At 38.7% G+C, this 72,089-nt stretch overlaps 1 protein-coding gene across 1 annotated transcript; it reads right to left on the minus strand.

Annotated features, from left to right (window-relative positions):
* Positions 1-1,744: 1,744 nt before the first annotated feature.
* nphs1 (NPHS1 adhesion molecule, nephrin) lies at positions 1,745-58,051 on the minus strand. The gene is made up of 30 exons (XM_028470707.1): positions 57,947-58,051; positions 53,141-53,223; positions 48,681-48,875; positions 44,734-44,856; positions 35,591-35,713; positions 32,552-32,633; positions 29,937-30,040; positions 28,052-28,173; positions 27,715-27,886; positions 26,059-26,216; positions 21,178-21,319; positions 20,477-20,601; positions 20,221-20,389; positions 18,441-18,570; positions 18,193-18,365; positions 17,394-17,534; positions 16,706-16,846; positions 13,661-13,782; positions 12,926-13,085; positions 12,677-12,833; positions 12,109-12,260; positions 7,474-7,585; positions 7,211-7,392; positions 7,066-7,116; positions 6,629-6,751; positions 6,003-6,054; positions 5,505-5,637; positions 2,593-2,674; positions 2,296-2,459; positions 1,745-2,136 (listed from the first exon to the last, which is right to left on the minus strand). The coding sequence occupies exons 2-30, from the start codon at positions 53,202-53,204 to the stop codon at positions 2,047-2,049; spliced, it is 3,744 nt and encodes a 1,247-aa protein (XP_028326508.1). The 5' UTR covers positions 53,205-53,223; positions 57,947-58,051; the 3' UTR covers positions 1,745-2,046.
* Positions 58,052-72,089: the final 14,038 nt, after the last annotated feature.

Genomic DNA, 72,089 nt, shown 5'->3' on the forward strand with positions numbered 1-72,089 from the left:
GAATTGCAGATATCTGCAATTCAATTGTTACATGTAACAATTGAATTGCAGATATCTACAATTCAATTGTTACATGTAACAATTGAATCTAGATATCATGAATTAGAATTGCCACATGTCAAAACTGAATTGCGGATATCTGCAATTACATTTTTACATGTAACAATTGAATTGCAGATATCTGCAATTGAATTTCAGATATCTTATTAAATGTTAAAAGGGCTTGCCATAGTGCAGGGTGTACTGTGCCTTGTGCCTGATGCCTGAGATGGGTACCAGCAGACCCTGTTAAACAGTGATTGGGATGAGGTGCACACACTCAGACACACGTAAATGCAAAAGTAAATTGCTGCAGTCGCCAAAAACTCAGAAAAGTATGAATAGACATGCCTAAATGGCTGGTTACTGATGTTCTAGTCACAGGAAAGGAATGAGGAGCGTCTGATGACACATAAATAACAAATAACATTGACAATAGGAGCAGAAATGTATGATTTTTTTGGGGGGGTTACACAAGACAACCAATGCAGTACAGAAAAAATAGATTAAAAGGTGAATTACATAGAGAGGTTATAGCTTCAACTGTCCACACAATGTATCTATTAACCATTTGAATATTACACTTGAAGTATTTTGAGCAGTTTTGTTTGTAGTTATAATTATTGTGAAGGTTGAGGAGGAAACTAGTGAAAGAAGATTTTCTGCAGCTTAGTTTAAGACTCTTCTGCTCTCTATCTCCCTCTGACTGCCCACTCTCACTGAGACCAAATCCAAGCACACTCTCTTTCTGTCATTGATGTTGTGAGTGAAATTTTCATCCATGAAGAATCAGGATTAGAGTCTGGCCCAAATATGGCTTTACCTCCCAAAGACACAACTGTGCTAAATACCACTCAGTGAGATCCTATTGTTGGGATTCCCAAAGACTGTGGGTGTGAGAACTGTAACAGTTTGTAGTGGAGCGAAAAGGGACATACGCCTGTTTTCAAGGTTCTGATCTGGGTATGTGTTGTGAGGTGTATTAACTGCTTAACATGATATCCATTTATGCTGTATATCTTTTCATCTAAAAGCTCAGTATAAGCCTTTTTCTGTGACTTAAGTATATGGGGTTTACTATCTTAACAGTTATCTTTGTGGACCTGCTGTTTGCATGCGATATATTGCCTTGTGACTCATCAGGCCATAAACTATCTAACTCCAGCCTTCATTCATTGTCATGTGAGGACCACCATAATGGACAACTGTTGCTTCCTTTCCACCCGTTGGTCTCATGTCATATAGGCCTTTTTTTGACTGGTTTTATTCAGAGTAAATCTGACCACGGCTGCTCTCACAGGGCTTCTGGCTCAGCCCTGTTCTTTTGATTCTGCTTGTGTTAATAAACTTTGTATTATTATGCGAGCCAGTTTCGTCAACGATCCCTTTTTTCCACACTACACCTTTTTCATCGTCCACATCATAACCTGGGGGAAACCACGACAGTTGGTAAATAGGGACACTGGATTGGTCAAAAAGACACAGATTGCTTGGGTGGTGCTTTTGCTTCAATGCCAACCCCAACAATGTCAGATCATTTCTGTCTCTAACTGATTAATGCGTGTCTTTCTGGAGGCTATAAAACAAAGGACTGAAAGAAGGATGATAGTATGGAAGACAAAGTATAGGATCACTAGAGATGATAAAAAGAAGGGTGGAAAAAACGCATGCTTTTGAATAGAGTAATAATTATTTGGATCCATCATTAATTCCGATAAGAATATCAAGACTTTAATGGTTTTAAATTCCTAAATTACTGTGATATATTCACTTCACCACTCAGCTTGTTTGTCTTACTGTTTTGTTGCAGCGGGTCAAGACATTCATTTGACTTCAAAAAATCGAAACACATGAAAGGTAATATACTTGGTATTTTGTGATATTCCTGCTAAGGATTCATTTAAGGTGATTCAACAAATTACTTTGAAAAGCGTCTTTATAGTGGAGCACTTGGTGACTGTTATTGATTCACGGTTGTTGCCACAGTGAAGTTTGGCCTTCTCGTTTTTAAACTAACTCTCCTCGTAGCTCAAAGGGAAGAGCAGAATCTCCGCACGGCTGTCGAGCATCCACGCTCTGCCTCGGTCTGTCAGTGCCCTGCCGAGAGACAGATTGTATCTAAGTCAGTTAAGAATCTCCTAAAGCTGCACTAAATCCTCAAGGTTTATGTTCCATTACAGAAGTGTGATTGTAGCAAAGGTAAGTAATAAGTGGAGAAACAGCTGTCACCTCAGATGTGGGGTTTTATTTACAGACCTGGATAAAATTTGGCATTTTCCAGTCAGTTGGATGGGATAGTTGACGGTCAAAGGAAACGGGAGGGTAAGGAAAGGAGCTTGTCGGTAGTTTGTGGATCCTTATGTCATCTCCGACATCTTCATACAAATGGATTTGAGAGTTGACGTGTTGTTGTGGGAAATCTTGAAGGACACGGAAATAAAAATCACGTATTAAAACTATCATGGGAAACATCTGCTAAGATGATGCTAAAAGTGTACTAAATATTGTTATGCAATGTTCACTTTTTGTTTACATGGAGTGTAGGTGTCTCACCAAGGTTGCAAACTTCCTCAGGGTGTGGACTGAGCGGCAGCTTGTATTCACCAGTGGGATAGTTATAATAATGGGAAGAACCCTAAAATTTGGAAAACAGGACAAATACCATCAGGTGAGCTGGGACCTAAATGACTCTACAGCATGTTTCATCAGTACAAAGGGCTTCCTTTGACGTCGTGGAGAGTTGCCAGCGTGCCACTAGTACGCAACCACACCAAAATGGCAGCTTTGTTTATCGTGATTTATAAACCTCTCTTCCTGTAAAAGTAATAGGGTAAAAATAGCAGAAGACATTCTTATTGTTTCCTTGGGAAAACAGTGGATGACTGGAATTCAAGCATTAATTTGTAAACAACAGAACAATAAAATCTCCATCAAATCAAAATGTTAATCTCAGAGGGATTTACCAAACCAGTAATTACAAAAAAAAAAAAAGATCTTCATGAAAGTGGATTTAAGGCAATGTAAGGCAAACAATAAAGAAATTATTTTTTGCTGCATTTAACACTTTCCAAAAGGGTGTATGTCAGATAAAAGTAGGTCACAGAATCCAACCAACCCTCAATATCAATTTTAACCTCTCCCTCTTTTTTATTTTATTTATTCCTTTAATTTTTTTTTCAAATGTAGTGGGTTGGACACCAAAAAAAATGACTCATGTTGGGTGACTTTATAGTGCAGGTCCGCCCAAAGAGTGCAAAAAATTGATTTACCGATACCAGATCCATGAGTGCAGTTCTTTGTACAATATTTACAGCTTTCTCAGTCTTTTTCCAGGAGTTGGTACCTGCCATGTCCTCAGCTCCCCGTCAAACACACACACTACTCCTATAGTGCTGAAGACCTCTTATATAGCATGAAGCCCCTCCCCCAACACAATTAAGAAAGAAAACCAACAATCTCTTTACATACAGAAACCAAATCACAAGATGATTAATTTTGGAAAATTACAAAAATAACTAAAGACAATAAGATATTTACTAAAGACTCAAAAATAAACTAACCTGTACTGAAAACGGAAAGTCACATGACGTCACTCATCTGCGCCCTGCGTATATATATTGCGGAAGACGCATTCACTCAGGTTGGCTGTGTGAGTGTATGAATGAGTGGTGTATACTGGAGAAAATTTTTACAACTCGGAAAGAACCAGTGACATGCAGTCAGGGTATGCAAGGTAGGCAGTTCCAACCAAAGGGTGAACTGATATTTTGATTATTTGTTTTAATTATAATATAAATATAAATTATTTATTTTTCATTTTCCAATAGCCTACAATACCTATAAGTTTGAAAGTGTCAGCATTTCATGCTTTTCATAGCCCAAATGACTAAACAGCGCTATTTCCTGGTACGGAAGAGACGCTGCAGTCTCACTCCGCTGTAAGGCAGGAGGAGGCCACACCCCCTCCCAAAAGCACATTGCTGCTCTGACTCTGTTCTCATAGTGTGTTTTTATGTGTTTGCGCATGCGCAGTCAGGTCCCCAATATGAAAACCATTTACGTAAAAAGGCAGCTCTCTACGCTGCCTTTGGATGTAACCGCGCTATGCTAAATGCTATACGTAAGTTCACATGGCATTAGTGAATTGATATCAAGTGACCGCTGCTGCTACGTTCTCTAGCTAGAAGCGGGATAAAACAACAGGAAGGATGACAGCGCTCGAGACGATAAAGAAACTTTCTTTTGAGGAAAAATGACAACTTTTAAAAGATGGGAGACCAACACCTGAGCTACCAGACCTTCAGCAAAGGTTAGGTCAGAAAATTGTTTGTATTTTCCACAGTGAATGGTAGGATTGGCTTTGTGAATGCGCCTCACTGAGGCTGTTACGAGTTGTTGTTGTTGTCATTTTCTCCGTGTTTGTGTGTTTCCAACACAAACAACGGATGCACTGTCGTGATATACTGTATTTTGTTGGGAGAGTATGGAGGCTGTATTAAATAATTGTTTATGTTTCTTTAATTGTGTTTTATGATGTTGATTTTGTTAGATGCTTGTTCATGTGGATCTTGTTGGATTTTTCCTTTCTTATTATGAATTTTATATTTTGATAAGTGCATTGAGATGACTTTGTTGTAAATTGTGCTATACAAATAAAGTTGAATTTAATTGAATTAACACTTGCCAGCAGAAACATATGAAATTGTCATTAGTGTTGACATTAGTGGTCTCGATTTGCAACGCCCTGCCTGTGTACATGTGTGTTAGCGTCGTGGCCTCCCCCGCGCTAGCTGACCGGCTACTCCGTCACAAAAAGCAAAGCACTTTAAATGTCAAATTTTCCTGTTCATGGTCGCAGACATCTGCTGGGGCCTCTAATTCACTCCTACAGGCAAAATCCACATCAAGCATGTGGAGAACATGCTAACTTTACACAGTCGTCCCCTGAGCTTGAACCAAGGACCTTTTTGCTCCGAGGCAGACATGCTAATCACTACACAACCATGTTACGCTTTTTATGTTGTTATCGCTAAATGACTTCTTACAGCCGACAGTAGCTGTGGGAATCACAGCTGAACTTAGAGGTGACATGAAGTCTGCCTCAATGAGAGGATTCATCCTTTCCTGACTTCACGGAGTAATCACGTTTCATTTACTTCACTAAATAGTTTTCTTCAAAGTTCAAATCGCTGTTGACCTTTTTAAAGTACAAAACGCTCTTTTTTTTTCAAAAATCAATCTGTATTTCGAATGCTAATTGTAAGCTATTGATTTCTGTTCCATCCATGTGCACAGCTAAAGGTTTCATTAGTTGATCTGTCCATCTGTTATAGCTGTATTCTTTACTTCCTTTTCTGACACATCCCTTCACCTTCTTCCTCACTTCTTTCCTCCCATTATTTGCTTTCTTAACATTTTCTGTCTCTGCATACATTTTCTGTTGCCCTTTGCCTCTGCACTCGTACCTCTGTATAGCTCTCGTAGACGTTGCCGTCTGTTTCAGATCCAGAGTCAATGAGGAGGGTGCGCTGAGCTGCAGTGTTGATCTTTTCTCTGCTCTCATACTTATTGGAGTTTGCTTCAGTTGATTGTCTTGACCTGGTCAGAGAAATCGGATATCTATCATCGACTGGATTTATACCATTGCAATTGCTAATGATGAGTCTCCAGGGTGACTTAATAGATACTGTATACAATACACTGGTAAATAGAAGCATGTTTGCAATAATAATTGCGATATGTGTATATATATATATATATAGCACATATATATATATATATATATATATATATATATATATATATATGAGACACAGTGAGGTTAGAGGATAACAATAAATGTGAGTGGTGTGACTACTCAGTAATTTCCACCCCTGAATCAGCCAATAGATCAGAGCACTGACATAGCAATGTGCAGTTTGGGTCAAAGTATACTTCTTTATTCTGTGAATTTCTTAACTCACCCTTCTTCCCCATTCTTCTCTTCTTCAGACACATTGGCCTCTTGGTGTCCTGCTGTGGGTGCAGAAACAGAAGGAAAGAGGCTTACTGAATTATTAGAGCTTGAAAAGAAAAGAAAAATACAATGGGCTCGGAAACTAATCAGAGCAATAAAAAGGTCAAATAGGGAGTGAATGAAAGACAAGTAAGTGGTGAAAGAAATCAATGTAGAAAACTAAGAAGGTGGCGAATAAAAAAAAAAAAAAGATTGAGAGGGAAACCTTGACGTTAGACTGAACAAATAGAAAGAGACGGGGAGAGATAGAGGAAGGACACAAAGCTGGCAAATGAGATAAAAGATATAGATGAAACACAGAAGTGACAGCTTTGAAGGATAAATGTGTTGGGAGGTAGAGGCTTAGGGTATGAGCAAAAGGAGAGGAGACAGAAAAGACGAATAGGAAGAGGGATAAGGAGAGATGAGGAGAGAGTCAGATGCTGAGCTGACAATTGCATCATGGCTCAGAGTAATCTCTTTAGAGTTTTGTTCAGGATTCAAAACATTACAACGACAGAAAGTGGTGGGAAAAAAAAAAACCTTTTCAATTCTATATGTGAAGATATAAGATGAAAAGATAACTATTGCTACCTGTCTGACCTCGAATCTTTTTCCACCTCAGTCCAAAGAAGCATCCGAGTGAATTTAAGACCAGCAGAACACCAAACACCACGGTGAACACTACGGTCAAATAAGCTGGCAGTCCACTTCCACCTAGTATGCAGAACAATAAAACAGATCTGAGCAATGACAGTAAAAAGGGAAATGATGTGAAAAAGTGTTGAGGTAAAAGCAGAGACAGACCCTACAGCCTCTCAATTGTCCTAACTGATTGAAAAACTAGCAAAGCTGAGAAAGTATTGGTGGAAGCTTGGGCAACCACTCATTCATGTAGAGCAAACAGCCTTGAAAGCCTCGGAGGTGCATACATTAACATGATTTACCCAAATGAAGTTAGTTGCTGTGCAAACAGTAATTTCAAGCTGCCCTTAAGAGCATTTGCAGGAAGCACTAAAGAAACGACTCACTCTGTGAGACTGAGTCGTCATCCAATGGGACGTCTGTTACCTCTGGTCTCTCTGCAATGCAAGAAAAAAAAGATCCTCAACCACCCTTTTGCATAACAGAAGAACAGTCCAGTCCTCTGGTGTCAAGGTGTAACTCCAAACTGACCCTTTGTGGTGATAGTCAGTATTGCATTGTTGTCAGCATAGGCGCTTTCTCCTATTGCATTAATGGCATTGACAGAAAAGTTGTAGGTGGTGACAGGCTGCAGACCAGTAACGGTGAAGAACGTTGAACTGGGAGGGAAGACGTCTATGTACATGAAACTAACTGATTCATCCCAATGGTATCTGCAGATAGTTAAAGCACAACTGTGTAAGAATGTGTTTGGGATCAAACATTTGGTTAATCTCTCCTCCTGGCTTAATTACCTGATACGGAATCTTTGTGGCAGACCTCCATTGAAACCTGGGATCCACTCCAGAGTGACTGAGTCATGACTAACAGCAATGTGGCGAAATAATGAGGGAGGATCTGGATGATCTGTAGAAAGAAAAAAAAAAATTGAAAAGCAAACTTGCTCTTAATGATCTCTGCTGAAGAAATGTCAGACATCTGGAGGCTATATTTGAAAAGGCTGCAGCCCATAAGATCATGAGATATACACTAATATATAAATAACCCAATTTACTGAGTGAAATACGAAATAAAGCCCAAATTATATTAGGGCCTGTGCCCACATTATGTCTCGGTTTCTACCATGCAATGATAGAATAAAGATTTCAACAAGTGAGAGTAAAGCATTGAATAATTCTTCACAGAAACATAAAATACGAAATATCAATCAATCAATCAGATTTATTTGTCCCCAATAGGGCGGTTCAGTCTGCAAAGATATGGGGAGCATAAAACACACATAAGAGAACATTAAAAACATATGAACAACATGAAAACATGTAGCAGAGCAATTTGATCCATTAAATACCTATGATTATGTAAAACAATGAGACAAATATAAATCCAGCAAACAAACAGATCTATCATTAATACTCATCACACTCGTGGCAGAGTGAGAATATATAGTGTTAGCTTAATATGCCTGTATAGTCTCAGCTTGGTACCAAGTGCAAACACTAAATTAAACATGAATTTTAATTGTGTCAAATTCCCTTCTCTACTCTTTGATTTGGTTTCTTGGTTTATTGTGTGTGTATTACTGTATACATTACATTTTCTGCCTGTGTAGATTAAACAAGTACAAACCAATGATAACCAACAATAACTAGCCAGGCATGTCAAATTAGGAAGGTGAGATTATCTTATCTCTAGAAATTCTTCATTGTTTTCAATTTTTTTCTTAAATTATATTCAATGCTTTAACACTTCTGCCATACAAAAAAAAGGCCCTGGGTCCTGAGTTTGACTCACCATGGCAACTGTGTGACAATTGCCAATTTGCTGTTCAAAAAATTGTTGGTGAAATTTCTAAAAATCATATCTCGGTTCATGTTTGACCTATCTTTATGAAATCTGACACATTTATATCGGGTTGGTTATTTATTTATCCCAACGAGTTTGATCTGGATCAGTTTCGGGCTGCTCATCATTTGGTGCTACTGTATTGTTATTAATTGTGATATAAATTTATTACAAACCTTTAAAGTGTAAATGATCATGGTAATAGGATCAGGATCGCAAAAAAAAACAAGTGGTTTGCGCTTTGTTGCACGATTTCTTTAGCCATTGAAAAAGCCATTGGACTTCACAGTGACACAGCAGTGTGTCATATCCAGTATCCATATACTGTACATGAAAAGTACGGTTTTTTTTGCACATTAGTCCCCATTTGTAGTTTTTTACACTTTTTTAATGATACCACATGATTTGAGAACCACAGGTATTCCAGATCAAAAGGGTATAAATGCTTGGATGAATTCTATTTAGTCAGCTGCCGCATAGCAGCCCCTACTAACTCTCATAATTGCTGAGGGTTATTTTTGTTGTACTCCACGATTTAGCAGTATTTGACTCCTCTATGAACAAAGTGACTTATTTTTGCAGTGAAACCACCCAAAGCTGTGCAACAGAGCTTGAAATGTTCTGATTATTATCCATATTGTAAACTAAAGATCAAAGACGAGTTCCAAGGGCTTCAGTCAGACATAGCAGTACTTTAGACAGGGCGGCAAGAGGAAAGTGGATTATTTTGCATTTTAAGTATTTTCTTTGGGGGGGGGGGGACAGAATGAGAGATATTAAAGGAGAGTGAGAGGAGAGATAGTTGAGCAGCAACATAAGAAGAAGCTACAGCCCAATTCTGTGGCTTAAGGCTGCTGTCCAGCTTGAAAAGTAAATCATTCCTACTATCAGCACCACTCATAGGATTTCAGAGCAAAGGGGTCAGCCTTGTTTGAATCTCATCTTCTTTAAATCCAAAAAGCACCACACTCTGGGAAAAAAACAAACCCTCTTGGTACTTTTTGGACTTTAAAATGATAAGGGAGCATATAAAATGTATTATTACTGTGTCTGATTGATTTTGAATATTCACAGCTCTAAGGGAGTGTTTGGGAAAAACAAGGGGAGTGTTGGATCATATTTTGTGGTGTACAGTAAACATTAAATGTGTGTAGCGTTGGCCGTGGGCTCATGCTGGACGAAGTTGATAATGGAGCAAAAGCACAGATAGCTTAAAGCTATGAAGGCATGGACATGCCAGGAGAGCAAAGGCTATCCCTGCACTATAATCTGAGGAAGAAATGCTGTGAGCTCAGTGATAAGCAGAGATAGAGGAGGGGAATAAATGTGCCTTCAGGTCTCTCTCTCAGTACCTACTCTGTTCACTTTACACAACTGGATGTTCAATTGCCCTGCCAAACTATTTTAATGCGAAGGCTCATAAAAATTCTGACAGGGCAGCACTGGCTCAGTTATTTTTGATTTTCTGCCAAATTACAGCCACACACAGTCTTCACACACTGCAGCCAACAATGTAAAATGTGCAGTCTCAACTTGTTGGATGCCATAACCACTAACTTTGATCATTTCATCAAGCAGCTTTCGGAAAGTTTGGACCAAGAGTAAAAAATATATATTTAGTGATTCATCTTGATAGAGTGAAAATACTGAAATGACCATAACTTGCTAAACGTACTTCATTTTTACATATTTACTGTATCTACTCCTACTGAAGAGCGCTTTGTTAAAACGCTATTGGCAGAGGTGTAAAGAGTACCGATATATTCTACTCAAGTAGAAGTACTGTTACTTAAGCACAAGTCTTGTACTTGTGCTTAATAAAATACTCAAGTACAAGTAAAAAGCAGCTCAATTAAATAGTACTCAAAGTAAAAGTTACTAGTTACTTTCACCCCCCACATTTATTTTAGTAATAAATCTTGGTTGCATACAGTAAACATCTCATGTATAAACATAAAAAGGAAGAGACCAAATCTTGCACAATTGGAACTTAATTTATTTTCCACACGGCATCTGTATAAAATAAAAGGTTTATCAAAATGTACAATTCTTTTTATAATCAAAATAACACCAATGAATTCAATTCAAAATAAATAAAATTCCCAGGCTCTAAGTATAGATACATTACTGAACTCTAATGTTGTTTTGGCACCATGCATTACATTTAATCTGCTATGATGTGATGCATTTAATGGTTGTCTGGTCATTTAATTTTTTGTAGTTTCACAATGTCCGTTGGTCACTTTAAAACAAAAATATACATAATTTACTGAGTAACGGTTGGGTGTGGAAATGTAACTAATTACTTCACTTAATTAGAAGTAAAATTACTGATTTAGAAATATACTCAAAAAGTACAAGTACCCATAAAATAAACTCAATTACAGTAATGTGAATACTTGTAATCCATTACTTTCACCTGTGGCTATTGGCCATTACTTTATCTATCTATAAAGCATCAAAGGTCTGCGTGCGTGTGTGTGTGTGTTTGTGGAGCGAATATCTCCCCGACACAGTATGAGTTCAATCTGAAACTTTGTAAACGGCTTTCAAACAGAAGTGTGTTCATCCGTTGTTTTTGGGGTAATTTGGTGTTGCAAAACGTTCATTTTAAGATTACGGCTCCCTCTCTGTATTGAGAGTGCTATTCCCGGTTCCTGGTTCATGATGTCACTGTGACGCAGTTTCCTTGGATTTAAATAAAGAAGTTCAATAATAAAAATGCTTTTGTACTGCTAAAAATTATTTAAGTTAATATTTCACGGTTGTTTAAAATTATCAAAGTCAGTGGTTATGGCATCCAACAGGTTGAGACTGCACATTTTACATTGTTGGTTGCAGTGTGTGGCTCTAATTTGGCGCGCACGCACGCACACGTACACACACACACACACACACACACAGCTGATGCGTGTGTGTGCGTGTGAAAGTCACGGTGCTGTACCCGTGCTGGATTAGCCATGCACAGAGATTGCTGTACTAATTTTTAAAAATGCTTAAAACTTCACATCAGTCGACCATAGATAAAAAAAAAAATCGACCAATGATAAAAAAAAATATGATTGTCATGATCAGATTTATATGAATACAACAGCTTATTATTGTAAAGTTACATTAGGTTAACTGTTTTTTTTATTGCAATGTATATTATAATCATGTTTTTTTTGGAAAATAAATGATTCCTTTTCAAAATGCAAGATAATAGTTTTATTTGTACAAATTTATGTCTTTTATCAGATTCTACCTGAACCGACGCATTGGTACAAACTTTATTTATCAATGTATCATGCGCATGTCCCATAGAATTAAACCAGGGAAATCACACACGCTATTTTACTTTGCACCTGCAAATATACCCCTTCATAACACTACATAGTATGTACACCTCTTTGTACATCCAACCTTCACACACATACTAATTTGGCCATAATTGACAAATCTACTTAAGCTCCCACATATACATAATATAAGTATAATACATACTTCCGACTGGCACTATACTAGTAGTTTTGAATGCAAGTCTTATTAATACTGAGTGACCGAACATATTTTTTTTTCACGTTTTTTACTCAAACAAATGTCATTACTTGTGCTGACGAGCTGAATGTCTAGCTTGTCCTCCCCGAGTGAGTTCTGAGCAGTGCAGCTAAAGCGAGCGTAGTCCAGCACTGCACTCACATTTACCACCCAAATAGTGCTGGTGTGGAAGGAGCCTTCTCTCACTGTTTGCTCTTCATACCTGCAGCACACACCATGAAAACAAAATAAAAATCCTCTGTAGCAGACAGGCATGCATTATTAATAGATTTGTATCAAGTAGATCACAATAGAGTTTTTAACGTGTTTGATTTCTATAGAAAGGTGCAAATCTGGGTTTTATGGGATTTTCTAGTAAATTACTCAATGTGTTAAAGCTTGATATGATTATTGTTAACTACATATGTGTAGTACTGTACATAGAATTGTAACATGGTTGCTTTGTGTTAAATTATAATTGACAATTTTTATAGAATTGTCATGGCAATTACAATTACAAAGTAAATTATCTGAACTCAATTACAATTTAATTACAATTACTATTATGATCACAATTATAATTAATTATCAATTACATTAATACAATTATAATTGAGCCCAACCCTGGTACTTGCTCACCTGGGATTTGCAAAATCCATCCGTATTCCATTTTTCTCCCAAAGAAAGTCAACTCGTGGAATGCCCTCTGCCTGACAAACAACCTCAGCTGTGGCTGTGCCGTCCCCTCTACTCGCCACCTTCCTCCATTGGGGTCCTTTACGGATCTGTGGTTTAACTATTCATTCAAAAACAAGGTGCAAAGGCTAGAGTGAATAAATGTACGTCACTTTATTAACAATAGAACGAGTATTGACGTGCCAAACCCACATTGCACAACTAGTTGCACATTTACACTGGCAGGGAGTCCTATTCCATTGTCAGCCGTGCACTGGTAAAGACCCGCATGAGCTCGAGTCACATCATGGAATGTGAGGAGACCTGAATCATCTTCCTGGTTCTCTTCTCCAATCTCCACCTCCCCTTCTCCCTGTGTAAGACAAAGTGAGGGCAGCGACTGCTTCTATCCCTCAATGCACACCACCTCGCTCCTGGGTAACTTTCACCTGTATTTCTGCTTTGGAGGAAGACAGGTGGGCATTGTTGAAGAATTGACCTGCAAACTATTAGGACTTGGTGTCTGGATGTAAAGGGCGTTCAATGGAACACGAGCTTAGAGAACCATATGAAAGAAGGGGTTGAAAAAAAGGAGGGGCTCTGCAGGTTAAAAAACGGGACACACACCACTGCCAGAGGGTGGCTTTGGCCGGATAGAGCATCAGTACATACAGAGACCACGCCACATTGACGAATGTGCCCTTTAGTCACGGAGCAGTAATGAAAGCTATTTTTCTGCATTTGGGCTGAGTGTGGAACAGGAAGAGGTGGGGTGGAAGGATAGTTAGAGGCACTGAAATATGGTGCTTGTGAGCCGTCACAGCGGCAGTGATAAACGGTAACAATGAATACAGAAAAAAAAAACAGAAGAAAGAAGAAGGCCAGATATAGAGAATATACATAAATCAAAGTGTGAGGAAATAGGTAAAGGAAGTGTGTATTTCTCACCTGCCGCTTCCAAGTGAACATGCCAGGTGTAATTGGTTTGGCATCGGCTACACATATCAGGTCTGCTGTTTCTCCCAGATTAACAAACACTGGATCTCTCTCAGCTTTCACACTTGGACCGTCTAAGAGTAGAAAGAGGAGTAGAGGTAATTGTTGCTTGAGTGATGCAAGTGTGCCAAAAAAAAAGAAAAGGAGAAAAAGAAAAGAAATCAATTATAAATCTAATAAAAAGACAAGCAGCATCTCTGTAAATAAAACATTCATAATCCCATCCCAATTGTTCTCGGCTGCTATTTTGAATCCAATGTTGTAAAGTTTTCTTGACATATGTGCATATGGGACTAAAAACTATTCATGTGACATGTAAAGTTTTCCAGCTAAATAATGTCCCTGTGGGATAGAGAGATGGTAATTCTTCTCTTATAACCATCTCTTGCTATTTATATACAGAGTTGGGAGGGTTAAAATGTAATCCATTACAGTTACTAGTTACCTGTTCAAATACAAAGTCAACAATGAATAATAAGCCCAAATTTCCCGATTTGATCCCGATTGAAGACTGAATTTGATTACAAACCGATTTCGATTATTACTGATTATTAATCTTCCATGTAAAATTCGTCACCTGTTGAATCTTTTGACAGCACAGTCAGTATTGTATAGTGTAATTAAAATATCCAAATTAGAGGGACTCTAATTTGGATATTTTAAAATGTTAATATTTAAATATTTGGAAATTTAAGAAGCATTGATTCATAAACATTAATAATAATAATAAAGTTGCGATGAAACGATTAGAAATTTGTTTTCACCACTATCCCTATGTCAGTAACATAATCCAAGTGCCATATTAATAAAGTAAAGTAACTTGATTACTGTCAATTACCTTTTGAATTACTTTAAGACTGAACATTAAAACCTCCTGAACTTGCACCATGTGGTCATCCAGCCCAGTCTCATGAAGTTGGTGACATTTTGTTACGAGATGATGTTCATGACTTAAAGGTACTCTCAGATCCCTCTCTTCCCCTCCCTCCTCGCTGCTCTCTTGCCTGGCCTCCAAATTTTCCAAAGTCCCTCCCTCAGAGAAGCAAACAAGCTAACGTTAATACGACAGCAACATCACAGTAATATAACATGCTCTGTTAAAAGCATATTACTGCCACACTTCTCTCTCTCTATGTGCACACACCTCAGCAGCAGCAGCAACAACACAGTGTTATTTACAGAAGCCCACACGGAGGCGGCTGCGCACAAACAACACATGCACTACAGAGTTCTAGTGTAACAATTACAAAATAAACATAATGTAAATAAAGCAGCAGTAATTACCTATCAAGCAGAAAAGTCACCAATTCCATCTACTACTCCTCCAGACCATACACTGTAAAAAAGTAGCTGTAGCTCCGCGAAAGGGGAGGGGACTGTGAGCAACAGCTGCCAGACAGCCCATCAAACACAATCCTGGCTCTGATTGGTTCTTTTTGCTCGATTGCGGTGCATTCTGGCAATCTGCCAGAGGCAGCAGGAGCAGCAGGAGGGACTCAATGAGTCTGTTTTTTCACACAAACTACGAGTTTCATGTAAAGCTGTCCTTAGATAGTGACAACTTTAGTAAATATGACAAAAAGTCACTTTTATAAGAATTACGGACTGCACCTTTAAGAGGGGCTAAACTTGAATATGTACCTGTAACCTGAGTAACTTCTTTATTTTTCTGTAACTGTAGGGAAGATAGTTTTGTATTCTAATAACGCACTTACATGTATTCTGTTCATTCCCAAGCCTGTTTATATATCTCTATAAATACCATCTCTTCTTTCTTTGGCCACTTCCTGTTTTGTTTTTTAGTCTTCGCACAGGTACCTTAAACTCGGTATAAGAAAAGCCATTAGTGCCAACTTGTTCAAACCAATGTTCCCTCTTGAATAACAGGGGGAAAAAACACCTGCAAAACAGTGAGTTGGATCTACCCAATGTTGCTCCCTAACCAAGACCGACATTGTTAAGTGGGCTACATAGCCACACATAAAAGCTACCACAATCCTCAATGCATAATGAATATCTACAACTGTCAAGCCCACTCAGATTGGGAGGGCAGAATCCATTAGGCATGTGCCATGGGTTTTGGCGAATCAGACAGACCTACATTTTCAACACTCCCATTATTAAATCATCAGTATTGGAGCAGAAGACCTCAAGCTTGAGGCTGGGCCTCAGGCGGCAATGGACAGCCTCGCATGGAGGTCTAATGAAAGAAGTAAGTCTGGTTCTGAGTGAAGCTACAACAGTTCTATTTTTCAGCTTTGGAAAGTTAAAATTCAAAGTGTCCTCTGCAGCATGTGGATTCAGCTTCAAAGCACGAACAGAAAACTGATAGAGAGGATTGCACATTTTTCGTATTCAATGTAAAGCAGCAATATTAAAGCAACAGTTAATCTTTCTGACCTTTGCCCATACCAGTAATGTTCAAATCTCTCATGTTAACCATCAGACACTTCAACTATGTGCTTTTGAAATGGTCAACTGTTTAAAGAATGATTTTCATTTAGTTTTAGCAAGTCATTGAAATTGTAGAATAAATCCTTACTTCAAAATCTAAAAATGACCCTCCTGTCCTTTGACATTCTGTGTTTACTAGTAAAATATCATAGTGCATGAGTGGATAGTTAAGCTGCACTGTAGATTAAAATCAAACCACTAAAATATACTGTTTATTGTATGCTTTGGTAAAATGTTGTAAAATGTTTGGTAAAATTTTGTTTGTCGGTTTAAAGAGGTTACTGAACTTTGCTGTATATTAGTGTAAGTTAAACTTTTAAAGGCGGCGAAAAATGGAAGCACAGTGTTAAATATTGTGTTGTGGAACTTTTTTTACATCCGCAATTGCTGCTATCCCTCACAAAGAGCAAAGAACCTTAGTGAGTTGTTTGATTAGGAGTTCCTTTTTGCAAATTTATGGAAACTAAGTAAAACTGTATCATCAAATCAAATCATTGTGTATGTTCGGATACTCGTTCACATCTTTTATGTATGGGCACTTACACAGTACATCGATTTTGATGGAGGTTTGGCCGACGCCTTCTTCATTTGCACACTTTATAGTGTAAACTCCGGCATCGTTCCTTGACACGTTCCTCAGCTCCAGTGACTGGTCGTCTGCCCAAAGGTAACGCAGATTTCCCTCTACGCACACACACACACACACACACACACCAGACAAACTAATGGTGAATTAAGCATTCATTACATGCACATCAACTGCATGTCTTATAGCCAATGGTCTCTAAGTGACACCTAATCCTGCATTATTGATTGATCAGGCTGGATTCCCTCATCAAGCCAACAATAGGCCACGAGATGTGAGACACCTTCTATACAAAAGCACACAGCATAATATGGGATGAAGGCTTTGTGCATTCAGTGTATTTAATGGCGCTGGCTGTGTATGCAATGCAAATAAGAGAGTGAACAAAGATGAGAGTGGGTGCAGTACGACAGTGGCCTGGAGGAGAAGCCAGGTTTAGATCCGTGGTGTTGTATTCAGGAAGACAGCAATCCTCATTTAGACTGCATACATTAGCGCTGTAATGAGAATCACATTTGGCAGGGTCCCACGCTGGCTAACCTGCCATGTTTTATTCAGACCCTGAATGGCAACGCTGAGTGCTTACTTGCTGGCTCAGCTCAACTAGGACCTGGTTTATAGAGTCATCACACAGCCGCAGATCACCTTTGACCAGCTTCTCCCCGCGGTGCAGCCAAATACAGGAGACCTCCTCTGGGTTAGCTGAGACCAGCAGTGGGATAGTTGCCATGTCATCCTCCACCACCTCCACCCGTGTTGGCTGAGTTGAGCTGAATTCTGGAGCATCTGCACAAAAGCAACATAAAAGTATAAAGTACAAAGAGTTGGATGTGTTCCAAAAAATACATGTCAGCAACAGAAATGAAAAAGAAGTGTGGACGACAACAACACACACACACAAAATATGTTGATCATGAAAGTACAGTTGCACTACTGAGAGTCAAACAAGTAAAGAGTCAACATCCCAGTAATGATTCCAGATCGAAACCAACTTCACACACGCAGGGACAAGCCAGCGTAGGGCGAGAAGGACAGGCATTAGAACAGCGAGTGACAGTACGGTTGTCCAACTGCAGCTCCCGCACAAATACACAGTGACATTCCTTCATGCTCATACACAGTACTGAGCTTTGAAGCAGCGGCTGGCTGCTGCCTGTGAAATGGCATCAAAGGCAAACATGGCCATGCTGCAAAGCAATCGCACAATTAGGACACACTGCTAGGGCTTAACCGACTCACAAATCACAACAAAGGCTTTCGGTTACCAAAATCTAAAAAGAATAAAAAATTCACACACAAATATAATTTAAAACAACAAATCAGAAAAAAAGCTGTCGACCACACAATCATCGATTATTATAATTATGCAAATACTCTTTACTCTCTTTAAAAAGAGATTGCAACAAGTGGGAAAGTGTGAGTAAATATATTGTCCTTTACTTACATAGTACATTGAGTTGGAAGAATGTCTTTGCCTCTTCTGCAAGGACAGGACTGTTGGCCTGGCAAATGACCTTCTGTTTGTGATACTGGGAGCTCAGGTTCAGTGAGAGGGAGCTGAGCACTGAAACCCCGCCAAAAAAAGCCTTTTTTGGGGGTTGCTCAACACCCTGAAACCTAGAACAACACATCTTTATCAGCAAATCAAAATATTATATTTTAGGAAATTATTTCCGCACGGAACACCCAAACCTGAGCAATCCCAAACTCCAGGAGATGCTGGCCTTGGGGTTACTGCTTCCAACCTGGCACTCTAAATTTAGCACCTGTCCATGACGAAGCACTTCCTGTTTGGCTGTGATCCTCATACTTATTGCTGTAACTAAACACCCATAGATGGAGTTAGATCAAGATTTGTATGAATTAAATTACATATGTGCATATGCAGAGTTTGCAGGGGCAGGGGGAGCATTCCCCCCTCCTAGTGGTCAAAAAATGTCTCTACAGTTTTCCCAAATTCATTTGAAAACATACAATTCCTATTATATTGTACAAAACATACAAATATTTTAAGTGCCATAAAACAGTGACTGTACAAATATATATGAATTCATTTGTTGTTCTTTTAAAAAATACAAGTGATTTTTTTGGCGCACACATGTGACTTGGTTCTTCTTCTGTTGCACAATTCTTCTTCACAATGTAAATGATGAAGTGACACTGCATCCAGCAGTTCATGTATGGTACTGCAGCAAAACTGAAGAAAGCAGCCACCAGCCTGATTTTATCATGAATTTAAAACATTAATAAAATAAAAATTAAGATTTTTAATGACACAATCAGCCTCAGAGAGTTCAAAAAGTAAGAAGAAATTAGGGCGGAGCTGTTTTCTTTATATAAATAGGACGTTACATTTCATTTTTTTACAGCCGTTTTTTTACTGTGTTTTGGACTAAATGCTGGGATTCATTGGATTTTTGACTGTGTTAGAAAGATTTTGAGACCACTTTTGATACAACATACAAATTCAGTAAGACATGACATCGCTTTAAATTTTTTTTTTTCCAAGTTTGACAAAATAATTGATTGTGTTTCCTGTGATGGTTGTGTCTGAGAATGATTTATATGGTTAAAAAAGGAAGATTCTAAGCTTTCAGATGGTGTATGCTGCTGTATTTGAGAAGCATTTTATCCCTTAAGAGCTTGAATGCGTGAGAACATGCATTTTGACCCGTATTCGGGGACGATGGACGTTAAAGCTGATATCTGGAGTTTCTGAGAAACGTCTCGATGTCCCTCCCTAAACAGCTTCACTTCCTCCCACTGCCTCTCCCAATCTACCAGAAACCACTTCTCTACTTTTCTGCTTGCGCATCGCGGAACATAACAAGGTTGCATCGGGTAACAGCCAAAATCATATTTACCTGTTTGCTGTTGTGATGCGCAGCCTTGTTTTTGTGCACAGTTCCGCATTCACTTTGATGGACAGTCTCAAAAACACAAAGTCGAAGCCTATTGGCTCGGCGCACTCGGAGATTGTTTCCATTTGTTTAGTTGGACAAAGGAGGAACTTATATACATTAATGTATATGAATGACCACTGGCAGTAGACCAATAGTAAAAGACTAGTTAGGTTTTTTTTTTGTACATAAACATAGATTTCTCAGAAACTCCGGATATCAGCATTAAGGGGACGTGTCAACGGAAATTTTTGTTGTCAACATTATCAATTATGTTGACAACAACATAATTGTTGTCAACATAATTGATAATAATTATTGCATTATTGTATATGTTACACACATTGTGGTTGGCATGAATCTCGAAACGGTCTATATATTTAATTCTATCTTCTATCCCCACGCACGCACACACACACACACACACACACACACACACACACACACACACACACACACACACACACACACACACACACACACACACACACACACACACACACACACACACACACACACACACACACACACACACACACACACACACACTTATGTCTCTTACATGTACTCACAATGAACTTTGAGCTTGGTATAAGCAGTGATTCTCTCTTTGGATTCATTTGTAGCGTCACATCTGTAGATAGCTTGGTTGTCACTTGCAGTCAGGACCAGTGCAAGTTCTCTGGCTACACCCATATCAAAGGATGTCTGTCTCATTGCATCAGCCACGACCCTTCCATTCTATAAGAGGAAGATTACAGAGGATTGCTGGTACAGTGTGTACATATAACTTACAGGCACTTATGCAGAGCGACCGTACACTTTCACCTTGTACCACGTGAGAGTCCCCATGGGATTTCCTCCAGTGGAAAAACAGACGAGACGCACTTTGGTCCCTGAACGAAGGGGGATATCTTGAGGTGGAGCATCAAGCCATATTTTTTGAGGAGGGTCTGTTGTGAAAGAATTGATATAGAGATTAAAGCTGATTTAACATCCCCAAACATTTTCTTAATATACCTTTGTTGGAAAACTTAATTGGAAAATGTTGAGAAAGACAATGATGACAAAACCAGCACATACAAGGAGGCATTCAGGCATTCCAATGTTTTAGTAAATCTGATACAAAATGTATAATAAATAATAAATTGTTGTTTACTGCAAATGATCAGGTTTAACAGCAACAGATAAATACATCAATTGCATATTCACAAATGTATCAATATAGTGTTACAATTATATTATTGAATAACCCTATGTGAATCTTATGTTTAAAGCTAGTAGTCGGGGCTTAATATAATACTTTCATCCCAGTTACTGCAGGCATTTAATCTTATTTTATTTTTTATGAATTTTCATTTTAAGTGCTTAATAAATCACTCAAAAGGCAATGCCAAGAAATATTGTTTTACTTTGTACTTGGCTTTCAGACTTGCCAAGGTCTAAAGATTAGACATATACAGTACATGTAGATTTATTTTTCTTGATATTGAATATCAGGCTTTAAAAAAAGGGTAAAAAGCACTCACAATAAACAGTGAGTTTGGCAGCTTGAGTTTTGGAAAAGTGTGTGGCCTTGTTAAAAGCCTCACAGGTGAGCTTCATCCCATCCTCCTCACGGGACACCCGGTGGGTCATGTTGGACATGGTTGTCATCCCACCATTGTCTCCCTGCAAACGGAGAGAACGTGACAATTCATCTGGGGGACAGATGGCCTTGATGTGGCCTCCGTACTAGTAGGAAGGGAAGGGAGACAGAAACCAGTGAGAAAAACAATTCTCCTTGGTTGCCTTAGTGAATACAGATGGCGAATTAGCTGCTGTAATAACTGATGCTGTGCATGGTTGGTGATAAATAAGCATATTCATCCGACTCTCCTGCTTTGCACATGGTTATAAATTGAGCAAAGTGTCATTCTGCACCTGCCTGGTAGCGGTCATGCCTATGCAGCACATCTGGTTATTAGCGCTCTGATTGTGGTGATTACTGTAAAAGCTGCAATCAAAAAGAGAAATACACTGGACAGGAGCCACAGCCTTCATTAGCTTCTTACTGTTTCCATTGCATTAAGGCACACATACGGCACACTTTGTGCCCGTGTAAGATCAAATAAAAACACTGCTGCCAGAAGAATAAAGACCTTGGTTAACAATACTCATCTTCAGTGTCAGCTTTTATTTGCTTTGATCTTATTAATATACAAAAGATGAACTGCAGAATATTTTTTTTTGGAATCTGCGAATTAATTTGTAAATCTGCAGCCACCCTATTTACAGAGTGCTCATTGTGTTCTTTCATCTCTATACATCGTACAATATTTCATATTGTGGGATATGATTTGAGGTTTATTGTGTCTTGATACGGCGAGGGCTCAGATGATGGAGAATGACATTGGACTTTACTTGGCTAACCAGCACTGGATATTTACAGACACCATTCATTTAGTCTACATTCACACAGCAGGTCAGAATGTACAGTTTGGATTTTTTCTTTTGTAAAACTCAGAATTTTTTTTTGTGTGTGTGAGCTTGTTCTTATTTCACATTAAATAAAACTTATATCAGTTTAGAGTATGAACTGAATGTGACCCTGAAGTGACCCGCATGCGCAAAAGAGGTCCTGAGGTAATACGTAACCACACAGGCATGCACTATTGTCTTGCCGTGTGTGTGGCATTGATAAAGTTTCTGGACAACCAAAGTCAGAACTACAACAGTTAACTACTACTTCTTCTTTATGAGCCCTATTCTCCGGTGTGAACTTAAGCGCTTTTTACACGCCTGCAGTAAAGCGCTTCTCTCCTGCACGTATTCTCCGGTCCAGGTTCCTGACACGCCCACCGTGCGTAAATCAACCAAAAGCGCGGAGTCTGTGAATGAAGGCGGTCTGAAGCAAAGGAGGGAGACTGGGCCAGGAAGTCATTTTTTTTGTGGCTGTCTAGAAATCATGGAACAAGGAGTTTTCCTAAGGCTTGTTAAATGTCATTGAAATCCGTGAAAATTATAAAGCGCACTTTTAATTTGAAATGCTTTCGTTTATGAACAATGTAACAGGTTGATTTGATCAGGGTGCAGCAGGGTGAAGATTGGACACATTTCTCAATCCGAGCCACAGTTAAAATCTCTCTTTTTCCCCTCATATCAACACCAGATTAACATTTGTTTGTGTGGAAAGCCTGATTTTATTAACTTCTTACAGTCCTGCATTCAGAAATGATCAGCGCGCATTAGTCTTAAAAGATGGTAGCAGTAGGCCAATACATCAAGATTGAATGCCATCCACCAATACATTGACAGAAGAATAACTAATCTTACATATCAAATCCATTGCATTATTATCATTATTATTGTTAATATTAATAAAAAAAAAAGTTATTATTATAATAATGATAATATATCTATAAAGCAAGCAATCTCTATCTGTCTGTGTGTGTGTTCCTCAAATATCTCTGCAGATCAGGCTCAGATTGACCTGAGACTTTCAACATGGCTGCTGCTTGCTGCAAAGGTGTGAAACGTTGGATTTATTTAGATTGCAATGATACCGTTCATAAATTATGTCAAAAAATTGTTGCCCGGGAGCGGAGCCAGCAGAGTGATGTGACGTGTGCATCAGAGCCAATCACTGGAGTGCTGAGACTGATGACATAATCACTGAAGAGTAGGGATGTAACGATTAATTGTAAGGCAGTTAAAAATCGATTCATAGGTATCACGATTGACATCGATACTTTGAAAATTGAATCGCAGTACTTTTTTTAAACAGCAGAGGGTGCTATATATTTATCCTTTCTCTTGTTCAGCAGTGTACGCGGCGGGCGGAGTCTGCTAATACTTTCTTTCTGGCCGCATTCTACTCTTAAACATGTTAATAAATGATTCTTTACCCCTTTAGCACCGAAAAAATATCTGTAATATTACGTGACTATCTGTAAAAGTCACGTTTTTCTATTAGCTCTGTCTGCTAGCATAGCTTCTCTTCTTCACTTCAAGAATTTCTGCATGCCAACCGACCACTGGGTTACCAGCGCCCTCTGCTTGTCCAAACAAATATCTGACGTAAATCAGTGAAATGACTGTTTTTTTTTTTTTTGTTTTTTTTAAGTCCAATTGTTAAGGCACAAAATGCATTTTCAGTTGCACTTTTAGAAAAATAACTTTTATGCAGTTTTGCATTGTTTACTATAGAACCAGAATTTAAATTAATGGGCTTCATCTTCATTTGTATTATTCCTTTATTTATTTCATTCAAGATTTATTTTTAGTTAAATTGCATTGTTTTGAATAGTTTATCAAGGAATTATTTTGACAATGAAAAATAAAAGGAAAATAATACAGTATTGTCTAGTTTTTTTCCCAAAAAAATAAAAGAATATTTTTCAGTCATCATTTGCCCACAGTCCCATTTTGTAAAATAAATCGTGAGAGAATCGTAACGTGAACCCAGTATCGTGAATCGAATCATATCGGGAGTTGAGTGAATCGTTACACCCCTACTGAGAGGTAGAACTGATGACATCATTACTGTGAACTGAGGAGCCTTTGGTGGCTTTGATTACCATGATTGCCGGGTTGCGGCGGCACAGTTGGCCGGATTGGAGGCGGCTTGTCCTGGCCGACAAAGTGCCTCTTTTGGTTCAGTTTGGGTGAACCGCGTGTGTGTGTGTGTGCGTGTGTGTGTGTGTGTGTGTGTGTGTGTGTGTGTGTGTGTGTGTGTGTGTGTGTGTGTGTGTGTGTGTGTGTGTGTGTGTGTGTGTGTGTGTGTGTGTGTGTTAAAATCTGAATTAAATTTGCATCAAGAATTGCAAAGTGTTTACAAGGTCAGTTTAAAGAGGATTTAAGTTTTATTCTCACAGTTTCTCCAGGCATAACTTCATGCTGGTGTGTTGCTTTTTCCAAATTTATTCATTTAAATATATGAAAATGACAATAGTTATCACTCTACACATTTCACATCAAACCTAAATGTCCCTGACGTCCCACCTTCAAACACAACCTCATTTGGTCATCCATGAAAAAGCTACTTAACTGCCCACTTTTCTATAGTAATACATACTTCCTAAGGGCACTGCACTAGTAATAATATTATTAATAATAATAAATTACACTGCAAGATCAAAACAATAGTTATTTTCTGTCTTCTGCTAAGTGAATTTATGTTAATGTGTGCAGGGGCTTAGTCTGTAATAATTTATTATCATCAGGAGTACCATGCAATGTGTTAACTTTATGGCGATTGCTCCAAAGACTTAGAAAAAAAAAAAAATAATAATTGCATGAGGTTGCCATGGCTCTCAAAAGGTTTACAAGTTGGCAAATGTAGCTCATTAGGCTTTTAATGCAAGCTATGAATAGCTTCACTGCTTCACTGCTGCTATTTTGGAGAAGATATAAGTTTTCATCACCTCCGACACTGTGCAGTGTTTACTGAAGGAAAGAAAATTTTCAATTGTGGGTCGGCCTGCGATGTACAAAAAAATTTGAATTTGAGCATTTTCTCCCTGTATTAATTCCAGTAATTTTCTGAGTGAGAAAAATTGTGAGAAACTGTGTCAGTCTGGCAACTTTTATGAAATTTGTCAATGCCCAGAGGTGAAAGCAACAGATTATAATAAGTACTCACGTTACTGTAATTAAGTTGCTTTGATGGGTACTTGTACTTTTTTGAGTACATTACTAAATCAGTCATTTTACTTGTTCTTAAGTACATTTTAAAAGAAATTAAGTAATTTTTTACAATTCTACACCCAACCGTTACGGAGTAAATTATTATTTTTCGTTTTGAAATGATCAACGGACATTGTGAAACTACAGAAAATGAAATGACCAGACAACAATAAAATGCATCACCATAGCCTACCAACCAGATTAAACATAATGCACGGTGCTAAAACAGCATAGCAGCATTGAATGCCGGTTATTTTCTCAGTTTAAGAGTTTATATAAAGCTATATTTAGAGCCTGTGTATGTTTTCTTTCTTTTTTTTTTTTTTTTAATTTAATTCATTGGTGTTATTTTATTCGAAAAAAACCTGACAAAACTTTTATTTTATACAGATGTCTTTGTGGAAAATAAATGAAGTTCTAATTGTGTAAGATTCCTTTTTATGTTTATACATGAGATGTTTACTGTCTGCAAGGGAACCGTGGCAAGATTTATGAATAATAAATAAACATAGGGGTGAAAGTAACTAGTAACTTTTACTTTGAGTACTATTTAATTGAGCTACTTTTTACTTGTACTTGAGCATCTTATGGATAACTTACCAGTACTTGTATTTGAGCACAATTTCACAATTTAACAGTACTTCTACTTGAGTAGGATATATCAGTGCTCTTTACACCTCTACCAATGCCTTACCCATTTGGCACGTTTCAGTTGTATGCAAATTGTGTGCATATTTTCCCACCTCTTCCATTGTGAAAGCGGTGGAGTTGAGCTCTTTGTAGCCTAACCACCAGCGAATGTGGACAGGAGGATTACTGGAGGCAGCATGGCAGCTCAGCTTCAAATCCTGACCCTCAACGGCTGTTAACGAACCCAGGAGCGTCAGCTGTGCAGGCTCAACTGATGAAAACATACATAGACCAACATGCAAATAACAATCCCATAAAATATCACAATTGAACAGCACATTCAACAGCTTCCTATTCTGATCGCAGCTGCGGTGTAACTAATTTTGGATGTCAAACATAGAGCTGTATCAAATCAAGGGACAAAAAATCCCTTTGAGTGGCAACTTGTATTCTTGGGGAGGAGTTTTCTCTAAGTTTGCTTCATTTAAACCAGAGGGAGAGACGGGACCACCACAATAGCTGCTGCAGGCACATAATACACTCTTATGAAACCTGTGGGAGGAAAACAAGAGCTGGTAACTGTGATACACAAGCATGGAAGAAGGGTTTGTGTATATATATATCTAACATAATTGTGTTTACTTCACATGATGAATCCTCACATTGCAAACACAAAGGCTGCCACTACAAAACTTCTGAATGTCACAGGGTCTTTGTATATTCCGTGGCACTTTTTCAGTGTCCTTCAGTCACTAACAGCCAATTAATATTATTTTTTTCAGTTTGACAATATTATATCGCAGACACCAAAATGAAATTGTTTGGCATGTGTTTTGAAAATTGTACTAATTGCATTAGGATTGTAATCCTTTGTGTTTATTTTGTTTTATTGACTTAAAACCAAAACAGAAACACAGAAACCTCAAAAACCAGAAAAATATTGTTTTTCTGTTTTAAAATGAAAATATTAATGGCAAAATTTGTTCTGCTTGAGATATTTACGGGAAAATTAGAGCGAGAGCGTAAGCACATCAAATTCTGTCAGAGCGAACAGGACAGTCCAAATAGTATCCAAATAAACTGGTGACTGACTATCGACTGTGAGGCTGGTGTGAAGAACAATAGATGTTAGAACTTCTACGAATTGACACTTTTGCGAAAACAATTACAGCTTTGTTGAGGGCAGTAAAAATATTTATTTTGCACGTTATAATACTGCTAGCCAGCTGTCAGCACACACGGAAGTTGATCACAAGAAATGAGGAGCACCAGTAGAGTCATTACACCACCTCTGGTTCCTTTAATCTCCTATCATGTGTGTGCTTTTCGTAACATCCATTAAAAAAAAAAAAAAAAAAAAAAATTATTTAAGAGTTAATAATTTTTCAATTCACCAGTTCATCAGTAAAGTAACTTGTGCAATGAATGGCTCCTTTTTTTGTCCGAGAGTAAAAGCCCCCCACCCCCAAAAGAAAAAATTAGGAAAATGATACAAACAAAATATCAGCCATTGTTCATGATGGTGACAGAAACTGTAGCCTGCAGTGATGCAGGAATGCTAAGTAAACAGCCTGTAGTGATTTAATTTTAGCTGTTTTCTTGTGATTTTTATGAATGTCATAATTCATGTAATGACAGTTAAATTAAAGTGCCAAAATAAAAGTTTTGTTGGACATAGAGCCAATTAATCTGACATCTATTTTAGAATCACTTTAGAATTCTCAGGGTTGTGTGTGATTGCACATGTATCAGGCATCTCTTCCACTCACAGAACACTGTGATTTTACGGATGACAGACTGAGGCGATAAGGACACCAGGTTGGTGCTCTCACAGCATAGCTGGGCGTGGTTGTCGGCAGGGGTGATCTTCAGTCGGAGAATACTGCTGGACTTTTGCGCGACAACATCTTCCTCCCAAGTTGTCGACAAAACCTCTCCATTCTGAAACACAACACAACATAATGGTTGAATGGTTGTGAGTTTGCTTATAGGGCACTCGGTGGTGAAGAGGAGATGTGCTGGATAGGATCATTATCTGCTGATTTTTTTTTGCCAGTGTGATAATGTCCCAAAGCTGTACTGTAACAGATGGTGCAGTCAATGTACCTTGGTCCAGTGAAGTGTGGCTAGGGGGTTTCCACCCAGTGACACACACTCCAACACCAGTATTCTCCCAGCTTTCACTTCCTCTCTCTCTAAACCCAAAATAAGTGGAGGCTGAGATGGGACTGTCAAAAAAAATGGAAGGATAAAACAAAAGACAATTTTTGACAATGGAAAAGGAAATTGAGGGTAAAAGCTGAAGACAAAACCAGTGAGGAATAAAGAGTGGAACAGTAAATCAGAGATATAGTGATGCCACTACAGTTTATACCACAGCACAAAAAAGAAACTGCACCCGGATGAGAGCACTCTTGGCAATTGAGAGGGAGCTTCCCTATTTGTTGAGACAGGGCCAATAAATTGGCCACAGCCAACGTGACTGTGTGATAAGAGGTCCGGATCTGATGAAAGCATTAAGTATTAAGGGAGCAGTGAGCTGGATCCAGTCCATAAAGCAAAATAACAGATGTTCAAACAGTAATACGGAAACATGAAAAATGAATAAATTACAGCCTCCTTGAGTAAAATATATGCAGTAAAATAAATTAGAAGAGGATGGGTCTTTGTTATTGCTGCAATCAGTTTCAGGAGAGCAGACTGCAGACTGTGGGCCAGCATGACAAATTGCCACCTTGCTAACGATCTGACGGGCTGAAAATGGCCACTGCACTGGCTTTGATGGGCTGGCATGCTGAGTGAGACTGCAGCAGTGGCCCCAAGTTCTGCAACATTAGCACTTTAGCGAAGAGCCTGTGGTGTTTAGTAATACAGAGCTGGGTGATAGAGAGGGAGGGCAGAGTCCTCATGGTTCCTTAGTGTTAAAATAGTGGCAGAGGCACCCAATGTGAGGAAGCAGGAATAGAAAAATGAAGGCATCTCATCAGCCTGTGAATAATATTGCGCTTAGGTTTATGGGAGCACTGGCTGCTAAAAATGTCAGCAATCCCGTTTCATTTTAATCAACGGTGTGATTTAGCCCTGGGAGAAGCAGGTGGGATGACTGTATGGCTTCAGCAATCAATTTCTTCAACTGATCAATGTGGTTGAAAATACTAAACCCTCTATATGTGCAGTTTCACACTGTTTAGACTTTTAGAAACAATAGCTTCTATTGTTGCATTCCCATATGCAGTATAAGAAAAAAGTAACAGGAAATACACAGCAAGGCAGAGGCATCATGTTTGTCTATGAACCTATATAAGCTGCTGCAACCTTTTTATTGTATGATGTCACAGAACTTTGATCATAGCATAAAAGAAAAAAAAAGAATAGAAACTGGCTTCATTTCCTGCCCCGGTGGAGTCTAAATTAAATTTAACCTTATGAGCACAAATGTTGCTGGGCTAGTTCTGCACAATTCATTAAAATCAAGTCAGGTAGCTTTAGCTTTTCATATCGGATGTATTGTTAAGAATTCAGAATAATCCATCTGAGTTACTTTAATATTAGTGTTATGGGCCTAGCATGACACGGGGGCAATATCTAGAAATAATTTTAAGAATCCTTATTGGAATAATTCAATCTTCTCTAATGCTAAATGTATTGGAGTTTGGAGCACCTTTTTTTTAGTCATCACGAGCAATAAGAGTGGACACTTGCCTTAGATACATCAACATCACTGGACTTCACTGAGAAGACGATGTTCACAAGGTTGCCCCTGCTGGATGTCGCTCTGAAGCAGGTGTGACTTTGCCTTCAGGATGAATGTTTATCCTTGGACCACTAACATGGACTGAACGCATAGAGCCACATACTCCAGGGCTGCCTGAGGTTGAATTTTTGTGTAACTTAACGTGCCTACATGTGAGTATTGTTTTTTTTTTTTGTGCATGTGAGTTTTTTCAACAGGATCTTGGTTGTCAGTTTAGAGAAAAGCCAGAACACTCACAGAACACGCTCATGGTCACTCTGGTTTCTACAGGCTTGAAGAGGGCGGGGTTCTTGGCTTGACATACCAACTGTCTCCCATTGTCTGAGCTCAGCGTAGTGAACCTTTTGGAGGCAAAATATACAGATGGACACAATCGAAAGTCAAAACATGTTCAATTAAAATAAAGAATCAAAACTTAGATAAGAAACTGAAATGAGGATCTGCAAGAAGTCTGTTTCCTTTGACAGATGTACTGTAGGCCTGCTAGAACTAAACAAAAAAGGGTTTGTTCAGTCAGGATTACTTTAATCAAATTGTTTTATTTAGAATGCAGTTTAGATTTGGCGGTAAGGTTCTGTGTTGTGGGACCTCTCTGCCATTCCACGCAGTTGCGTGGAAAGCCCAAAGTGAAGGGAGCTCCACTAGCACTTCCATAACCTACATGGAGAGGCATAAGCAGAGAGAGCGGTCAGCATGACCCCCTGGGAGCACAGACGTTAGATGTCAACAGGTGACAGAAGAGGAAGAGCTGGGGTGAGGGTGGGTTGCGAGGTGTTTGCGGACAAAGCGTGCGGAAGTAGGTGTGTTGCCATGGTTTAAATCAGCACTGTGACTAACTCTAGCCAATGGGAAACATGGAACATGATCAGCTGGATGATTAACTAAATTAGGGGATGGATACTGTCAGTTGTGAACAGCTACTGACAGATGAAGGGGCTGGACTAGCTTGTCTCTTGTGCCTGTCTGAACTAACGCAATGCTCAATGTTTTGTCAACAACACCTCTTCACCTGATGAAAGCTACACGAGGACTATCAGAACAAAAGTAGGATGACTGATGAAAAACTATATTTTATCAGAACAAATTTCCTTTTTTCTGATACCGCCAAGTTAGTAGGAAGGGCTATGAAGGAAGACATGCAGAAGGTTAGGCGCTCTCTCAAGCTGTGTTCAACTGCAAGAAGCGGCCATTGTCCTGTAATTATAGAGCTGATTAAAGCAGTAGAATCACTGCCACGTGTTCCCCTTCACTGCAAAAAATAATGCAAAATTGCAAAGCTCTTAAAAATATTTAGTTTTAGTGGACTAAATGTCAAGAAGGTTAATTCACTCATTTATTCATTCATTATCTTTACCCTGTAGGCCTATATGGGTGCAAGGGTCAACTGATCCATATCCCAGCAAACACGTTGAAAAAGAAATTCATATTCATAAACAAATTGACTCCAATTAACCTAACATACATGTTTTTGGACTGTGGAAGGGAAGCCAGAATAGAGAAGGAAAAAAAACCTCAACACTATCAATTAATAAAACTAATAAATAAATAAAAACAGATATTTGAAAACAACAACATTCCAGCAAACCAAAAATTCAAGATATTCTATAAATGTGTGTTGGAAAACACATAAATAAAGTCGAGTTATGTTATTAATAATTTCAGGTGTGCATACACATACACACGCTTGTTGATGCGGCTGACATTGTCTTCAGTCGATAATGTGGGCAATAAAGGAATTTTTATAGATCACACCAACAGGCTCTTTATGTTTGCGTCGCTTTGAATGCCGATGTGCATTTATGGCTCTTTATAATTGTGCAAGGAATCGGTAACTAGCGAGTTTTCAAAGACTGAAGAGTATGAGTGGCACTGGTGTTTCATTAACTTCATTTGAAACGCTCACGTCATTTGTGGCTAGTAAAGTTCCACTTTATTATTTATGGGTTTAGGAATTTACTCATCATCTACAGTACAAACGTTTTCTAGCTGTTTCTGCTATTGCAGAACTGATTTAATGCACAAAACAACCCTCAAAGGTCATTTATCTTCTCTATACAAATGCATGAAGAACGAAGTGGGAATAGAGCAGCTGTTTTTTTTAAGAAATATTACTGGGATTTATTACTTTTACACTAATATCGGGGAAAAAAATACAATTTTGGAAAGCAGAAAAGACTGTTTTGTGCAAATAAAGCAAGCATTTTGGTACAACAGGTTAGTAGAGTGCCAATGTTAATATATTTAGTTATTTTAATTGCTGCAACATTAGGAGCTATGTGACCAGAAATTTGACTTTAATATCAAATTTGAGGGTTGCAGACAAGCTATAGTAGTGTGATGGAGAAAACACAACAGAGATATTTAAGGCTTTATGAAGAAATGTGTCTTTTTTTTGACAGTACAATGACAAATATAATAATTAAAACACACTAGTGAGAACATGAATATTGCTCAAGATCAAGGCTGTTCTGTAAGAGAGCTGAACACCATTACTGCTCCTCAGTCCCAATGTTATCTCAGGATATGACAAGGGGTTATTATCTTTGACGCAAAGGAGACATAGAGGATTAAAGTAATCCAGGGACCTGCTTAATGTATGGGCACCCGGCAAACCAGCAAGAATTGACTATGTCTTGCTGCGAGAATGTAATTTTGTGCATTTGACAGAAACTAATTCAATCGCACGGTGCCAAGTAGCAGTTTGCCGTGTGCAGAAATTCATTGCTCTCCCTGAGACAGAAGAGGAGAATAGGAGTCTGGCGAAAACAAGGGAAACAAGAAACACAAGTAGCCTTGGAGAGATTGAGCAGGATGGTGAGGAGAATGAGTCTGGCAGGCGGTTGAAGACATACGTTACTTCAGCGTGCGTGTTCAGAAGCTTATCCTCTGAGCCAGACATGGTGGAAGTCGCCACACCTGTCAACTCGACACCATCTAGACACAATAAATAGAAGGCACACATAAAACACAGTGTGAAAATATGTTCATGAGTAACCAAAACACCAGCATTATCCTCACTATTGATGTTAAGAGCATTTAGAAGATAAATATGCTATCAACAGTATCTAAAACCACTCCGACCAGGGGTAGAAAGGCCAACTGGCATGCCGGGCATCGTCCCAGTGGGCCGGACCATTCCACTACATGTTTTTTAGTCTTTTTTGACGAGCGTGTGGAGGCAGACATGGTAACAGGTGGCCAAAAGTGGCAAAAACGTGGCAAGTGAAACGAGTGAAAAGTGAATAAAACGGGTCAAAAGCAGTCAAGAGTAGCCAAAAAATAGACAAATATAGAGGAACCAGTTGGTATGTAATGTCTAAGGATAGCTAAAATGGGCAAAATGTGGCAACCAATAGTGAAAAGGGGCAAAAATGTAGAACAAAAAGAAGCAAAATGTTGAAAAAAGGAAACAACTTGTATTTATTGGGCAAAGGTAGCTTATTGGGATAAAAAAAAAAAAAAAAAATTGGATAAAAGTGTCAAAAATAGACAAAAAATAGGAGAAAAAAGAAAAAAAAGGATATTATTGGCAAACATTAGCAAAAGTCTGAAACATTTTTTGAAAAGGGGCAAAAATGGGACAAAGAAAAAAGGTAAAGAGGGTTAAAGTTCCCCTCTTTTAAGGTTTTCTGGGGAAATAATATTTCAAATTAAAGTGGCAGGCGGCGCCAAAGGGCCGGAAGAAGTGGCCGGGTCGGTAACCCAAGGTCGCGTATCATAATGTTGGGGATCAGGGTTTGGTCTTAGCAAATTTGGTGCAAATTGGTGGAAAAACAGCTGAGATATTGCATTTGAAATGTTTTAACTTTAGCAATAGCATTTACCTAGCAATAGCATTAGCTTAACATTAGCAATAGCAAACAATAGCTTAGCATTAACATAAATCTATCATTAGCCAATCGCTCGCTGAAGACCTGGAGTAGCACCAGACCTGTGCGCAGGCAAACGAGTGAGTGAGAGAGGAAGATAGTTTAAGGCTCTTTTACAACTTTTGAGCTCCTGGAGACTTCTCTTTTGATGAAACATACTTTTTGACTGTTCCTTATTTGGTGATTAAGTTTCAAAACTTTTATTTTGATGTTTGTTTGACCGCTTGCATTTTAGACTCGGAGGTTATGACGGCACCCGGAAGTTATTGACGGGCAATGGCGCGGCTGTGTTGAAAGCGAACGGCAAACAATGCAAATTTCTCCGCGGATACGGCATTACAAACGGTGATATTTTCACCACGTGCTATATAACTAAATACGCACCTTGTACATGCTGAACGCACACAGAGCAGTATAGAGAGACAGTTGTGACAACGGAAAAGTTCATGGAAGTTTCAAAAAATTCCCGCGGGTCCATTTTTTTTCTCTACACACGCATTTCAACAACCTGTGACGGAGTATGTGCATGCGCGTGTGTAGGAGAGAACCCACGGAGGAGATGGAGAGAGTCTCAAAACACGCCCTCACCACACATAAGGTATTTATAATAAAAATATACTAAATGAGTAAATTAAAACAAAAAACGAAATAATATTTATATAAAAAGTACACAAAACGCCAACAGAAATCCACAAAAATATACAAAAAGGCTCCAAAAACACACAAAATGACTCAAAAAAACATATATTGCAGAAAAATACACCAAACGACAACAAAAATATGAAAATGACTCAAAATACACTAAAATAAATATTCATACAAAAAATACACAAAAAGACAACTGAAATGCACAAAACTACACCAAAAAATGTACAAAAATATACAAAATGACTCCAGAATCACTTTACAATGGCAAAAAAAACAATAAATATATTTTAAAAAAGCACAGAAACACAACAGAAAGATACAAAAATACACATAATGACTCCAAAAACATACATTACAGAAAAATACACCAAACAAAAAAAAATATAAAAGTAAGTGAGTAAAAAACCACACATTTATCGTGCGCATGTCCCATTAAACCAGGGAAATCGCACACACGATTTTACTTTTCATCCGCGAATATACTCCTTTATAACATTACGGAGTACAGAGTATTTACACCTCTTTGTACATCCAACCTTCAAACACATACTCATTTGGCCATAATTGACAACTCTACTTAAGCTCCCACATGAATACATACTTCCGACGGGCACTGTACTAATTGTAAATAAAAGCAATTACAAAAGGTTCCTGCTGGCCATTCTGGCCTTCGGACCCTAATTAAGACATAAAGAGCCACATGTTCAGCATCACTGACTTAATAGCAGCTTCTATGTGGTGTTTGCTGATAATGTAGTTGGCTGGTCTGGACAGAAAATGCCAGGGCTGAATTTTAGTCCCAGTCCACCCCTGTCTCCGACCCATGTTGAAGTTTGAATCACATCAGTGATAAAAAAAAAAAAAATATATATATATATATATATATAGATTTATAAAATACAAGAATGATGTACATTTGAGGCAAAAATAAATTCACTCTAACAGTAAAACACAACTTTTCCTGTCCAGTTTCAGCACAACATGGTGTAATAGGTGTGACAGCAGGACGTTAAAAAAGTAAGGAATTGCAGTTGCTCTTGCAAACAGCTTGAAACGTATGATACATTCACTTCACACAGAACTGAAAAGGTAGCAGAAATTGGAAATTCAAATGGCGAGGCCATTTTCCTCCCACATGGATTTTGCTCTTTTCAACTCAGCTATCCATAAACAACGATAAAACATGGATTTTTGTCACCCCCCCGACTGAACTTGCATTTTTATTCTCAGTATATGTATTTGAACAAGTTGTGGTCGATGAAAATTGCAGTCAGTACAATATGAAAATAAAGTTTAGCTTCCTCTTTTGATCTCGCTTGTTGTATTTTGTCATCCCTATCATATCAAATACATCGGAGAAAAAAAATGAATCACCTTTAAAAAGTGTGATATCCGCTTCAGGCTTTGCATCAGGGGCAACACAGCTGATAGTGTACTTCCTCCCCGCAACCCAAGGGGTTGCCATGTCCACCAAAAGGTTCGGCTTTGAAGGAGGAACTGAAAGAGGTAAAGCGCAGTAAGAGGTACAGAGTTGTAGAATAAACCTTTATAAAAACAAAACACACATTATGAACCATTGGAAGAGATGGTTTTATGCCAACAAAATAGTGCAAAAATAAGACATTTGGGAAAGACAAGAACATCACGCTGTCAACTTTTGATTGATTGGCTACAATAAGGATTGATCTTCTGCTGCAGTTCAAAACAAATTGTGAACAAAAGGAAAACACGGGGATGAAACAGTGATGCAACTGCTCCATCGCTAATCTATCGTAGCCAACACCAAACATTCCTCTACTGAGATCACCTCAAGCTAAATATGTGCTTTCTGCACTGATCAAAGCTGTCATCACTTCCCCAATGTTCTCACTTTGCAATCGCTTTATTCGACCATGAATTGAGATCTCAGAAAAACAACTTTTAATACCAAAAAAAAAAAAATGTTTGGCAGGGAATTTGGAAATCTGTCATCAACTAATTATCAAAAAGACTTCAGCAGATTTGTTTGCTGCACTTTGCTGTGACCACCCATTAAATCATTCACATAGAAAAATGACTTTCCATTCATCCAGCTTTGTGCAAGTGGGCTTGTTGAATTAGAAACTACGGTTACCGAGCAGGGTTTTTTTTGTGTGTGTGTGTGTGTGTGTGTGTTTTTTTAACGGCAATTAAGTGTAAAGGATGTCTGAGTGAGGAAACGAAATGGGGAGCTGGCAAGTAGAACAGGAGTAGTGAGACAGGCGTGACAGCCTGGCAGAAATGGGGAAGAGGAAAGACTGAAATGTGAGCGGAAAACAAACGGGAGAGGATAACCAGAGTAGAAGGGTAGCTGCTGCTGAGTTGTGAGATAAATCTGCTGCCAGAGTTTGACCAAACAGCGAGAGCACAAGAGCCACACAACCAGCCAAGACATTCAGAAGCCAATTCACACTGAACCACTAAGAGGTGCTGTTGCTGTGTGTAGAGTCACCCATTGGCTCCAGTCTGCTATTGAGACAGATGAGATGTGGCTGCAGCTTCAAACTGATTTAAAAGAAGCAATTGAATCTGTGTGGACTGTGATGGGTAACCCGGAGCACTGCAGAGGCACACGTTGCAATAATGAGATGCATTTGTTTGTTTTTTCCTCCTCTTTTCTCAGAAGATGACTGGGCCATGCATCTATTGACAGTCCCTTGCACTTCCAATCAACTCAGGCCCGGACAATTCACATAGGTGCATCACTTGTTGTGCCTGAGGAGAGTCTGGCAGCCTAACAAATCCTAAAATAAGAATAATGACATGTTCACAAATGAGCCGGGCAGGTATCTAATTTTCCCCTCGCTCGCTCAAGCAGCCTTGCGTCTCTTATCTCTCCTTCACTCCATCATCTCCGTGAAACAGCCTGAGCCCCTCCACCCCCCCACTTTCCTGTGCATGCTAGCATTCTAACCACTGCAGTTCAACTGCAGGAGTGCAGAGGGAGGCGAATTCCTGCTCGGACTGAATGATCACAGCCTTCCATCTATTAGACCCACTCAGCCGCACCCTGTGACCACATCAGCCTGTGAACGGAGACCCAGCCAAAGAGCTTTATCCTAATGTGATCATACATGTATAGCAACAACAACAACAACAACAACAACATTGCATTCTGTTCAATTTATACACACACAGTAAGATGGAACAGACAGCAAACAAGCAGCTCTTCTAATTAACTCTTTCTGCCCTATCTTTGTATAGTTGCCTGACAGCTTTATTTCATTTACTCTCGCCGCCTTTTTTCCTCATCTCTGCATTCTAACCAAATCTCTCTTATTAAGGTACACGTATAAGCACCAAAATAGACAAGTAAACAAGCTTAGAAGAGAAACACTGAGCCACAAAGTTAAATTCATGAGACAAACATGGATGGATGGATGGATGGATGGTTGGTGCAGAGAAAAAGCAGATTAGCAAACATGCATCAATATGCAAAAAGCAGCTCTTTCCACCTATCCTCCTCTTTCATTCACCTACGCGCTCTTTTCATTCAAAGATAAACTCTACAGCGCACACAGATTTGTCCACTCTCTCACACACTTGACATGGAAGAGTGAATGTGCAGACAAGCTACATTCTTCTCACTTTCACAAGTTTGTGCATCGTCAAACATGTGATGTCAGCCTTTTAAAAGCATTTTTCAGGCTGAAAGGAAGATAATAGAGTTCATACCATGCAGACACAATCAGATGTATGTCTTTTAAATGTTGGCCAGCACTCATTTTCTTGGGCAATATTTAAATATGAACAGCAGATTCATGTAAATGCACATCAAAAAGGGTTATATTAACAAAAATAAAATAAAATCTTTCCAGAAGAGACTCCATCATCCATCAACAACCTATAAACCACTTTGTGGATCTGCTCTCTAACTGTCTCTTTTACATAGTTTTTTTTATTTTTTTTTTGGGTGCACTACGCTACAATTAGGATCCTATCCAACAAAAGCCATCTCCCAAATGACTTCTTACAAGACATATATCACAAATTTTGCTGAGTTTACCCTGTACCGGTTAAGGATGTTCTATAGCACAAAAATGACTTCATCTTAAGATGAATATCTATATATGGGTCCAACTTCCTGTGTGACAAACAGATTATATACATATATTTTTTCAAAGAACATCATGATGATGACATGATTTTGTTTTCATTTTTAGACTGGCATGAATTGTCAGTCCCTGTTTTTTTTCATTCTATTCGCAGGGTTACACTTTTTACACTTTAGGAAAAATTGGTCTTATTCATGTTGTTGTTTATTTTATTTTATTTCTATATTACTATTGAGTTCAAAATGTCATACCCAGAGTAAGTATGTAAATTTGCCCAGCGTTAAGTCAAATACAAGCATGGTTATTTTTCCAACTGCAATTTCTTAGTTTTTTTTTTTTCCCTGTCCAAAATATCATATCGTTATTGTGAGCCCATTGTCAGCATTCATATTTACTTACCATATTTACATGCTGTAAATTGCATTTGGAATTTAAATTGAGTTTTTGTCTTTATGTTACATGATGAACTATGTTCTTGCTATATAACAAAAAGGCACGGTCGTAAAGGCACATAAATGATTGAAAGATAAAGTAAATTCAATTCAAAAAGTAAAATTAAATGTTGCTCAATTAAAAATTACTTGTTTTTATACTTTGAAAGTACCTTAACTCTATGCACTAGATCAGGAGTTCCCAATATGTCGATATCGATCTACCGGTCGATCGCGAAAGCATTTTGTGACAATGAATGAAGTGAGCAGCTGTGCATACTGCTTCTGTGGATTTGAACTGTGAGACCATCTGAGATGCTGCTGACCACCACACTTGCACAGTATTTTGGTTCTGCCATAATGAAATGGAAAGGCTGCATTCTTACTCTGTATTTCTTGATTGTTTCCACTTTATAAAACGTATTTCAATCTAACTAAGTTTTTAAATGGTACTGTTTATATATATATATATATATTAATATTACACAAATATTGAATAGTTGTAATGGCGTAACTATTAAAATCAAGTTAGGTCGTCAGGAGGCTCTGTCTTTGACAATACTACCTTTTTTTGACTTCTTATTACCACTTTATGAGTTATGTGTCTGTAAAGTTACTGATTGGTTTCCTGCTGTTAAACACAGCATGTGGCAAATAACATCTTAGGAATAAAATTCATGATACCTGGTATCTAACTACCTTTTTCAAATATGCACTTGAATAAAAAAAAGCACAAGAATTGCCTTCAAAATATTCTATAGTAAAGGTTTTAAATGTAAAAATTATTTCAAGTATTTTAAAAAACACTTTCATGCAAGACACTAAAGTGCACTTTATTTTTTCTTTTATTTTTTTCAAATAAAATAATGGATCATTGAATGGGGGCCAGTCACCTCTGCCACCCAAAGCACCCCCAGCATCCACCCACACTCCTTCATAAGTCCTCCTTATATACTAAGTCCTCATGTATTTACTTCACAATAGCGCAACACATTTTTTAATAGGGTTACATTTATGGTAACTGTCAGAATGTTTCCCATTTGCAATTATATACAAAGTTGTCATGTTCTTTGTATAATGTGTCCCATTTGCTCCACTCATAACAGGAAATCGTAAAATGAAGCCTCATTATATACTCCTCAAGTGCTAAACTCATTAGCTGCACTAAAAACCTTCTTGTGAACCTAAAATGTTTGAGAACCTCCAACCACCACTGATCATAGACTTACACACTTAAAAAACACACATATGCACACACACATTTTTAAACCCCACTGTGGAAAGCCAATGAGTCTAAAATCAGGACACATCAAAAAGTGTTTTGCAGGAGGGCTTTGTGCAGGAATGCCACATGGTGTGGGTGAGGGTTGTTCATTAATAGGATTAAATGCTAACACTAATGGTATAAACCAAAACAGAATTTGTCAGGTAAGTTTTCCACTGGAGGGGGTTTCATCATAGGGGGTAGAGGTTGTTATTGTCATTGATTACTCACTGCCACTTGATCTGTCTATTGCAGTAATCCCCTATCTAAGCTCCAAAGGAAGGCAAAAAACACACAGGAGTTATGTTTCGCCAATAGAAATGTCTTCAAAACATCTCTTTGTAAGGCCATGGAAGAGCTTATTGATATTTTTGCTATTATTCCTGCTATTTACTGCCTGTGGTGATCCTTCTTGAATTAGTCAGTCATTCCTCTTCCTGACCCAAGAATCCAATTATACAACGAGCAATCTTTATTTTGTTTTCCAATGCTTTTCTTTCCCCCTACTGTAGCTCCTCATAAAAGGTTTATGGGATTTTGATTTGATGCAAAGCTTGATGGGATATGGACACAGTTGACAAATTCAGGGGACCTGGGAGGTGTAGTTCATAGAAAAGACATCTGAAGTCGTCATTTCCAGACAGTGACTTCCAGACTAGATTAGTCACATATTCAGCCTCGATTTTCTGAGGTGAAACTAATGACCCCTCAGGATCAGCGCTGCTTCATGCCTTTTAGGTCAGACTTCAATCTTTGCCCTTTGCAAATGTGCAACTGTCAATCTAAAATAGCATGGCGGGAAAGTCCGATTGTAAACACTGAACAAATACACCTGCTGAGATGTGAGACAGGATTCTGATTTAAGCATGTTGGTAACAAAAGGGCAAGTATAGATTTTCACACTTGGTAAAGATCTCTACCACTACCAGCCACCTATGGTGTGAACAGAGGACAATTCCCACACAATTTGACCTTTCTTTGACAAGGCTAAAATCACATGTGTTAGAGCCAACATCTCCGATATAAGTAATATGAGAATGAGGCTTGCTGTGGCAGCAGGTGTAAGCCGGTTTTATGACATTAGGCTATTGCAGTGCAAAAGTGGTCACTGTTCAAAAGAAACTTTGCATAGGCTCTCCCTACTCATCCATACCACCCGCCATCACCCCCGCCAGCCCATTGATGTCAGAAAAACTTGCTCTCTTCCCAGAGAAGAATGAACCCTCGACAACAGCAACACCAACCCCCTCCTCATGGCCACCAAAGGAAAAAGCCTTGTAAGAGAGCGAGGGTAGAGAGGGAATTGTGCAATGGGGAAAATTGGGAGGGGGGTGTAACTAAATGAACTGTGCCTGAAGAAGAAAGCTTCTTTGAAAGCCCATTCCTTGCCACATATGGGTTTGCTCCCACAAGTATGATGAGAGTAAGGAAGAGCAAGACAGAAATACCAGTTGTTATACCACAACAACAGGTGGTCTAATATACTTGCACAATTATATCAATTCCTGTCCATGTGGGTGAAGGAAGTTTTCAATTACTTCCCTTATAATTTATTCTTGTGCAAGGAAGAGACAAGAATTGCCGCAAGGCTTGCTGGTGATATACAGTAACTCCCCTTTGTGAGGTGGCTGGTCGAAGTGCGTGGACATACCAGAACATGGAGAAATTCCATCGTGCATTACACAAATGCAGTCTAAAAACTAGTGATACTCTTGATAGCTGCAGTGACGTGCCATCAGGGTAGGCAAGGTAGGCAGTGCCTACCCAAGGGTGAATTGATATTTTGATTATTTAATTATTTATATATATATATATATATATATATATATTTTTTTTTTAATTATCATATAATTATAAATTGTTTATTTTTCCATTTCCAATAGCCTACAGTACCTATAAGTTTGAAAGTTTCCGCATTTTGTGCATTTCATAGCCCAAATTACTAAACAGCGCTATTTCCTGGCACAGCTGTCTTTTTTTTTTTTTTTTTTTTCGCTCCGCTGTAAGGCAGAGGGAGGCCACGCCCCCTCCCAAAGGCATGTTGCTCCTCTGCCTCCGTTCTCATTGCGTGATTTTACGTGTCTGCTAATACTTTCTTTCTGGCTGCCTTCTACTCTTAAATATGTTAATAAATGATTCATTGCCCCTTTAGCACCGAAAGAATATCTGTAATATTACTTGAATATCTGTGAAAGTCACGTTTTTCTCTTAGCTCTGTCTGCTAGCATAGCTTCTCTTCTTCACTGCTAGAATATTTGCATGCCAACCGACCACTGTGTTACCAGCGCCCTCTGCTGGTCCAAACAAATATGACGTAAATCAGTGCAATCATGTTTTTTTTTTTTTGAAGTCCAATTGTTAAGGCACAAAATACATTTTCAGTTGCACTTTTAAAAAGAAAAAGAACTATTATGCAGTTTTGCATTGTTTATTATAGAATCCTTTATTTATTTCATTCAAGATTTATTTTTAGTTAAATTGCATTGTTTTGAATAGTTTATCAAGGAATTCTTTTGACAATAAAAAATAAAAGGAAAATAGTACCGTATTTTCCCAAAAAAAATAAAGGAATATTTTTCAATCATCATTTGTCTACAGTCCCATTTTGTAAAATAAATCGTGAGAGAATCGTATCGTGAACCCAGTATCGTGAATCGAATCGTATCGGGAGTTAAGTGAATCGTTACATCCCTACTAGCTATTGGGCGGGATAACACTACAGTATGGATGACAGCACTAGAGATGATAGAGAAACTTTGTTTTGAGGAAAAACGACAGCTTTTAAAAGATGGGAGAACAACACCTGAGCTACCAGACCTTCAGCAAAGGTAAGGTCAGAAAATGTTTCATACTTTTCACAGTGAATGGTACAAAAGCAAGGATTGACTTTGTGGATGCTCCTCACTGAGGCTGTTCTAAGTTGTTGTCATTTTTTCCGTGTTTCTGTGTTTCCAACACAAACAACAGATGTGCTGTCGTGTCATGAGATATATCTTGTTGGGAGAATATGGAGACTATATTAAATAATTGTTTATGTTTCTTTAATTGTGTTTATGATGTTGATTTTGTTAGATGGCTAAACACGTTTATGTGGATCTTATTGGGTTTTTTCTTTCTTATTATGGATTTTATATTTTGATAAGCGCATTGAGATGACTTTGTTGGAAATTGCTTTATACAAATAAAATTGATTTGAATTGAATTAACACTTGACAGCAGAAACATATTAAATTGTCATTGGTGGTCTCGATTTGCAATGTGCCTACCCAACCCTAGAGTTCACGGCACATCACTGGACAGCAGGCAAGACAAAAGCTGATGAGTGCTACTGTACCAAAGATATTTGAGATATACATAAAATTGTATTCCTTTATGGGAAAGTGATTCTTCCTCTTCAAATACAGACTGTATGATAATGTAAATAAACAGCTATTTATATGCTGATCACAGGTCAAGAGGTCATGAATGTTTCTGGAGTGCTGATGATGTTTCCTGGGCTTTACGTGATCCTTTTTTAAAAAAAAAGAAATGACATGCTTCCAATCTCCAATCGGACCTCTGTTTAAGGATGGTAATCGAGAACCGGCTCCCAGTAATCCAATTGCTAGGAATCATTTGTTTGCTTGCCTGTCAATTCCACTTATTGGTTCCTCTTATGTCGCAAATACGTGATGACGTCACATGCAAGCAGTGTATTTTGGTTCTCAACTTTTCCAAGAAGGTGCCAAGGCAGAAGCACTCGAAAGTTTATCTATATTTCACTATATTTCCACAACGGAGAATCAACCTCCTCCACCCGCATCTGCACTTCCCTCCGTGCTGTGTTTGTAGCGTCTCTGTTGCTACACTACTCACTTCCAGGGAGTGTCTGGGTCATGAGGGGGGCATTCGAGGGCCGTGCCCCCCCTGCTGACCCACAGTTTTCTTAATGCCCCCCCCCCAATTAATACTGGTTGGCGCCGACTTTGTTTCCGGATTCTGTACACTCGCGCAACAGTAGCTTCTTGCATGGACTTTTCTTCCTAAAACAAGAAACTTCTGTAAGAACACACACCTCGTCGCCAGTCCTCATAACAATTAATCAGACACGGGAGACGGACTGGTACTGAACATTGTTTTTAGTTTGCTCTTTCACCCGTTCATACCCACGGCCGATGACGTCACATGGAACTACCAGAGACGGCGTCTCTGAAGGTCCATTAATAGAAATGTAAACAAAGGCATTTAACTCGAGCTTTACCGTTTAAATACATAACAATAACTGCAGCTGTACTTTTGGTTAATATGTTCTTCTTTACAGAACAATTCTTTGTTTTATGTCTGAAGTAGTTTTGGATCAAGTTGTTCAAGTTCAAAAGGATCACTGTAAATATTCTCAAATGTCTGTGGCCAAAGTGTCATATATTGTATATATTATTACCCAGTGAAAACAATCTATACCTGGTGGATAAAAAGAGAGCTGGTATCCCTGCAGGAAGAAAGAAAGAAAGAAAGAAAGAAAGAAAGAAAGAAAGAAAGAAAGAAAGAAAGAAAGAAAGAAAGAAAAAAGGATAAGATAATAAAGATTTAAAGCAAACATATCCATTTGTATTATTTCCTTCCCTCACCAAATGAGAATTGATAAGAGAATCGGCAAGGAATCAAATCGATAAGCAGTATCAATAATGGAATCGGAATCGCTAAATTCATATCAATTCCCATCCCTACCTCTGTTCCAAGGGATATGGTTCTGTGTTTCTTTAGACTTACTCAGCACGTTGACCCAGGCTGGGCTGGAAACAATTGCTCCACTGGTCTCAGATGGGCCCGCTTGACATTCATAAAAAGTGTCATCTTCCAGTTGGACCTTTGCAATCTGAAGATGGTACTGCCCTGGAACAGAGAGAACGGTATTCATTTTCATCCATCCATCCCATAGGCCTATCTTACATGCCAAGGTAAACCTTGGATGTGTTCTCAGTTCATTACAGCTTACATTACGTTTAGAAAAAAGTATCCATACAAAATTTGAGTATGTATACAATAACAGTCTGACTTATCAATTTCAGTCTAGCAAAGTAAACATGTGGGAATTTATCATCAGTATAAATAGACACTTTCTTTATTTCTCTAGACGGTAAACATCTCACATGGTGGGAGCCTCCTGCTGCGGGCATTGCAACTGACATGCAAGTGGTTGTCTATATTCATAACAGAGGTCTTTTCTTTCACAGTGAAATTCCAGTGTATGAATGAAATCCAATCACACTTTTACAGCGCTTGCTGAATAAACTGTCTATTAATTGATGCCAGACGGAGCGCCTCCCTCCGTTTCTCTCTCCTGATACTTTGGCAATCCAGCAATACTTGATTTGGTTGATGCCAAGCCATAACCGGTGGGGATTAGATGATGTTCAGTGTTGGTTTTTTAGCCCCTGATGGCTCACTGCCTACCAACATGCAGGAAAACAGTATCTTGGTCTGACAACCACCCAGGCCTAAAAATGCACAACTCAAGTAAGCCAGCAAGATAATTAACACCAACCAGAAGCAATTTTTACATCTAAGTTATCATTTAGTGCAGAGAGGGAGAGTCATCATCCTCTTTTCTGAAATTACGCAGAAATAGTGCAATCAAGTTGCAGAGAGTATATTTATGGCAAGACGGAAATTTTTCTGCCACGTAACTTCCTTGTTTGTATACAATGGTAACTATTTTATCTAGGGCCTCCAAAACTTATGGATGCAATGTATCGACTGAGTCATTAAGACTTAAAATAAAATAGAAAAACTCAATTGGTGCATTTATGCTAACAGTTAGAAACACTAAATATGGGAATGAACATCCATCATCCACAACAATATGAGCACACAACCAATATTGTTTCATTGCTTGCACAAGGGTTAACCTCCTCAGCAGTTAAGTGCGTCAGTAGTCGTATTTCGGCTATAAATACGTCATATTGAATTTGATATTAAAATACAAAAACACATTAAGTCACTATAGCTATATTAAAAATAAAGTTTCTCCCATATTCAAAGGAATACAGTAGAAGATAAATCACAATTTAACAGTACATCAAAATGAATGGTGACAGTAGTTTGAGCTGTTGTTTTAATTTGTTATCTCTTTGGATGACTGATAATGCAAAGCTGACATTAATAAACTCCAGGGGCGAGAAAGGGTCAACAAGTCTCTGTGTTCAAGAGAGAGAAACAGTTTACCTGGAAAATTTAATGATTAGAAAACACTTTCTGTTGTTTTTTTTTGTAAGACTTAGAAGTGTTTTCCGCTGATGTTTTTCAGTGTTTAAGAAAGTTTTTGGAACTGCTGCCGACCTGTGAACTGTGTCTTATTGCCTGTGTATGAACTTTTTCTCTCACTCGATCTCAAAGCCAACAAATAAAAGTTCTTTTTTTTTTTTTTTTTTCCCCAGTTGAGCAATATTACTTGTCAGGGCAAAATTGTTAGTTATGTTTATTAACATATTTACTCATAGACCTTATTCTTTTTAAGGCTTTAAGTTAAGACTTTTCATTTCTGCTGTCTCATGTTTTCTGCTCTCTTCTCGAGGTCAGCTTCCCAAAACATATCTTATCCCTCAGACATAGAGGCATGACACACTCACATGCCTACACACACTCACATAGTCACACATACACACCCAATACACATCCATTCATACACACAAACACCATACACGCACACACCTCCAACACTCACAACAATCAGGAGATACCAGAGAACTGGTTGTTTTGACCTAAAGAAGAAACTGTCTCCTTTCACCCTCTTCTTTCACCTCCACCCTGTCCTCTTTATCTCCTGGGGGGAGGAGGAAGGGGGACTGAGGGGGAATATACGTGATGAGTTTGAACTGTGCCACTCTGTCATCAGACGTCCGCCCGGGGCGGTCACTAATTTTGTCCATCTTTGTACTCTTTTTTATTTAGTTTTATAATAAACCTTTTTTATAAAATCATCAATGCCTCGCCTGGACTCCATCATTCAACCAGAGCAATAAATCACGTCTCCAAATGAGGTCAACCGCAAATTTACCGTGACTGTTTCAAGCACCCAAACATTATTAATTCCACTGCACAGATAGATAATGGCATAGTTTGATAATGTTCACTACTGCCACCTACTGACAGGATTGTGTGGTCAGAATAAAAGCATTTTTGAATGAAAGGTGGTTTAGCCTTTTTCAAAATGTAAAATAAACAGTTTTCTTCTTTACTTTTCAGCAAACTTTTTACTGCCTTGTAGTGTATTATAAAACAAGACAAAAGGTTATCAACACAGGTCACACTTTGTAGCGAGTGTGAAGCAGACGCTGGCTTATTGTCACACCTTATCTTTATTTTTGGCATTATGTTGAAATACCTTTTCTATTCTAAGTTGAGGAGTCTGAAATCGGGGGACTATGATAATGAAAAAGTACATTTTGTTTAGAAAAAAGTAAAAAATGCATAATTGTTCTGTACAAATATAATCAGCAATGCAACACACAATTTGTTTGACTTATTCCCTGCAGGTAATAACACCCTATAATTACACTTCTTTTCATCTTTAATCATCAATGATTGATTTTGTAATCAAGTTATTATATGAACAGTATGTACTTCTGATTACATATTATATATGTTGTTGTTTCTTTAAAATCATTAACATTGTCTTAATAAAAAGCCTTTGTTCACATCACAGCCTGATATTCCTGATAAGAAACCCTGCCTTGTTCTCATTTACATTTTTGCTCAATCTGAGAGAAACTAAGAGTGCTACATTTTCCGTGAGTACATGTTGAAATCAACACTGACCTCCTTCCTGAGCATAAATGGGTGATTTCAGGCTTTTTAAAGCATCTATAAACATCGCTGATGGTGACAATCAGCAAAAACGGCTAGCAGAGTAAGAGCAGTCAAGTGTCATCTTAAATGATTTTGCACTCTCTATCTGCTGTGTTAAGTGATTGCATACATTTTACTCTTACTGTTACTTTTTCTGGAAAGATTACCTGCGCTGATGGGTGTTTCATACCCGAGTGACTGTGGCAGCATATTTGTCCAACTTGGTTTTCTTTTATTGAGTTGGTAACAACACAACCAGTCTCTGTTAACGTCCACTGTTTGGAAGCGTTTGCATGATTTTCACATGCGAAGGTGATATTTAATGAAAAGAACGTGTAGAAATGTAGAATCAGGAATAAATGCACTTCACTTTCATAGTATCACCTTCTAATTGGTTCTTAATTTATTCAGACTGTAGTGTTTATGTGACGGATCACTTTCTTCTCACTGATTAATCGAAACTTTGTTCTTTTAATTTCCTATGCTTATTTTGTCCTTACATGTCAGGAAAATAGTGACGTGTGAGAGGATGCTTATAATTACCATCACCCCCCCCAATCCCAGATGCTTCAAGTGTTGACAGCTGTAAAGTACTTAGAACAGCTTCTTCGCTTTACTTTAAAACATCAACACCATAGCAACAGCACCGTCTTATAGCCACCATCAAGCTGTTTCATTCACGCTTCCAGACAACTTTTTTTTTCATATCGTTAAAACCCTATCAACTTTATGTCACAATATGACAATGGGATACGTGGGGTCAAACCCTGCTGATTCTTTATTTAAACATAGCTGTTAATGAAAAAACTTATTCAAGTAGCGAAAAATAAATAAATTGGTGCTTATTTTCACAAGTGTCCCCCTCTCACCTCTCTTGGGGTTTCCAATCATGCTGTAGCGTGGAAAGCCTGGCAGGCTTCTCTGAGGTCCCAGGAGGAGACCATCTTTTGCCCACTGTACTGTCCCTGAGGCCCTCAGCACCTCACACCTCAACACAGCTGTGGCTCCCATCCTCACCGTGAGGTTTCTGGGTTCAAACCTGAAGGCCTGCTGGGCTCGTATGCCTACAGACATAAAATGGAGTGAGAAAGAATCATAAAACATGCCCTAATTTATGCAAACTGTCAAGAAAAACAGAGTTGTTTATGGGTTGAAACTGCTGGGGGTCAAGTGCGTCGGACTGGGGGGTAAAGGGTACTGAGTACCCAGAGTCCAAGCCATGGGGGGGCCCTCATAAGTCTGTTTTAAAATATATATATATGTATTGTATATGCAAAAATTGTTTTAATTGTTTTTTGTTTTTTTTTTTAGATTATTTGTGTCGGAATGAAAAGGGCCCTGTGTGAAAATAAGATGGTTGTTAAGCACAGTTTTGCACTAAAAACAATTATCCATGCTGCATCAGGGCCCTAGCTACCACCCCCTTTAACACAATACAAATGGTACAACCCGCATGCGCTGTGGCAGGTAGTCTGAACTGTGGATGTGACAAGGAGCGGAGATAGACAGCAGCAGGAAACCATGTCTTTCCTCAAGAAAGGAAAACCAGGTTGGCAAAAACACAAGGAAAGAAAGGAGAGGGAGAGAAGTTCAAATGAAATAAAGCAACTGCTTGTTTATTTCTTCAGAGGTGAGCTTTAAAACACTCTTATCTTTTTTGGTAGTGTATTACAACGATAGAAATTAACCATGTGCACTCTTGCAAATGTTAATGCCGGAACATTGCTTTTGCACATCAAATCTTACTTGGAAGTTAAAATGGTTTCAAAAGATGTCTTTGAAGTAGTTGGCCAGAGTGTCCTTATGATTCAAATCATTCTATATTTACCTTTTATTAACCAGATAATTATAGCAATATGATTAATATGCTTCTACTCGCCGCATAGTAAAAATATAGGATCTATTAGCAACTTTTTCAAGCCCACAGTGGTTGTATCCAAGTGATATACCTTCTTTGTACACATTTGCTTTGTATTTTATTTATGTATAAATAAATAAAATGTACTGGCCACCACTAAACTGTCGCAAAAGTGTGCATAAATGTTGGTGGTGGTCAGAGGGGACGTAGGCGTGAAATGGAAGCCACACTTCTGTCAGTATGCCCCAGGGCAGCTGTGGCTACATTGTAGCTTACTACCACCGGTATGACTCACGTGAGTGACTGGTATAAATGAATAATGGTTTTTGAGTCTCCTTGAAAAAAGCACTATATAAAACCAAGCCATCATTATTATTATAAGTATGTCACAAACGTACTATTCAATAAACCACTAAAACTAAGTAGAACAGTAAAGGCAACGGATATGGAGTCATGAGGTTATTGTGAAGAAAAAAGAATGTTTATATAACAATGCAAGAATACTAATATTGTTTCCGGGTAGAAAAAAAAAAGGGTACATAAATTGCATTAGGTGCCCAACATGTTTGTACCCAGGGCCCAAAATATGGTGCTACATCCCTGGCTGGGATGGAAGTAAAAGAATAGAACAGAGCATGACAAGCACATAGAGAGCAGTTGAGGAAGTCCTTTGGTCTTTTGCTGAAAGAGGCTCCCCTCACAATGTCTGAGCACATAATTCATCCTGGCATATGTTTTATTGATGGGAAACTGCAGTGATGTGGTTCTAAAAATGAGTCAATAAAGTAATTACTGCAAATTAAATCTCCCCTCGGTCATGCAGATAGGGTATTGGGTGGGGGCAAAAAGCGTGGTATACCAGAGACCTTGTTCACCTGTGGTTTTTCTTCAATGTCGATGTCCCACTAGCTAATTCCTCCTGGGAAGAGTAATGATTATCACTTTAATCTCCTTGTTTGTCATAGGAGGTGCTACACATCCTTCAGCGAGGCTCATAGGTGACATTATGAGCTGCAGCACACTCGAGTAAGGAAGGTAACCTTAAAGCTGATCATCTGCCTTCACTCTGTGACAGGATCATGTGACTATCAGCATTTACGAATAGAAGAGATTTAAGGAGCCAAATGCTGAAGCACACTCTAATTAACACGGAATAACTAAGCACAAGTCTAGTTCAAACAATATCCCACACTGAGAAGTCACACTGACTCCACTGGGATTTTTAAATCTTGACCTTCATTGAAGCAATGACCAAGTTGTTTGTGAAGTGCATGCTCGGTTGCATCTGACAACATGAGTGAGAGGCAGAGCTCTGAGATCAAGGCTGAACCAGTCACCTCACGTCAAATATGAAGGGCAAGATTGGCCATTACAGAGGATGCATACAAACATCCAAACACAGAGGTACATTTGCATATAGTTTAAACTTTACATAAATGAATACTCAACAATGAGCTACAGAGGCTGCTAGAATAAGATTACAAGCTATAAAAATATACAAATGCAATGCTAATGAGTTTCAGGCTTCATTGAAGTTAAAAACAAAAATGTTGTAAAGATGTAAAGATTAAGACTCAGACTGGTCTCCTTTAACAATATGGGCATTTTACTGCATGGGATAGAAACATAATTTTATGAAAGCGATAGTAGAGGATTGAAGTTGACATCTTTAAATGGCCTGACTGATACAGATTTTAACTTGCCCTTGCACCAGTGTAAGCAATCACATTTGACAGCTCAATTTGACTGGAGATTCTGAGTCAGAAGGCCATTAAGCAAGCATGACCCACAAGAGGAGGCTCCAGAAATTGGAACACCTAAAAAAAAAAAACACAAGCCTCACTGATACAAGAATGAAATAGTAATTTTTTGTCATTGTGTTTCTCCTTGAGCTGTTGTATTATTATCTGGTAAGAAAAAAAAACAATGTTTTAAAAAGAATAGGTCTTCAATCAGGAATAGGATTCCATCACTGGAACAAGGAACACTTTCCTAGCAATATTATACAACTTGTGTGCGTACATTATACAATAGTATTACATTCTGACAATAATTATCAGTATTATTAAGATCTTTTAAAATAATTCAAATATTTGCTACTCCAAGAATTAACATAACATTTTATATTTTTAATCATATTAGACCTTTGAATCCCCCAGAGAAACCCATGAGAAAGTACAATGTGCAAGAAGATCCTTAACAGAAGTGATAGAAAGCTGGTGTTATAATGTAAGCGTGTTCACTGCCAGAGGTGCAAAAACAGAGGTGTGTCTGAACTATATTTAAAGTATGTCTGTTGTTAGTAAAAATATTACTCCAAGGTTGAAAGATTGATCTTCACAATGAACTTGTGGCCTTATCCTATTTAATATTTTATGTAATTGTATACAGTATAAAGAATAGTTTAAAAAAAAAAAGGCCTTCAAAATATATATATAAGAAATACTGCTTAATCTTGTTTTATGTGGGGAAAAAAGGCATGAGACAGGAGAGCAGATCGCTGCAAAAGCTGTGTTGCCAGGTTGTGTTTAGAGTTTTGGAAAGAGGCGGTGTAAACCATACTTTGATATATTTTTGACAGTCTGTGGGTTGAATTAGTTGCTCTTTCTGGTAATGCATGCAGATTGTGTCATGTGCGACGTACATCAAACGAACAAGGATACATGGTTGAATGGAAAAGAAGTCAGACGGAGAACACAGAAGATGCTCATTCATGGACTTATTAAATAGTTTAAATCTACATGGGCCGGTACACAGTACAGAGAGAAAGAGGGAAGACACATGGCAAAAAAGGGCATTGCACAATAAAAAAAACCAGAATATATACATATACACACTAAACTAGCTGACTGTCAGTGGATTGGCTGCCAATGTTCTGGTTATATGCTCTGACAGCTGCAGGCAGGAAGGATGTAGGAAATATAGGAAGATGTTACTTTTGAGGGTTAACTGCCTGAAACAGCTGCTGGTTTAAGATTACATTTGTGGAAAAAAATAATCTGTTTTAAATATGAAAAGTATTAAATAGTGTAACAAGATTTTAAGGATAGCAGATTGAAATATCACTTAAAATATGGTAATAACTGAAATGTATGAAATGCTACAGTAAAGTACAATATCTGAAGACTTTTTTTATATACAATATGAATGTAACTCTCTTTTTTTTCTTAGTCTCACTCTCATATATGTTATTGGTTTGTTATTATTTTTCAGTATTTATTGTGGCTTTGACAAGACCTGAAAACTGTCCTATTTTTTGTGTTATAGAAATGGACAACCTACAATTAACTACAGTATGTGTGGGTAAATAAGCACTATTAAATGAATGTTACCACACAGGTGAACTTTCTATTCAAAGATTGCATAAATCCAAGGTTCTCCAAGCCCTGCTGAAGAAACTCAACCTAGATGGAGGTTGAAAGGCCAGGGATTCAGAACTGATAACTTCATGGTGACATTTGATTCTCTTACCCCAGATGAGGCAGAGAAAGGGTAGAGCTGAAGGTGACACAATCCATGCTGACAAGAAGTCCATTTCACCAACGACTCCCGGCCTTCAACAACACAATGAAAAAGTAACAAGAAGTCAATATTTCCCCATATTCTGCACATGTAAAGATAAACATCACTGTGTTTTCTGTATGGAATTGATTTTAATACATATCCAACAATATTATGTTGTACCGATGTAATGTATTGACCCACTATGTCATTGAGAACAGATTTTTTCTGTTGTTCCTTACTGCTATGTGTGGAGCACAAAAAAGACAATGTTAACCATACTTTGATTAACCTTGATTGGATTGATCGTGTTGACTTTCTTCCTGTTGACACACTACTGTGGATGGGATTATGGAGGCAAATTCAGGTGTGATAACATAGATTAGCAGTCAGCCATTACCAGCCTCCAGACAGTACAAACAGCTAAGGAAGTTACTTTTTTTTTTTTTTTTTTGACTTGATGCACATTGGACATGCATAAAGAACAAAAGGGCAGAACCCATGCTGAGAGCAGAGCCAGCTGTATATGTGCACAAACTGAAAACATTATACGCCTGAACGCGTGCAATTTTTTCTCGATAAAAGCCAAATGTGAGGTCGTGAATCCCTCTTCTTTGTTCATTCACAACAGGCCACCATAGAAAAAGCATGATTTAAAGTGCAAAGCAACATAATGTATTTGTTGAGTAGCAACACCCGGGTATGTATTGTAATATATTTTTAGCTTATATAGAAAGGACTGAGTGACGTGGGATGTATTACACATTGTTATTAATGTCTCATATGCAACATAATGATGGTGTAAACTTGTTTGAGCTTTAAAGGGGGAACGTACCAACGGCTTCAAAGAACACTGAGTACAGGCCTGTACTCAGTGTTGGCTTCCATTACCATTGTAAACTTGGCTTCTGTTTTATATGGTGCAGTGATTTAGTTAGAAATAAGACATACAGAGTCTTTCAACCCTTTCTCATGTTGTTCATGTGCATGTTAAATTGCTGTAAATACTGTAAATGGCACTTTTCATTCTACTTATCTAAAGAAAGTAAGGCATACCTTAAGGAAATGTACATGATTAAAGAGAAGTCTAAAATCGCAAATGTCTTTTGTTACAATAAAATATTTCAAGGAGCAATTAATTCAGAAATTTCAGTAGTGATCCACTAATTTAGGTTTTGGATATGAAACCAGCCACTTTTAGTCTTGGAAACAGTATACAATAGGATTGGATTTTAAGAATGATTTGGGTTCCTATAGCTCTAATGGGCTGCAATGAGATGATGTCCAGTCAGACACAGTTGTGCCGCGTTGTAGACAACCCTCCACTTCTGTCCCTCGTTGCATAAACCATCATACTGCTCACACTGCTTCACACCATTTACACTGAAGTCCATCCCATATTTCTTTACGTGCGACCAGTCCAAGACGAAACCTTGTCTGTTGTGGTGGCATTTCAGAGCATGGAGGATGCCGAAAGATGTTTAATGTTAACCTAACCACAAGGAACAAGTGTATCATCATGTATCATGTTTTTCCCCGGGGGCTGTCTTTTCTGTTTCAGGTGTCTTGATGTTAGAGCTGGCGGTTCCTGATCGATGGCTCCCAACTCAACTAGTCTGGGACACCCGGACGGACTGATCATTGGTTTGCGACTCAACTAGTCTGGAACACTCGGATGGACTGATCAATGGTTCGTAGCTTAACTAGTCTGGAACACTCGGATGGACTGATCAATGGTTCGTAGCTTAACTAGTCTGGAACACTCGGATGGACTGATCAATGGTTCGTAGCTCGACTAGTCTGGAACACTCGGATGGACTGATCATTGGTTCACGGCTCAACTCATCAGCTACTATGTACTCTATTTTTTGTTAAGCGCTTTGAGATGACTTTGTTGTAATTTGAGCAATATATAGAAAGTTGAATTTAATTTCATTTAAATATACTGATTCTGGAGCTGATTCCGCTGTGTTTCTGTTAAATTTGACATACGACCATCTCTTAATGAATGCTGACCAACATGGCTGCGTACATGTGTTTGTGTGTGACTAATGATTAGCAGTGGAGAAAATGAAAAGGTAAACTCCCTCACATCCTTAGCTACAGTGCTGCTTGGATAATTTGCACTTGTAGGAGCTGCAGTCAATGTTTTCTCAGTAATAAAGTTTAGCAAACACGCTGTTTGTGCACTAAGACGTGCGTGAATGTGCTTGGAGGCTCACACACATAGAGAGAGAGAGAGAGAGAGAGAGAGAGAGAGAGAGAGAGGTGTTGCTCAACAAAACAAACTATTTCCATTTAAACTAAAAGTTTCTGCACTGTGAATTGAAAAATTGCATTTTGTAATTAATTTGTACAAAAGCCTTGAATATCCATGCTTTACTACCAGTCATATACCCAAAAGCTTTTATGTATGGGTATTAAACCAGTTCACACTAACACCATCCATCTGCTCATGGTCTGGCCTCTCGATCAAACTTTACAACCAAATGTGGAGCGTGAATCTAAAAGTGTGGCCACCCCTGGTTTATTTTATGTATTTATTTATTTATTTTGCCTGGTCTGCACATGCTGTAGAAGGTCAACACTACATGAAGTGCAATCTTTTTACGACAGCAATGCATGTTTTGCTATTGCAATTAAATAAATGAATTTATTTTATTGCATAATTGTGACTATCACCAGCCCTCCCTAAGGAAGGGTAAGAAAAATGTTATTAAAGGGAGAATATAAAAAGAAAAGGCAGTGTTACACCTAGGTGAGGGGGGAGGGAACAGGGAAGAGGGAGTCAGGGTAAGATCCTATCCTGGCCACCCCTGGTTTAGACCTATCTATTAAAGGTTCTCAGTATTCTATGTCACATTGATTCTAGCTATACGTGATGTTTCACTATAGGATGTTTTACCCATCATTCAAGAGTCTTCTTCACTTCTCAACTGACTATATGGGAGTCCAGAATTAATACTGTGGAATAATTAACCTTGATTAAAATATTGTCTGGCTCATAATTAAGTGACCATATTAATTTTAGAGCTCCAGCACCAATGTGAGTCATCAGTAAAAAAGGGAGAAAAAAACAGATAGATAGATGGATGGGACCTTACAAAGGGCCTTAAAAGATTAATACCTATTTTGATTGTGTCCATGGTTGTCCAGTACAGACTCACTATTTGTACTAGGAAGAGAGCTGTGTGAATTTAAAGTCAATGTGTAATCACTTCAATTCATCTGTTGCAGGAGTGGAACAAATAATGGCAATTTACCTAATTGAAAACTAAATATTCTCTCATCCGAATAGACAAAATGAATTGGAGGCAACAGCTTTTTGACTCATCTCCCCTCAGTCAATTAGTTGCACTCTAGCAGAGTTTGATAAGAATTAACTCTCACTATTTTTTTTTTCTAACTCTGAAAACATTTTTGTATTTCAGAGCACTTTGAATGCACAGGGGCAATTATTTTCTTGCTTCAATGAATGGAAATACTTTTTTTTTTTTAAAGTCATAATCCTCATCTACTTTCATGACTCCCTCATGGTGAAAACAATCATACAACATCATGTTAACATTTCTGAAGTTTTAAGTCTTGAATGTCCTTCAAAGAGGAGCCCTGAAATTTCAGCAGCACCTTTGGGATATAGGGCTCAAACATTAAGCATTTAGTGAGAGACGGAGGAATGTTTGTCCAACACAGAAAGGTTACTGCTGGCTTCATGAGTCACCATTTTTATCGGCACTCCTAATGAAAGTAGACACTGCCTGCCTGACCTCCCCACATTCCCATTATCTGGTTAAACAACAGCCCTAATTGCTTTGAAAATAGAGCAAGCTGCAAGAAGTCTCATTAAATGATACATATTTGCTTTCTCAATATGAAACATTGTGTGACAGTGTAGCATTTATATAATAACTAATATGTCATTCAACACGTGGAATTAGATGAATACTATTTAAAATGGCAATTTAATTTGACTTCCGATACAAGAGAGAGGCCAAGTATATCACTGCTGCATGTATTAAACAAGGTTTTTTTTTTTACCTTGTTTTTCCACAGCTAACAACAAATGCAAAGAGCTATTGTATTCAAATGTGATTGTGACAAATCAAGAAGGATGGCAGGAATAGTTGAATCCTGCAGCTTAAAGTTGCATCAACAAACAAATCAATCCATTCACTCTGGATCTTTACTTAAATTGTCAATGTGCATCAATGAAGCTTCAGCCTCCATTAAGCAATGTAGACCCACATCTTTCTATCAACCTGGATTCATATCAACCCCACCAGTTGCCTGTGGGCTCAGTTCCAGTAGCTGATCAATTTAATCATCAAGGAGTGCACAAAGAGGATTTTTAGAGCACTCCTAATAATAATAAAATCTCATCACATTCAAACAGATTTGCACTCAAAGCATTCTTCTGAGTCGTGGCTGGAAGAGCTAAATGCAAACAAGTTAACATCATCCTCTTCATCGCCATATGTTCAAAGCATCCTTGGTGGGTGTTTATGTATGTCTTTCTACTAATATGTGTTCAAGTTTACTGAATCCCACCAACTTTGCTTCAAATGTTCACACAGCAGCTCCCAGTTGAGACAGAGACACAGAACTTTCTTTTATCCTTCAACATCTCAAGAACATCCGTCTGCCTAAGGTGCAGGGTGAGTATGGGGAGACAAGCACCTCAACTCACAGAAAGAGTGTGTTTCACCTTCTTTAAAAAGAAATTCATTTTTAAAAAAAATGTGTAAATTTGAATGTTAGAAATAAAACCATGCGTACCTGTTGAGTGACGCCAAGGTTCAGGAGCGTCTTTTTGTCCTCCTGATCTACGGATGGATTACTGAACATAGATGAGCGACAGAAATGTTCAAGAATGCCACTGGGAGCTCTCTTCTCTCACTCCTTAGACAGCGACAGAAGAAAACAGAAAAAGAGAGGGAGTGACACTGACTCAAGAATGGAAAAAACAACGTATACGCTTATAAGATGCGCTGGTGACATTATATCAAAGGGGGAATCAATCAAGGAGTGGAACAACAATGTCTGCAACAAGGAAGGAATAAAGACGGATCAAAGCCAGGCTGTAAAAACAGACTACATTGAAACTGATTGAACATCTCATATGAGTGGTACTGAATAAAAAGTTGGAAACGCTGAATGAAACTGCAATGGGCCGTCTGCCAGTAAAAATATTTCCTGAGGAATCATTCTTAGATGCCATTTAAAAAGAATTGTATCAGAATCAGAATCAGCTTTATTGACCAGGTACAGTTTAGAACAATATTGCATTGTTTCAGGAAAAACTGAGCAGCCCTCAAACATTCAGATGAAACACAGAGGTCATCAGAGCTGCTAACAGCTGTTACAGCAACTGTAACATTTATGTTCATCCATAATTAATTGAACTATTCACAACTGTATTTTCTTTACAGAATACTCTTGGGTTGCTTTGCTCTGCCACTGGGATAAAAAACGATAATGGTCCAGAGATTTTACTTTTTTTTTTATAGTCCCCCACTTCAGCTCACCTTTATCCCCTGACAAGTATATACTTTCAACTCCATGGTGGCTGAAGAATATCACCATTTGCTTAGTGGAACAGAAGACCTTCTCTTGCCAGGCAAACTAAAGGTCATGTTTATTTTCCATTTGCATTTATTTTTTATTGAACCAAGCAATCGTAGCTACATATTTGTGTTGTGGCTTTATGTTGACACAACGCAAAGAAGCTGCTGGTGCGCAGGGCACTATGGAACTAACGTTTATTTCTTTTCATCTTTAATACCAATCGTGCTGCAGCAGGACTTGAACCAATGATCTCTGCAGCGGGAGGCAGACACGATCCATCTCGTATTAAATATATGTGCTATGAATTTCCACCACAATAACCTTTTAATATGCACAATGCTACTGCCGATTGTGAGCATGTACTGCATGCACTGTAAATGATTTGAATGAGTGTGAGTGTGGCCCAGATGTAAGTAACTGAGTAGTGTAGTCAAAGCAGGCCCCACAGACAGTCATTAGGCAGAAGCTCAGGGCTGGGAGGTTCATTCCCCACCTGGAGGGGTAAGAAGCTGGGGGTCCATAAGAAAGGAGTGAAGAAGGTAGAGGAAAAATGGGGGAGGCAATAGGGAGGAGGAATGGGAGGTGAGGGGGCTGTGAGGTGCAGCACTCAGTTCACACAAACAGCACTGTCAGCACAAGTGAAGCAGCTCTACTGCCAGATGCTGGGAGGGAGTGAGGAGAGCACCCAGGCCTGAAAGAAAGGAGGTGATGGAGGGAGGGAGAGGAACACAGGACCATGAAAATGAATAGTGAGAGGAGAAATGCAAGAAAAAAATAAGGGAAATACAGGGAGAGGATGAGACGAATTCATGTCAGGGGGTTGGACAGGCAGAGTGGGAGATGAAGGGGACATGAACATGTAAGGTAATGGAGTGAGAGAAACGGATGGAGGAAGGAGGCAGAAATATACTGTAAAATGGTCTGTGCAGTGATGAATAGAAGACAAGGGAGGGGCAGGGGGAAGGGGGAGATGGGCGGAAGGAAGGGTGACATGAAGAGTTGTTTTGAGAACCAACAGGAAGTCCACTGACTCAACCCTGCTTTGTGCGTCAGGGAAAGCACGGAGGAAGATTAATCAAAGAAAGTAATAAGGAGGAGGGAGGGAGGGAGGGAGGAAGCCACACAATATGTGGAAATGGGAAAGATGGGGTCATGTCCTACACGTTGACATAGGAACGTCTGTCTGGGAGACAATATGTGATATTTTGGAGTGTCCAGGTTGCTGTGCAACGCGTCTTGTGAGTGTGTGCAATTGATGGAATGAAGGTGAAAGGAATCGGCAGTCAGAAAACTTTAGAACAACCATAGCTTTAAGTTATATTCTTTACAAAATGCTTTCATTCTGCAAACATCATGCACAATGTATTTCACACAATATTGGCAGTTTCATCAGTTGTGGACAGTAATGTACAGATGCAAAAATCTGTACATAAAGTGTAATTGGCATGTCTTTCACAGACGGAGAACCAATCAAAGCACACCAATCAAAGTGAAACCAACTGCATTTAAACATTTAAAATTTATTAATACTTCCATTTAATTGCATTACAGTATTTTCACAAATAGAATACTGACTTTTATATTTTAAAGCTGCTGGACATGTTTTATCAGATAAATCCATAGTGTTCGTCTTATAGATAATAATGAGAAGAATGAGTAAACTGAAGATCATTTACGGTACTTGAAAGAAAAATTTAAAAGGTTAAAAATGTAATTCGAAAGTTTATTTTGAGCTCCACTGTTTATGGAGATTTTTGGAAAAGTTTTCCACATTGCATTGTGGGATGAAGGAGTCACGGAGAGGGATGCATAGAAGTGTTTTTCACTTCATTTTGATATCACGAGGAATACTGGAAACAAAGTAGAAGAAAAATTGTGTCAAGCCAATCACTGTCCTCCTTATCTGGTGAAGAACTGCAAGAAATCATAGTAAGAATGAAGGAAAAACACTTTTATGCATCCATTTACAGGGATACACATACCATAATGCAAGGCGGGAAAATGTCAACAAAGAGTGTTTATGGTGGAGATGAAAACAAAACCAAACCTTCGAGCGACAATACAACCTTTATACGTCTTCTTTTTAAGCAAATGATCTTCAGTTTATGGGGCTTAGCCTATACTATGGATTTGTCTGATAAAGGATTTTCATGTCCAGCAGCATTAAACAGTAACTAAACCCCAAAACCACCTTTTTCTGCTGAATACAAATGTATTTGATTATGAAGTAGTGATGAAAGGTATTCCAGAAAGCGGGTTTTGTTCATAATCTGAGTATGCTCGGGTTCAAATGAAGGATACTCTGAGTATCCCATTCCTGAAAGTGAGGTAAGTTCTTCTGTGAGCCTGTTACCATGGTAACATTCTCCATGAACTAAGCCTGCTCGCTGGCAGGTTTTGTCTCAGAAACCCTGAGTTTCTACTTGGCTCCACCCACCTGAACACCGCTTCTCAAGGAACACTTTAATGTACCTTGACACTCTTCACATTAGTTGTGCGTTGCTTTGCGTTTTTTTTGCAAATTGTAGTTTTCTTTATTACATTGGGGATGCAGAGCATTTAGGGAAAGGTTCTGTATGGTTGCTCTGCATTAAAACGCCTCTACTGACGTCTTTAGTAAAGTTCCCTATATACAAATCTGTGACAAATATAAAAGGGGGAGATGTCAGTTTAAATGAATACACATTTAAGGCTCAATATTAATATTATTTCTTACTGTAATGCAGCTGGATGTATAATTATGAACCGTAGAGTTGATAGTTTGAATGTTACGGTGGAGCAGCGGGTTAAGGAAGTGTGTTTAAGAGCATATGATCGGGGTTTGAATCTAAACAGTCATCTTTATTATCACGTCATTTTTGGACGTCCAGACGACTCTGGCGACTACATCACGTTAATAAAAATCAATATAAATTACGCAACGTCAAGCGGTCTTTACAGCCCATGGCTGTACATGTTATTCATATTATTCCCCGGTCGTCACGTCACTGAAGCGATGAAGTGATGAAGTGACCAAAAAGTGCGACTCATCACGGGTTTAAGCGACTATAGTTGCTGAAGTGGCGTTCTGTGTAAATGCATCTTTAGAACAGGCTCATATTCCCCAAACACCTGCTTATTTCACCCATTGGGGTGAAATAAATCGCTCTCTTCCGGGTGGTTACCATGGTAGTTCGTGTTATCTTTGCTCTATTTATGATGATGTTGTGCATGTAAGTAACCCAAGGTTTACATACTCAGGCTTGAATGATCCACTGCATACCAGCTGTCATGGAATTGGATACTCAGAGTTTCCCATTGCGGGGTATGTTGACTCAGAGTTTATGGGTAAACTCAGAGTTTGTTGAACCTCCTTTCAATTGATTTTTGCTATTGGCAAAGAACAACATTATGTGAAGTTTTGGGACCATCTTGCATCACAAACAAGCACTGTTACCCCCACTTATTTTATATAAACTAGCACCTGTGGGCTCTATAATCTGACTGAGAGAAGAGTGAATAGAGAGGTATATTGATTAATCATTGGAGACTTCATAGTATAGACTGGGTGTGTCTTAACTGCGCCAGGAGCCCCGCCCATAATCAAGGCATTTTTTGAATTTCCCTCCTAGTGGCAGATCAGGTGAAAGCAGGGGTTAATATTTGTTAATACAGTTGTATTTTTAAGTAAGCACTTGGGTTTAGTACTTTGTGAACCCTAAATGGTTCAGCATACAGTTCAAAGAAAAGCAGCATAAAAGCAGCTCATAACTTCACTTTAACACTTGGAGCAAATAGCCCCTGCATAGAGCTGCAGAGTATTACATACAAGCTGTGAGCCTCAGCATTAACTACAGCCATCTGACCCGATGATCTCATTGGAGCCCTGGCTTCTGTTCCCTGCCACAGTACAGCTGCTATATCAGTGATGCTTCTCTGTTCTAAATCCGTAGACAAGGTCACCATGTTTTTTTTTTCTTTCCAATCTGGTTCCCTCTAGTCCACAGAAGCATCATTAAAAGTCAAATATGACTATTGCACATGACAATTGAGGTTTTCACTAAGATAACAGTATTTCAGGAAAGTAACACCTCAAAGGTCTGTCAGGTATGGCTCCTTCAAGCCCTGTAGGGTACTTTTCTTTTTAAAGTCTGTCGCTATGAAGTCTAAATAAGGACACGAACCTTCTTATCCCACTGCTGGCAGCTTTCACAAGTGGCTATGCTTCAGATGACCTGGCATAGCCAAAGGATAGTTAGCTGTGTGAGAGGAGCATGTAGTAAGACGGATTTGAGGAAAAACCCAATTAAACACCCCAACACACTCTGCTTTTCCCTTTCAATCTCAGTGCTTGAGTCCTCATTCATTCTGGCACCAACATGGACCAGGAAACTTTCTTCCTCCACCTCTCTCTCATGTCTGTTGCCTTTTCATGTCTGTGTGCATACGCATATCCGTGTGTGTGTGTGTGTGTGTTCTGAGTGGGCGGGTTTGTGTGTGTTAGACAACCAGCTGTGGCGTCCAGATTGGAAAGGGATTATTCCCCAAATCTCCCCCATTTACCTCCGCTGCCTAACAAGCTCCCACATAACCATGTTAATTCACTTATTTTGTGACTTTGATTCCTTTGATAACAAATTACCACTGTAGAACAAATAGCAGTCCTTTGTGAGGCTTCTATCCACATATTTGTCCAAAAAGAAAACAATTATGAAAAGACCTTGATGATGAAACATTGCACAATGCAATCCTAATCAGTATAAAATGAATTCCTAAATCTATCTGTTTGCTTTTTATTCTGTAATATTATTGAAGTTTTCTTTAGTGTGTAAAATTTGGCTCAGTTCACACAACGGAAAACTCATTTAGTTTTTGCTTTAGAGAGGAGCATTTGATTACGCCACAGCAAAGGAAGTAATGAAATATAGAAGACAAAAAAAAAAAAAAAAAACACTGTCAAGGTTTCTTTTTCTTTTGATATATAAAAATCCTGTTCATTCAACTGATTCCTGAGTGAAGTCTCGGGGTCAAAGGCTGGACAGGATCGTTAAAACAATATTATTAGGTCACTGAGGGAAGAGGAGCGAGGTCAGATAATAAGACTCAATCCAACTGAGTGAAAATGCATGGGAGGAAAAGTGCTGACGCCTCTCTCACTCTGGCTCATCCAATTCCCAGCGCTTTCTCTGTGCCACTGATATTCATGCCGAGCTGTCTATCCACGGCCCACAAACTTTAACATTCATCGTCTTCACTGCCCCATCTATCACCCCGCTGTGGTAATAGACGAATAGGGAGCAGAGATGAGAATATGGTGGTGGATGGGCAGAATGGTAGAAGCGACACGAGGGGACGATGTTATAATTTTGAGGTCACAAAAGACAATTGTAATATCCAATCTGTGCCCCCATCAAGAATTGAGAACCTTCTGAATAATGTACAATAAATGAAACACTATCATACAGCATGTGCATGGAAACTATACAAACACATGTTTAGCTGTGCACATACTTGCTAGTTTAATATCAAGATACTTAGAGCTCAGTCAATAACCTGATCCTGGTGATAAGATGTTACAGGCTTTGACAGGCTAGGTTGAGCCACAGAACCCAGCCTGTTTTTCCAGTGTCACTAGCAAAACAGACGGATTAGTGGATGAAACAGAGCTAAATCCGGCAGAGCTAAAAATGGGGACAAAAACAAGACGTGGAATTTCCCATTACTGAATGGATCTAAAGTTAGGCTTTAACGAAAGCTATTAAGCAATATAAAGCCACTTTAATGAGAAAACCCTTGTGCTCTATTATTTATGATATGCGTCTAATAAGAAATGCATTTGCATGAACTGTGCATACATACACACACGTACATATGGAAATGCAAATTGTGCCCATGATTATTGTTTAATTTCAATTTTTTCCATGAAGAAAATGTCTTCCCCTAACCTTTAACCAGAACTCAACACAACACATCTATATTGCATGAAGCACAGGTTTAACTTTAGTGTAATGTTCCACAAAGGTGAGGTTTCACTCATTGTGACCTGTTGAAATTCAATTCAATTCAATTTAACTTTATTTATAAAGCGCAAAATACAACAAAGTCATCTCAAAGCGCTGAACAAAATATAAGTCCATAGTAAAAAAGAAGAAAGAACCCAACAAGATCCACATGAACAAGAATTTAGCGACAGTGGGAAGAAAAAACTCCCTCTTTTTATGGGAAGAAATCTCCAGCGGAACCAGGTTCAGAGGTGGCAGCCATTCGACTGGTTGGGGTTAGTGAACAGAGGGACAAACAATATAGGATAGAAGGATAGTCCATCCGAGTGCTCCAGACTAGTTGAGCCGCGTACCATTGATCAGCCCATCCAAGTGTCCCAGATTAGTTGTGCCGTGAGCCATCGATCAGGAACCGCTATCTCCAGCATCAAGACACCTGAAACAGAAAAGAGAGCGGAGGGCGAGGAGAAGGCACAGACTGCAGGAAATATATATATATATATATATATATATATATATATATATATATATATATATATATATATATATATATATATATTTGGGGTGGATATCAGTGTAAATGGTGTGAAGCAGTGTGAGCAGTGCAGGGGGTTGTCTACAACCTGGCATAACCGTGTCCCTGGACAAAACATCTCATTGCAGCCCATTGGAGCTATGTGTAGATGGTGGATCGTGTTTGAATATAATGTTAGTGCTCTACTATATAATGCACCAGATCAGTTTTAGAACCACTGAGTGGGACCCAGTAGTTTTGAAAGAAGTGGTTCACTCATTCATATTCCGTATTGGGAAGGCAGAGCTACTGTCACAAGTTTTATCATCTCAACTTGACACCCAAGACATCGCCACTTTCAAAAAAGGATCTCACCTAAAAAGCATTGTACTTAAAACCGGTTTTGAGACTGGTCTGGAGACCACATTTTGAAGGTCTTGATCTTCTCTAAAAGTCGAGAGCATTTTCACTCAGTCTTGTCCCGGTCTCAGACTGGCCGGACTCTGGATTTTCTGTCAAAACCAGTGGAGACCGGCACTCATCTGCTATTGTCAAACTTCAATAATGTGATCATAAGGAGAAGCACTTGGAACTGATTAATTCATGTTGTAATTTGACTTCAAACATTTAGCGTTACATCCCTGATTGTTTTACCACGACTGAAATCTTTTTGAGTGCCCTATGTGTCCGACACCTACAAAAACTCGGACATCAGTCCATCCTATTTCTAGTCAGAAACACATCTGGACATTTATTAAAGGCCTCATTTACCTGACAAATAAACACCTAATTTTCCGATATTACAAATAGCTCTTGACTTATCAGCGGCTTTTAAATACATACAAATAATTATTTTTGCAAGAATTTAGTTGATAAAAATTAGAATAGATAGTATTGGTATATTCTGGTCTGTGGCAAGAATTGATGAATAACGAAGATTTTGTGAATATTGTCGTACACCTGTCATACATACAGATATGAATGTATGAATGGTTGATAAATGAGGACTATTGCATTGTGTGCTCTACAGACTTGATGTTAATCATTTCATAGACTGGAATGTTTTGTATTATGGTCGCTATGAATGGAGGATAATAGTTTGCTGTTTACTTCATTAATGCTTCTGCTTGTACAGTTTGAGCAATAAAAAGACACAACTGCCATTAAAGTAATTCATACAAATATATCACTTAGCTGACAAATTGTAGACAGTAGAAGATTGAAAATAGTTTAGCCACGAGTAAAAAAATCCGCCTTCTCCACTCTTCTATATACTTTGGATTTATATCAGTAAGATGTAAACCTCGGCCAGACAAGCTCTCCAAGCCTTACACTGCAAAATATTTAATAAATGGTCCTCCTGCATCTCCGTAGCTCTAAGAGAAATTGGCTGGCCACCTGCTTGTCTCATATTTTATCGACTTCCTCCATTACACAAAAGTACCCAACTTTTACTGTTGCTCTTTTAGCAGATAAGACAGTGTTCCTCTGCAGATAGACCATATACCAAAGGTGCTGCTTAGTATTTGTGAGTAATGTGCCTTCTAAAGATTATGAAACACTCTTCCCATTTGTGAGGCTGTAACAGATTCACACAGGGATAGAAATATTACACTGCAGATATTAAAAACACAAACTCAGTCCTGCACACACCTCTGCCAACAGATGGGTTTAGGGCTTTGTTAAACTGGTCTGTGCCATTATACCCTTCCCATTTTGGAAAATCCACTTTAATTAACATATCAGAGCTCTAAACGAGGCTAAACCTTCTCAGTTAACTGTAATCTGCACAGTTTGAACTGACCAACCAAAGAGTCTTAATAATAAGGCTTGCCAACTGAAACATTCACACATAATCCAGTTATACCTGCTTACACAGCAGGCCAATGAAACTCACTTTTGGGTGCTGTATTTTGCAAAATATTTCATTATTATTTATTTCTTTTTTCTTTATGTGATGTCTGTGGTTAATTCAAATAACCTAATAGTGAGGTGGCACTACTGGCATAAAGCTGAACTATTTCTATGTTATTGTGCAGGTGGGTCTGACCCTGAGGATGTAGAGTTATAGAGATGAGGTCCTAACTGATAAGATTGATACGATTGCGTGTTGTGTGCTGTAATATAGACTAAAAATAATTGGTTGAGTGAAGCATAAGAGAGGGAGAAGACGTAGGGAGATATACATGAGCGCATGTGAATCCAAGTGTGTCTGTGCATGTTTAAGTGAAGCCTGCATTTGTTTTGTCTGTGCTCAACGTGTGTGCGTCTTTGTGTCTTTGTGTTTGTGTGCTGGGGGTGCGTGGGGGGGTGGTGGTGTGGGAGGAGCAGGCCGGTTTAACACAAGATGTTTGAAATCTGTTGCCCCTACAGTGTGTCACAAGACTGCTTTGTTAATAGAGTCTGCTGGAATGTCTTCTCCTGCAGTTTTAATGAACCCTGAGCCAAAAGGCCTAACGAAGCGTGCACCATTTCCCCAAACCGTCCCTTGGCTTGACCTGCCCTGACCTGCACTATAGCCGTGCCTCTTGAGACGGCGTCTCCATGGTGACCGACCTGCGGAGTCTGCAGGGGTGAAGTTATGAAAAGGACAAAGGATAGAGTTAAGTTGGTGAAGAGCCAGCAGATAATACATGCGAGACAACTCATGTGTGGCACATGGTTGAAGAAAGAGGGGGGCCTTGTCTGTTCATAATATTAAATGCGGCATACTTTTTTGATTTCCTGACAAAGAAATGGCCACTTAGCAAAAAGCTACTGAGTTCTGGCCAAGAAAACGTTTTTCTTAACAAGTTCTTCTGCCATGTCAGCATCTAAATGATACACATAATCACACAAAGTCAATTGCACATACACACACGCGCACACACACAGACACACACACACACGTACAGACACTTACCGACGCTGGTCATCACTGCAGTTTATGAATTCTTTGTTCAAGCCAAGCCACAACCTTATTATTCAGTGCAACCGCATAAAACACTGACAGTGCAGTGTGTATTCACTCAGACTGTACTGCGGGTGAAATGTTTGTGTGTATTGTTGCTCAGTTAAGTATGAGTAAAGGACTAATAAAGTTCAGGGCTCCTAATTAAACAGTCTTTGTTTATGCTCTATAGCAGCAGTAAAAACGCTGCAGATACAAAGCTGGGTAGTAGGTCAGATCAGCAACAGACAAAAGAAATGAGAGGAAAGGGAGAAATATACTTCAAAAGACTTTTTTTATTGCAAAAGTGTGTAAAACAAGGAAAGATCTGAATAGAACAGCAGCGAACAGTGTTATGTTTCACGTTAAATATATGACATTTACCACATTGAACTAGGAGTACAATTCAGTTGAGAATGAAAATGCACCAAAGTCAAATTGTTGCACTTCAAACAACTTTTGATGATTGTGTTTTATCACTGTACATGGATAGCTAAAGCAAGCCCCGAGGTTTTTAGGATATAATATGTAATATTTGCTATTACTTTTTTGCTACTATGGCACATAAAAACCAAACAACATGCGGGTGGTTAGATTTCTGTAATTCTAATTTGGGCCCTGAGACCCCGGCGCCATGCTGTGATGTTTCCCCCCTTAAGAAAACAGGGTGGAAAAACCTGAATGAGCAATGAGTGCTGTTCTGCCGGCACAATCCTGAATTTAGCTTTCTAATAGTTGCATTCACTCAAATCCCTACTAAAACAAACATGTGCGTGAAGTGAGATAAGTAAGTCTGGCTGCACATATTGTCACAATTGACAGAAATGCAAAATGCTAGAACCTTGTATATTACTCATATAACCTCTCTCTGTACACCGTCTCTCTCACTCATTTATGCGCCCACTTAAACTCTCTGCTCGTTCGTTCTCTCTTTCTCTCTCTCTCACTAAAATAATATAATCAAGGTTGTTTTAATTCAGTGTGCAAGGTAGATAAACAGTGCAAACAGTAAAAACATTATTGGCTGAAATTGTTTATGCCTTCCTGTTCTCACAAGGTGGTAGGCGGAGGTGCACTGGGTCGGTGGATTTGCACCATTCACGTGAAAGTAAAAGCTGTTTTAAAGAACGTGCATGGCACAAAAAGCGCATATTTGCACAAACATATGCTGTGCACCACACTTTTGTGGATTACAAAGCTTTATCCGTGCAACATTTTTGTGCGGTTCATATTCATCTGTAGAGTTCGTATTTTGCAGTTCCTGAGTGTAGAGAGAAAAAATGGGCATCGGGGGATGTTGGGGGCAGGAGCGATTTAGTGTGAGCTGTCTGTCTATGTAAGAAGAACACCAGAGGGGTTTCTGAGTGCTACCAGCTGACATTCCTCTATAAACCAAAGACTAATTGATTAAAGGGTTATGAGTACGTGTATGGAGATGGTATTGAGTATGCATGGCAAATACATGCCATATGGGCGAGGGATTGCTCCTCAATTACTGTGAATGGAGTAACTGTGCAATGTTCAAGCTCCGCCTCCTCGGCACACATGCAATATGCTTAAGTCGTGTCATGTGTGGGATATTTTAGACTCTCAAATAAACATTCAACATATCTCATCATGCATAATCCTGGGGGCCACAGGCTTTAAGAGGAAATACGGGCCCCAGTGATTATAGAAAGCCATTACTATCAATTTTCATACACATAAAAAGAACATAGTTTAAAACATCTGGAATATAAACTGGCAGTCATTGCTGCCTGTCAATAAATGGTAAAGTCTTTACTCTCTTGAAATCCAAAGTTGATGTTTGTATGTTTAAATCGTTACCATCCTGTAGTAATTTTGTGTAATTCCCTTTTCACTTTTTTAACTGACAACTACTAGACCAAGACCAGATGCAAACAAAGGCAGAAAGATCACAACTATAACTAAATTGACTGAATGTTTTATTGAAGAATAAAGAATAGATAAAATTGCTTTTTGAGATTAGATCATGTTCTGAATCCAGTTTATCCTGTGCAGGGTTGTGGGGTGCTCTGCCTTTATATGCTTCCTTTAGGACAAATTCTACAGAAATGTAAGGTTGATTATCAGAGCTGCACAGATCACACACAACTATATCCATCACTGTGAACCCAGATGACTATAATAATAATAATAATAATAATAATGCATCAATTTTATATAGCGCTTTATCATAGACACTCAAAGACGCTTTACAGAATTAAGGCATTATTCTTTCACTCCACACTTAGTGGTGGCAAACTACTGTTGTAGCCACAGCTGCCCTGGGGCAGACTGACGGAAGCGAGGCTGCCATAGTGCGCCATCGGCCCCTCCGACCACCACCAACACTCACTCACACACTACGTTCATACTAGGCAATGTAGGTGAAGTGCCTTGCCCAAGGACACAATGACAGATACCACTGCAGCGACTGCCACCCCACTGTGGCACCTGGAATTCTCAGTGGTCTCCCATCCAACTACTAACCAGGCCCAGACCTGCTTAGCTTCCAAGATCTAACGGGATCGGGCAATGACTATGGTCCCATTGAGGTGTAGTGTTGTGCTTAGAAAAGGTAAACTGCTGAATGAGTGGCTGTTTTGCTGCTGGTGTATAAATCTGTGAATGGGTTTGGTTCAGAATACATCAGTGAGATGTTAGTCATGTATGAACCCAACAGGTCTCTCAGATCTATGGACACAGGTCAGATAGTGGAGCCCAGAGTTCACAGCAAACACGGTGACGCTGCTTTTAGTTGTTATGCTGCAGTGGAACAAACAACATCCAATGTGAACATTTTTAAATCCAAGTTAAAGGCACGCTTTTTCTCTAATGCATATAATTGAGAGAGTGATTTTTAATTATTGTTGATTTAATATTTTTACTGCTGATTTGAAATGTTTTTACTCCAGAATTTAACTCATTCAGTGTCAGCCATTTTCAGAAAGGCTACCCCCCTCATTGCCAGTCAGTTTAGAGCATTTTGACTTATTTTTCAAGACCGACAGATTGAATTCCAATATGACAATCTAAAATCTGAAACCAGAATCTGAAAGAATAGACTCTCTACTTTCACTACTTTTGTTTTTTGCTTGTTTCTTTCTTCCTTAATCAACAGTTGAATATAGGTTGTTTTACACAAAATTCCAGTTTCTGAAGAAGAAGAAAAAAAGCTGATAGTACTTTCACTGACCAATGGACCCGTTTGAGGCTCTAGAGAGAGAAAAACTGAGTGCAGCAGGTAAGTACTTCACTCAATCATGCTAATTGCTAACACCTGTGTCTGCCCAGTTTGCTCTGATGGGGATACGATGCTAAGAGCATTGTCCGGAAACACAAAAGCAGGGCGACACACTGCTAGATGCTGGATTAAAAACATGTAGTGTATTGGTGTGAGTGGTGTCTTCATCCCCAGCTGCTTAACACCACCTCAACCATCTTACTAAGTAAAATAAGAAATAAAGAATAACAGCGCACAAAAAAGACCACAGGCCTTTCTCAATGCATACTTCGTACTTATGAACTCCCGTGTACGGACTCCTGGGAGAACACTTGGAGAACGGACATGCAGAGTGCGCAAGCGCAGACTTCGCATACACGTTGTTTTGGGACAAACGCAACTTCCTTGCGCGTGTTCAAAGTGCATGCTGGGAAATATAGCTGGCAGAGTAGGCACAAGTCTCCTCTGATGCATGCTTGGTAAAACGGGCAAAGAAAATTCTCATCCGGGGATTTACAGCGGACTTTCTGAGACGCGGACTTTGAATTGGAACAGGACTTGGGCCGCGAGTGACAACGTTTCACAAGTTCACAAGTCCGCAAAAGTACACAGATTGAGAAAATGACCAGAATTTACCAATTTCTCAAGCAAACACCTGATAATCCCTGCCTAATTGTTTCTCTATATTCTTAAAAACATAAGAA

The sequence above is a fragment of the Gouania willdenowi genome, chromosome 16 (genome assembly GCF_900634775.1).
Source record: "Gouania willdenowi chromosome 16, fGouWil2.1, whole genome shotgun sequence".
NCBI lineage: Eukaryota > Metazoa > Chordata > Actinopteri > Blenniiformes > Gobiesocidae > Gouania > Gouania willdenowi.

Coding starts and splice junctions, on each gene's coding strand:
- nphs1 (XM_028470707.1), bottom strand. CDS start 53,204: ATGGACTTCTTGTCAGCATGGATTGTGTCACCTTCAGCTCTACCCTTT. Junction 7,393..7,473: donor CCACAAAGATTCCGTATCAG/GTAATTAAGCCA, acceptor AACTATCTGCAG/ATACCATTGGGATGAATCAG. Junction 2,137..2,295: donor AAATGCCAAATTTTATCCAG/GTCTGTAAATAA, acceptor GTCTCTCGGCAG/GGCACTGACAGACCGAGGCA.